At 49.2% G+C, this 70,889-nt stretch overlaps 4 protein-coding genes and 1 long non-coding RNA gene across 5 annotated transcripts; 1 reads left to right on the forward strand and 4 right to left on the reverse strand.

Annotated features, from left to right (window-relative positions):
* Positions 1–25,077: 25,077 nt before the first annotated feature.
* Positions 25,078–26,092, forward strand: LOC100285647 (uncharacterized). Its single transcript, NM_001158538.2, has one exon. The coding sequence runs from the start codon at positions 25,212–25,214 to the stop codon at positions 25,734–25,736; it is 525 nt and encodes a 174-aa protein (NP_001152010.2). The 5' UTR covers positions 25,078–25,211; the 3' UTR covers positions 25,737–26,092.
* LOC109940778 (zinc finger MYM-type protein 1-like) lies at positions 26,022–28,784 on the reverse strand. Its single transcript, XM_020541011.2, has 3 exons — positions 28,745–28,784; positions 27,954–28,660; positions 26,022–27,863 (listed from the first exon to the last, which is right to left on the reverse strand). Exons 1-3 carry the CDS (start codon positions 28,782–28,784, stop codon positions 26,295–26,297), a joined length of 2,316 nt encoding a protein of 771 aa, XP_020396600.1. The 3' UTR covers positions 26,022–26,294.
* Positions 28,785–32,151: 3,367 nt separating this feature from the next.
* On the reverse strand, positions 32,152–32,939 carry LOC109940819 (mavicyanin). Its single transcript, XM_020541126.2, has one exon. It carries the CDS (start codon positions 32,783–32,785, stop codon positions 32,261–32,263), a length of 525 nt encoding a protein of 174 aa, XP_020396715.1. The 5' UTR covers positions 32,786–32,939; the 3' UTR covers positions 32,152–32,260.
* Positions 32,940–50,168: 17,229 nt separating this feature from the next.
* On the reverse strand, positions 50,169–51,951 carry LOC109941258 (uncharacterized). Its single transcript, XR_002263897.3, has 3 exons — positions 51,725–51,951; positions 51,459–51,524; positions 50,169–50,355 (listed from the first exon to the last, which is right to left on the reverse strand). It is a non-coding gene; the product is annotated as an uncharacterized lncRNA (long non-coding RNA).
* An 11,486-nt stretch (positions 51,952–63,437) lies between these two features.
* Positions 63,438–65,862, reverse strand: LOC100276165 (uncharacterized). The gene is made up of 4 exons (NM_001374097.1): positions 65,416–65,862; positions 65,179–65,316; positions 63,755–63,942; positions 63,438–63,683 (listed from the first exon to the last, which is right to left on the reverse strand). Exons 1-4 carry the CDS (start codon positions 65,511–65,513, stop codon positions 63,523–63,525), a joined length of 585 nt encoding a protein of 194 aa, NP_001361026.1. The 5' UTR covers positions 65,514–65,862; the 3' UTR covers positions 63,438–63,522.
* Between the last annotated feature and the right edge of the window lie 5,027 nt (positions 65,863–70,889).

Here is a 70,889-nt window from a genome sequence, read left to right on the forward strand (position 1 = left end):
CCGACCTTGAAGCGACATTCCGGTGTCTCAAGGCAAAAGGCGTAAAACTCAATCCTGAGAAGTGCGTCTTCGGAGTCCCCCGAGGCATGCTCTTGGGGTTCATCGTCTCCGGGCTGGGCCGAGGGTGAGGCACTGCGCGTCGAGGAGGAACGGAGCGGGGTCACGCCTAATTGAAACTGGCAGACCCCGTACCTGCAATATCTCCACCGAGGAGAGCTACCCCTCGACCGAGCCGAAGCTCGGCGGTTGGCGCGGCGCGCCAAGTCGTTTGTCTTGCTGGGGGACGGGAAGGAGCTCTACCACCGCAACCCCTCAGGCATCCTCCAACGATGCATATCCATCGCCGAAGGCCAGGAGCTCTTACAAGAAATACACTCGGGGGCTTGCGGTCATCACGCGGCGCCCCGAGCCCTTGTTGGAAACGCCTTCCGACAAGGTTTCTACTGGCCGACCGCGGTGGCCAACACCACTAGAATTGTCCGCACCTGCCAGGGGTGTCAATTCTACGCAAGGCAGACCCACCTGCCCGCTCAGGCTCTGCAGACCATACACATCACTTGGCCGTTTGCTGTGTGGGGTCTGGACCTCGTCGGCCCCTTGCAGAAGGCACCCGGGGGCTACACGCACCTGATGGTCGCCATCGACAAATTCTCCAAGTGGATCGAGGTCCGACCCCTAAACAGCATCAGATCCGAGCAGGCGGTGGCGTTCTTCACCAACATCATCCATCGCTTTGGGGTCCCGAACTCCATCATCACCGACAACGGCACCCAGTTCACCGGTAGAAAGTTCCTGGACTTCTGCGAGGATCACCACATCCGGGTGGACTGGGCCGCCGTGGCTCACCCCATGACGAATGGGCAAGTAGAGCATGCCAACGGCATGATCCTGCAAGGACTCAAGCCGCGGATCTACAACGACCTCAACAAGTTCGGCAAGCGATGGATGAAGGAGCTCCCCTCGGTGGTCTGGAGCCTGAGGACAACGCCGAGCTGAGCCACGGGCTTCACACCGTTCTTTCTAGTCTATGGGGCCGAGGCCATCTTGCCCACAGACTTGGAATACGGTTCCCCGAGGACGAGGGCCTACGACGACCAAAGCAGTCGAGCTAACCGAGAAGACTCACTGGACCAGCTGGAAGAAGCTCGGGACATGGCCCTACTACACTCGGCGCGGTATCAGCAGTCCCTGCGACGCTACCACGCCCGAGGGGTTCGGTCCCGAACCTCCAAGTGGCGACTTGGTGCTTCGGCTACGACAAGACGCCCGAGGGCGGCACAAGCTCACGCCTCCCTGGGAAGGGTCGTTCGTCATCGCCAAAGTTCTGAAGCCCGGGACGTACAAGCTGGCCAACAGTCAAGGCGAGGTCTACAGCAACGCTTGGAACATCTGACAGCTATGTCGCTTCTACCCTTAAGATGTTTTCAAGTCGTTCATACACCTCGTTCACATACAAAGTCTAACCATCAAGGAAGGGTCAGCCTTGCCTCGGCAAAGCCCGACCCTCCCTCGGGGGCTAGAAGGGGGGAACCCCCTCCGCGTCAAAATTTTCCTCGAAAGAAGTCTTCCATCAAAAAGGCTTCCGTGTCTCCCGGCTATATCAGTAACAGGACCCCAAGAAACGAATAAGGGCGCATGTAAGTGGCAAGGCCGACCGAGCCGAGGGACTCCTACGCCTCTGGGATACGGATACCTCACTTGTCACCTACCACGAAAAATGACTATTACTTGGGCAAGCTACCCTGCTACTGACGAACGGGCCCGGATACGCAAAACGGAAGGAAAAGGAGCACAACCTTATACTATGATAATAAAGTGTTCGGGCCTCGGCGGGTGCAAAAGACACATATGCATTCAAAGAAAACTGCTTCGGCAGAGTCAGGCGTCGCCCAGAGAAGGAGCCGCGCCCTCGGCTTCGTCCCCACCTTCGGCAAAGTCCGCCCCGGTCTCGAACGACGGTGCAAGCGGGAGGATCTCTGACTCAAAGGTGGTTGCCAGCACCGCGCTTGGGCCCACGGCGGCCGCGTCAAGCCTCTGGACTTCCGCTAGGGCGGCTTCATCTTCGTCAGGGAGGCAATACCCCTCGCTGACCCGCTCCAGATCCATGACATAGTGGGAAGCAAGCACGGCGAAGGCCCGCCTGACGTCGTGATGCAGCGCCTCGCGGAGTCTGCCATGCGCATGGTCGCCCAAGGCCTGCAGGCGACTTTGAGGGGAGCTTCCCGAGGGGACGTCGTCGAAGCCAAAGACCCGGCAGAAGGCCGAGATGGCCTCGGACATGGCCGCGTGGTCGGCCTCCCTCTGCTCGGCCGCCTGAGCAAGCGCCTTGGTGGACTTATCAAGGGCAGACTCGAGCTCTGCGAACAGCCAAAGCGGAAGACCTCAAACACAAGTTGAGAAACCAAGCTGAAACAAAAACTTAAAACAGCCAAGACATACCTCCGGCTCGGGCACGCTGCTCCGAGGATGCGGCTTGGGCCACGGCTAGGTCTGCTGCAAGGGCTCTGGCCCGAGCAGACGCCTCGGCTAGCTGGACTCCAAGAGCCTCAGCCCGGCTTTCGGCCTCGGCAGCCCGGCCCCGAGATTGGTCCCGCTCGCCGGTGACCTGGTCAAGCTCCGACTGCCGCCGCTGCGCCTCCGCGCGTGCCGCTGCTGCCTCTGCTCCCAGATCGACACAAAGCAACCGAAGGTCCGCCACCTCGGCGCTCTGTTGGGAGAGGCGCGCGGTAGCCTTGGCAAGCGTGGTCCTCAGGGACCGCAGCGAACCCCAGACATCGACCTCGCGGCGGATGCACGATGACTTGGCAGCGCTCAGATCCGTCAGATCCTGAGGGAAGGAAGTGGGCGTCACAAAGAACGCCTTGATCACGAGAAAGGTATGCCTGAAATCATTACCTGGACAATCTTGGGAACGTCCCTGCAAAGGACCTCCAAGGTCGACCGGAAAGACCCCACCATTGCCTCGGCACACTCACGAAGCCCGTCCCAATACTGCTCCTCCCGCTCATCGTCAAGAACGAAGAGGGGATCCGAGGCCCCACGGATCCGGAACCGAAGCGACTGGCGCCGCTCCTCGGAGCTGCGCCGCGCGGGGACAAGGCTGCCGCTCAACAGGACGGGTCGCGGTCCCGCGCCCCCTCCTCCGAGGCACCGCGTAGCGACGCCTCGGCCATCTCAGCGTCGGCGACGACGGGTGGCTCCACGGCCAGAACGGCAACGGCCTCGGCAGCAGCCGGCGCCAGTGCCGGCAACATGTCTGGTGGGCCCAAGGCCACGGCCACGCCAGCAGCCTCCCCCAGCGCGACGGCCACCTCGACAGAAGAGCCAGCCTCGGGAGCTCGCTCCACGGCAACTGGTGCCGCCTGAGCCCGCCGCTGTGGGGCGTCTTGCGAGGAGGTCAGCTGGCCGGCAAGGCCCGGTGCGGCACTAGCTGCGGAAGCCGACGCCGTCTTGAGGACCTTCCGGGGAGCCAGATCGGTCAAACCGTGACTCCGCTTGCTAAGGAGAAAAGGAAAATCAGGGTCGGGACATATGAAGGAGGAGCCAGGACGAAGATATCCTAAGATACTCACCCACTCCAGGCCATGATCAATCGTGCCTGTGGGGAGGTCTCTCGAACCTCGACCCCCGAAGGTGCCATCGAGGTCTGCCTCACTGCCAGCTTCGGTACCATCCTCGCCTTGAGCGCCCTAGGCGCCCGAGAGACGGACTGCCCAGGCGCAGCCACGACAACCTGAGGATCGCCCTCCCGCGCAGTCGGCACGAGCGACGGTTCTCGGGGAACAGGCAGCTCGGCCTGACTCCCCGGGGTCACCTCAACTTCCCGGGTCAAGGGGTCAAGTACCCCCTCGGTCTGCCCCCGCTCTTCGGACCGGGACCCCGACGTCCCGGCCCCAGATACCGACGGCACCAGCCCGCTCGGGGGCTGGCTTGATGACCCCTGGCCTAGCCTCAGATCCGGACTGAGGCCAAGGCGGGCAGCCATATCGTCGTCTTCATCATCGTCTTCATCGTCGTCGTCGTCAGGCGTCTCCGGCGACGGCTCCCTCTGGAGCCCATCCCTCTCCTGCCGACGATGGAGCCTTTCCAAGGCGTCCCGAGCCCGCGTCCGCTCGCGGGCCCGAGCCTTCTTCGCGTCCTTTTTCTCCTTCCTCTTCTCCACGGCAACCCTCCACGCAGCTCGGTCCACCGCGTCCTCCGGGACCGGTGGCAGGGAAGGCTTGTGATGCCCTACCTCCTAGAGACAGACGAAAAGTTTCGGCTGTGAGAACCAAGGGCAATCCAACGCAAGGAGAAAGAAGGAGCGGACACTCACCAGGGACACACACCTGCAATCAGGACGCATCAAGGGCTGGGAAAGGGCGCCGGCGTCCGATTTCCCCAACGTGACGGCTACCCGCCTGTGGAGGTCGTCGACGGGAAGGGGATCCGAGGACATCCGCAAACCCTCCAAGTCGGCCCCCGGCGTCATCTCCCAAAGCGGCAGCCGCCGCTCCGTCAAGGGAAGCACCCTCCGGCGATGAATGGCGGCGACCACTCCCGCAGCGGTGAGCCCTCCGTTCCGCAACTCCTCCAGGGCCTTCAGAAGGGGCTGGAGATTCTTCTATCTATCGTGCGGGGTCCCGTAGCGCCAGATATCGGCGGCGGCGGTCACCACCCGCTGAGAAAACGACGGGAGCCTCCCGTCGTCATTTCAGAGATAGAACCACTGGCGCTGCCACCCTTTGTTCGAGGACGCAAGGATGGCGGGGATATACTGTGGCGCCCGCGCCTGCCTCAGCTGGAGGATGCAGCCACTAGCCCGCATTGCCGTGCGGACCCTTCTCTCCCCCGTCGGCGAGGCAAAAAGCTCCGCGGAGAAGAAATGAGTCCACAGGTCCCAGTGAGGGTCAATCCCCAAGTATCCTTCATAAACCGCCGCGAAGATGGCGGCTTGAGAAATGGAGTTAGGACTGAGGTTGTGCAGCTCCACCCCATAGACATGCAGAATCGCCCGCATAAAACGGCTTGCCGGCACTCCGAACCCCCGCTCGTGAAAGGAGACGAAGCTCACGACATACCCCGGCGGCGGGGATGGGGCGGCTCCGCTTGGAGGGGCCATCCACTCTGGCTGCGGGTCACTAGAGAGAGGGTGAAGCAAACCCTCAGCAACAAGGGCCTCCAGGTCATCCACCATGACGGTGGAGAAAGGCCACGGGTCGCGCAGCGGAACAATGGTCACCCGGTCGGCCATCACCAAGCAGAAGAGGTGGCGGCGGGAACAGCAGGGTGAGCGGTTTCCTTTCTCTGGCTATTTCCTTGGGTTGCGAAAACCTAAGAAGGAGGCAAGTAGCAGAGTAAAAAATCGTCACCGGTCCCTCTCCCGAATATATAAAGGCCCAGGCGAGACCCATTCAACACTTCGCCCGAACCCGCCGCGGGATTCAAAACTCAAAGCAAAACGCCTGTTCCTCGAATGGCTCGCGCACGTGCAACGGTCGCCCCGTGAACCACTCGTCCCGTCGCATTAACTCTGCAGCAGGACGGGCGGCACCTTTGGCGGGCGAAGCAGGCGACGCTTCACCTCTGCCATAATGACCGCGTCAAAAAAGGTGCGCCACGTCATTCGATTTCGTATCCTTTTCCTCTTCCTCTTTCTCTCTCTTACAACAGGGACCGGGAAAGGGGATACCCCAAAAGGGATCCTTCTGCGTGAAGGAAACGGGCCCCGAGCCCCCCTACTGATCAGAGGTTCGAAGGCTGGCCCCTCGGAGGGTTCAACAGCCACCTCAGAGCGCTCGGGCTCCGCGCCCACTACTGGTCAGAGGTTCGAAGGCCGGCCCCTCAGAAGGGTTCAACGGCCGCCTCAGGCCACTCAGGCTCCGCGCCCACTACTGATCAGGGGTTCGTAGGCTGGCCCTCGAAGGGTTCACAGCCGCCTCAGACACAGAGCGAGGGATGACCCTGGGTACGTTCGATACATAACCAAGGCTCGGGCTACGCTCCCGAGGTACCCTAGGACATTTCCAAGACCGACGGGAACGATTTTGTAACGGAATCCCATCAGAGGGAGGCATCGAGCCCTCGGACCCCGTCAAAAGGGGACCGGGTCCGGCAAATCACCTGCAGGTACTTTTGGAGCGCGCCTCCGGGCCACTAGCCGACCCCTAACAAATGGGGCACGGGCGTCCACTCGGATTACCTGTTAGCAGCTCACTGGAGACACCATGTTCGGCGCCCTCCAAGGGCAACATGGCGCTTCCCCCCCTCCTCCTTGCGGAAAGGTGACGCAGGGGCGTATGTAAAAAAGTCGAGTCTGTCCTTGACCGTCCTCTCGCTCTGTGCGGAGGCTCGAGGGCTGCTCTCGCAAACCCGGCTCCGGCCAAACCGTTGACAACGTCAACATACCAGCCCGAGAACTTGAAACTCGACTGAGCACCCGGGCTACGGCCAGCTCACATGAGGGAACAACCAGACCGGCCGAAGCATCGCGAAATGCATTAAGACCTCCAAGGAGTCAAACCACTCCTCCAAGGCCTCGGGGGCTACACCCGGCGGGTGCGCTCGCGCGCACCCACCGGAACAAAACGCAACCGAGAAAGGCCGGTCCCCTTGCAAAAAAAGTGCGACAAAAGCCTCCAAGCGAGTATTAACACTCCCTTCGAGGCTCGGGGGCTACTGTCGGGGACCATAATTAGGGGTACCCCCCAAGACTCCTAATCTCAGCTGGTAACCCCCATCAGCACAAAGCTGCAAAAGCCTGATGGGTGCGATTAAGTCAAGGCTCGGTCCACTCAAGGGACACGATCTCGCCTCGCCCGTGCCCAGCCTCGGGCAAGGGCAGCCGACCCCGGAGGATTTACGTCTCGCCCGAGGGCCCCCTCAAGCAACGGACACACCTTCGGCTCGCCCAAGGCCCAGCCTTCGCCAAGAAGCAACCTTGGCCAAATCGCCACACCAACCGACCGTATCGCAGGAGCATTTAATGCAAGGATGGCCTGACACCTTATCCTGACGCGCGCTTGTCAGTCGACAGAGCCGAAGTGACCACAGTCACTTCGCCGCTCCACTGACCGACCTGACAAGAAGACAGCGCCTCCTGCGCCACTCCGACTGTTGTGCCACTCGATAGAGTGAGGCTGACAGCAGCCAAGTCTATCCTTGGGCGCCATAGGAAGCTCCACCTCGCCCGACCCCAGGGCTCGGACTCAGCCTCGGCCCCGGAAGACGACGAACTCCGCCTCGCCCGACCCGAGGGCTCGGACTCGGCCTCGGCCCCGGAAGACGACGAACTCCGCCTCGCCCGACCCAGGGCTTGGACTCGGCCTCGGCCCCGGAAGACGACGAACTTCGCCTCGCCCGACCCAAGGCTCGGACTCGGCCTCGGCCCCGGAAGACGACGAACTCCGCCTCGCCCGACCCTAGGGCTCGGCCCTGGCCTCAGCCGACGGTCTCCGCCTCGTCCGACCCAGGGGCTCAGACTCGACCTCGACCTCGGAGGAGCCTCCGCCTCGCCCGACCCAGGGCTCGGACACACCACGTCGCAGGAGGGGCCATCATTACCCTACCCCTAGCTAGCTCTAGCTACGGGGAACAAGACTGGCGTCCCATCTGGCTCGCCCCGGCAAAGCAAATAATGATGGCGCCGCACGTGCTCCATGATGACGGCGGCTCTCAGCCCCCTTACGGAAGCAAGGAGACGTCAGCAAGGACTTGACAGCCCCGACAGCTGTCCTTCCGCCAGGCTCCAGCGCTCCTCCGACGGCCACGACATCTCATGAACAGGGTGCCAAAACCTCTCCGGCTGCCACGACGGCATGTACTTAGGGCACTAGCTCCTCTCTGCTAGACACGTTAGCACACTGCTACATCTCCCATTGTACCCCTGGACCCTCTCCTTACGCCTATAAAAGGATGGTCTAGGGCCCTCTTATAGAGGGTTGGCCGCGCGCGGAAGGACGGGACGGCGCGCGCACAGGTCTCTCGCTCCCTCTCGCGCGGACGCTTGTAACCCCCTACTGCAAGCGCACCCGACCTGGGCGAGGGACAAACACGAAGGCCGCGGGTTTCCCCTTTTACTCTTGTCTCCCTCCGGTGTTTTCCCCCCTTCGCGCTCCGTCTCGTGCCGACCCATCTGGGCTGGGGCACGCGGCGACAATTTACTCGTCGGTCCAGGGACCCCCTGGGGTTGAAACGCCGACAACATCACTTGTACGATCATCATCTCTTGGTCCTAAATGAGATGCAGGATGCTTATGTATGAATATGATGAAATAGCACAAGATACTCCAAATACATGATAGCGAACTAACATTAAGTTGTAAGACACCGTAAACGACCATACGCTAGCATTCATTTTCTACACGTCATCAGGCATACATAAACAATACCATTAGAAAGACGACAAATATTTTCAAGAATTAACCAGCGCAACACGGTATCACATGTGCAAACATTTATCACATTCGCTCTAATTTTTCATTAGTTCCTTTATTATTATACTAGTTAAGTACACATCAATTTGCCATGGCTTCTATATAGACAAACTTAGTCAAAAGGGAATAATCACTTAATCGGGTTTTACAATTATTCACAACATTCTACTGCAAGCATACAACCCAGAGAACACACAGAAAATGATGGCCTAATCACACTGCTTCTTATACTAGTCTAATGAGGTTGGTTATTCAGCAATATTAGATTTTCCACGCAAGTATTAAAAATGGTAACATCTCGTTTATTGTGTTTCTTATCCATTAACGACACTTGAAGCTGATTACTTCCTAGACTTCAACAATTTAATTTACTAATTAGAGAGACGGGGACTAGTTACTTACACATAACCCAATTATATTAGTTACTATCATTGTTACTCATATACACTTAGAACCCAAACAAGCAAGCAGTCACTCAAGACAAACACAAAAGAGTAGAGTAATCAATCACAATCAACATAACTAAGACAACAACATAGCAGTTACTTGTTTCAGTCATAACTCACAAAATATTTATCCAAAAATAGTGATCAAATACCTTTTGGAAAGCATAAGAAACACTCTACAACTTTGGTATTGTCATCTCAAGGTGATTAGACACTTAACAAGGTTAAATAGTGACAAACGACAACTCTGTTCAGATTTAGACAGATTCAGGGTTGCGACTACAAAAATTCATAACTAGACACTCAGACATCCAATTCATTTGATCTTAGACATTCTGGAAATATAATGAAATTGTCTACAATTCATTTATGAACATCTTAGGTTGATTTAACATGTATTAAGAGTAAAAGACACTAGAAACGCTTTGCTGTCCAGATTTGGACAGATTCAGACTTCACACTTCAAACGCCTATAACTTAATCTTCAGACCAACAAAAAGGGTGACCCAAGACTTTTTGGAAAGCTTAGAAAACTTACTACATAACTTTTATAATCACCAAGAAGTGCTTATATGTTTAACTAAATCAAACAATACAGTTTTCGAAATCTGTTCTGACAGTGGACAGAATACAACAATCCTCTTATAAAATTCATAACTCTCAAACTATCAGGTTTATTGTCATGAAAATTTAACAAAAGTAATATAAGGAAATTATCTATAACTTTCTTATAATTGACAAGGACTGATTCTAAACTAAACTTAAGCAAACAATGTGATCTCTGAAATCTGTACAGGAATTGGACAGATTCAGTTACTGAATTTATGAAAAGCATAACTTCTAAACGATCAGGTTTATGGCTGTAATATTTTAGAAACAGTAAGGTAATAAAGTTATCTAAAACTTTCTTGTGACCACCAATAACTGATTTCAAAATTAACTTAAGCAACCATTGCAGACAGATTCAGTTACTGAACTTGTGAAAAGCATAGCTTCTAAACGATTAGACTTATGACTGTCAAATTTTAACACGAGTAAGATAATCAAGTTATGTACAACATTTATATATGACGTTTCTACAGAAAACATATTTTACTTGACTAGATTACACGCACAACCAAAACTGTACACGTAGGAGTTTCAGTTTGCTAGCACAAGAACACTTAACTAAATCACTAAGCAAACTCATAGAGAGATACTACTGCCAATTTCTCAAGTTCAAATCATTATGAATTAGTTATCAAGTTTCAATTTATATCAGAACATTTAATCATTTCAAGAAACATGCACACTTTTGTTTACATCTAATTTGTCTCTAATTCTTATAATTATAAAACGTGTGTCATTTTAGCACCATATAGAACTATCTAATTTGGGGTTGGAATTTTTATGAGGCATAGGTAATAACAAATCTTGACCAATGTATAAATTTCACATGCCCAGGTTTTATATTTTATTTAATACAGAAATAACAAATTGTTAATGCAATAAAGCTTGTGAGAGTAAGTTAATTCTAAAATTAATTATTTTCTGTGGATGCATGACCATATTAAGATTTCTTGGGCTACTATAGTATCATGCAAGGACAGTGGAAGACCATTTTCCATTTTTACATCTATATATTATTTATAAACCATTTAAAACTACTTAATATGCCTCAAACAAGTTAAATCCCTAGCTCAGCGACACATGCACTACTATTCATGAACTTTTTACCAGTCACCAAGCATCACACAGAGGGTCTACTGTAAAAATTTCAATTCATTTGGAGCATTAGAGCTAAAGATACAAAAATAACAAGCAAATCAATCTTGTTTTCTCTATTTAACTTGTTTTAATTAACACACCAAGAAAACAGTGAATAACATACAAGTTTTATATTTTCTTCAATGGAGTATGACAACATCTAAGTAACAAAACAAGTTTCATCATTTTTGGATTTTTATAAATAAAACTATGGAGAGAAGCAAGTTCATTTATTTTCTAAACCAGTTTCTAAATACGAATTTTTACAGAAAAACTTTTCCACTAAAACATACCAACTTATAGATCCAATAGTTAGATAATTTCATAAGAAAGCCAACAAAATAAATTTCAGGATTTTAGGAGCTATAAAACTTGAGATATGAATATTTGAAGGAAGAGCAAAAATCTGCAACTTTGTGCACCTTTAGACTTGGCCTTGGGCCCACTCGTCATAGACACAGGGAGGTCTTCTTCTTCCTCTAGAACGTGCACGCACAGGGCAGATTTGCCGCTGCTGCATGTGGCTGCGGCTGCTGCTCATTCGGGCCTCGACGGGAGGTGCAGGGGGCAAGGAGAAGTGAATCCCGGGCTGCCGGAGTTGAGGAAGGCGAGCTCAAGGGGCTAAGTGCCATGGAGGCTAGTGGCCATGGGGGCTTTGCGTCTAAGCGTCCATGGAGGGAGAAGCAGAGAGGATTGGAGCAGGGGGGCGCCGAATGAAGGAGCTGTCCCGGGGCTAGGGGAGCGCCCTGCACTAGAAGGAGAAGGGGGCAGAGCTCTGAGTGCCGGACTGGAGATGGGGAGCTGTATAAATGGAGAGAGAGCTTTGGACATATCGGGTGGCAGTGAGCAGTGGCAGGTGGAAAAATGTCGACATTGGGCGGCCATTTTTGGGGTTTTCTGGTTTTTTCGGATCTTGGTTGCTGCACAAAATATCTTCCTTGATCTACACTCTACAATTGTTGTACAAAACTTGAAGTGATTCAGGCACTGGTTAGAGAGTTATAGACCCAAGAAAATTAGTTTGTCAGTGGGTTAGAAATCAGTGGAAACTGGTGAAAACTGAGTGTCAAAGTATGTCAAACGGAATCGGATGAATGCCATCTTTTAATATGTTGTGCCTCTCTTAGTTATTAACAACTTTTATATTTGGAGAAACTTGAGTTGTTCAACAAAAATTTGGGAACGCGAGACGTCAACCCGAACGACGCTGATTCCAGACTTAGAAGAATTCGAATCCTGAAATCAGATTTTTATTCTGTCTTGATGGCACTGTTTGAGATATTTAGAGATTGAATCAAGGCTTGGTTTAAATATAAAATTTGTTGTATTACACAGGTTCTACCACTTTTATTGAAGGTCAAACCTCATATCTTGAATATAAATTAAAGTTTCACTTTGGTCAAGGTAGCATCATTATATAGCTTCAAATTATATTTTTAAGGCAATCGGGGTATTTTCTCGACATTTCTTGGCATTTTATCTACATGAACCCTTAATAACTTTTGTTGTAGAGTTGATATAGAGTGTTTTGGGAAAGCTGGCATAACTTGTTTGAATTTCTAAATTTGCTTTTACTCATTCGAGCAGTTTCAAGCAAGCGTATGATTTATAATTTCATACGAATATTTGGTTCAAACTTTGAGAAATCTGTAGAATACACTTGATAGATAGAGATGAATTATTATATAGAGAAAACAAGTTGATTTGTATAAGAATTAATTAGAGGTTCGCACAACAGAGATTCCACTGGAGAATGCGGATTCGGACTACATATTTGGACATAGACCGAATATCAAGAAAGCGGATTCAGACATAGATCGGATAACATCATGACTGTCGAGAGTCCGAATAAATGAGTCTAGACGGGAGTCGCGAGACGAGATTGACTTTCGAATTGCATTTGCTCCGAGAAATAAAAGTTTTAACAGGCTCCAAATTTGTCTATTCTTGAGATCGAATAATTCTAAAATTTGGTGAAACATTCATGAGTAACTTGATAAATGGAGATAAATGTGATAAAGAGATAGAAATTTTCACTGAGCATCCGAGATTAGGATAAATCTCCCGACATAGCATGAAATAGACACCTGGCGTGTCACACTTCACTACCGAGGTTAATGGCTAGGGATTCACTACGTAGCCTTACAAAAATTCTCCTGGTGTGTAGCCACTCGTTAGGTTTTGCCAGTCGTACAAACACAGTACTCCTCCCTAAGGGGGTGACTAACAAAACTAAATCGAATGAACCTCGGCACCCACCCTTAGCAGAGCAAGCACTATGCCCTAGCCCCCATTGACGGCACAACGACGAAGCAAACTACACCACCAGGTTCCTCCAATTAATCAGCTAAGGGCGTCCCATACCACCCTCATGGTTGTACTGTGTAACACCCCAAAATCATGTTTGTGAACCGAGAAGCTCTTCAAAATATTTGGATTGAAATGTCTTTTAAATAAGAATTGTATTATCTTTGGAATCATTTTCTTAAAAGAAATATATGATAATATTATATTATTCAAAGCTAGATTAGATCTAGAATACTAGAATTTGACTTCAAAATTCATAAAATAAACAAACATGAAGATTTTCATTTATTTATATGAGTGAATTGTTTTTGAATTATGTATTCGCATCTATTCAAAAAAATGGATAAAATAATTACTATGATTTTTTTATTACATCCCATGCTAAGATTTTTGTTTGAAGCATCTAAATTGTATTTGAAATTTAAAACCAAATCTGAAATTGAATATAAAATTGAAAAAATAAAACATAAATAAGTAGAAAAAAAGAAACGGACAACACCTGTGTTGTTTTCCCAGCCGGCCCACACCCGCTATGGTCATGCACGACATGTGCATTGTATGTTTTCGTTTTTCTTTCTTTTATTTATCTTATTCTCCTTTCTCTATTCTTTATCCCTCCCATCACGCACAACGTCATATCGCTGCTCGCGATGGCCGCGCGGGAGATCCCGAAATCGCTTGCGTCAATCTCGCTCGCCCAACCGAATCCTCACCAGCCGCCTGGAACCGCGGACTTGACCCCGTGCATGCTCGGACTTCCCCATCCTTATATAATTCAGCTGCTCTCGATTAACCGTGTCGTGCGCCATTGACGAGGGGAGAGAGAGAGCAGGAGGATAGCGTAACCCGCCTGCCGCTGTGGTCGTTCATGCGACCTGGTCGATTGTGCCTTGGCATGCTGATTGGGAGCTTCGGGTGGACGAGCCGAAGGATCTTGAAGCCACGCGACACTGGTTGGAAGTCTGAACCAGGGCCGGCTACTCACCATTGGCATAGCGCCGCCGCAGGCCACCCTGTGTCGGGGTTGAAGCTTCCTGCGCACGACGTCCACGGTGAGCTCCTTCCCAGTGCTTCGCCTGGTGGTCTGCATTGTTATGCACTCCGCCGCTGGGTTGATCGGTCCCTAGATTGCTGGATCAGGGTGTTCCGATTAGCTTGCCGGCATGAGCTTCGGCACCCCGTGCTCGGCCGAGGACATGAGGTGGGTGGTAGGCTCCTAACCGTGCGATCTGATATGGGCGGCTGTGAATAGAAGTGTTATACCCATTCATCCAGATCGTCCGCGGACCGTTTATCTCCGATCCCGCGGTTGATATTACATACCCGTTCGGATTACTGCAGATCTAATCGTAGCCACTGATTGACGATCGGACGGTTCAGGATGCTTGGTACCCCTTCGCCGTGCACTTCTTTCGAAAGAACCCCTCGGTTTTCTTCAAAATAACCCGCCATCCACTGCGGGATTAGCTTGAGTCTAGAGAAGTTTATACGCTAGCCCCTGTAAAACTACAGAATATGGTGCGCGGTCCAGAGAGTGATAAAAATAGATAATTAATATCAAAAATTGATTTTTATTACAAAAATAATTCCAGAAACTTGTATAAATCATATTTAATTCATTTTAGCTCCAAATTGATCCATTCCAGTTGCAATAATTTTGTTTTAATATTGTTCATTACCTAGTACCTTTGTTTAGCCATGAATTTTGAATTAAAATTATTCACTTGAATTACTCTATTCTAGGTACTAAATAATTTCAGAAATTCATAACTCAATAACCGTAACTCCGTTTTGATCCATTGTAGTTGCATTAGTCTCACAATAATATTTGTTATCATTTGGTAACTTTGTTTTGTCATGAGATATAGGTTAAAATGTTGCACTTAGTCTATTATATACATAACCACGTGGATTTTCAGAAAACCATAACTTCTTAATCGTAGCCTCGAATTTAGTGGTTCACGATTCTACGTTCTCGTAACAACGCGTAGAATATTATTATGCAGTTTTTCTTATGTTTCATGTAATGTTAATTTTGTGTATACCATGTTTGTTGTATCGCTACAATTAGCAGTGAGGTCATGAGAATCTGAAGATCATCCTGGTACCTGGAATCTCGAGTCTCAGGCAAGTTGTGCCCTTGATCACTTCTTTTACCCACTCATGTTCTAATTAATCATAATGATCAGCATAGGTTAATTTTGATGGGACCCAATAGGTTACCCTAGTTTGTCTATCTTTATGCCTTGTTTACCACTGAACTTTTTGGGTAGTACTTGCTAGTGCTATATGTGGTTTTGGGCATTGAGATACACATTATTCATGATTCTACTTTTGTTATCAGTTGTTATTTACTGTTCATGATAAGATCATTATGTTAATTGGAACATGGAGCGACCACCCGGGAAAACAGTGCTACCACAAGGGTTTATGGACGCCCTTGGCTGATTAATTAGGAAAGCTAGTGGAGGACTACCTTACCCAAAAGGGGCAAGGGCAGTAGGGGAGTGGTCAGTGTAGGGAGGTCCTTGGTTGATTTTGCTGCGATGGCGGTCAGGCAAGGGATCCCTGCATTGGAGCTTCCTATAAACTATAGCGGGTTTTCTGAAGCTAGTGGAACTTTGTAAAGGCCTCGTAGTGTTACCCTGCCTCGCCTCCTCGGTAGAGGTGTATGGGAAGTCGCGATCCCTTGGCAGATGGGTAACATGACTTGTGGGTAAAGATGTGCAACCTCTGCAGAGTGTTAAACTAGTATACTAGCCGTGCTCACGGTCATGAGCAGCTCGGACCCTCACATGATTAATTTATGGAACTAAATTCAATTTGTCATATGCATTGCATCGCAGGTGATGTTGTTACTTTTGTTCTACTATTTAATTGGGTTGGTATTTACTTATACTTAGTAACTGCTAATAAAATTTTTACCAACTTTAAAAGCAATGCTCAGCTCTAACCATCCTCTTTGGTAAGCCTTACACTTCACGTGAGCTCCCACCTTTGGCGAGTTCATGCACATTATTCCCCACAACTTGTTGAGCGATGAACGTATGTGAGCTCACTCTTGCTGTCTCACACCCCCCCACAGGTCAAGAACAGGTACCATAGAATGAGGCGCTTGGAGGATGCTGTGATGAGTTCATGAGTGGTCTAGGTCGTCGTCTCCCAGTCAACTTTGGGTTGTTGGACCGTTGTCTCCTTATAATGTAATTATTTATTTATTTTGTATAGAACTCTGATTATATAGTAAAGATGTGACATTCGATCCTGTGCCATGATTCATCATATGTGTGAGACTTGGTCCCAGCACACCTGGTGATTATGTTCGCGCCCGGGTCTTGGTGCCCCGAAACCCGGGTGTGACAGAAGTGGTATCAGAGGAATGTTGACTGTAGGACAAAACCTAGATAGAACTGGAAAACCATTACCTACTTACCTTACTCTGATTCTTGCTATACTTTTCTTGATCTTGTCTCACCTTCTACAGTTCTACTCTGATTAACCTTACCTATGCTACTCTGATATTTTTCTAAACTTATCTTAATCTTTTCTTATTTATTTCCGCTATACTCTGATTATTCTTACCTTTTCTTTCTAAAGACAAATGTGGATTTCACACTTTGAAATCCCGTGCCTAAAGTGACCCTTAGGAATAGGAGACCTAATATTAGGAACAAAAACAAAACTATTTTTTTGGTATCTATATGCTTGAATGCTTGTTCTTATGATACTTGTTTGATTTGGATCTTGGATTGAGTATGATGAGTTGTGGAGTAATGTCCATAATTACATCTGCATATACATATAAACATAAATAGAATTCATAAGATAAATAAACAACTTAGATTATCTATTTCATATAGATCCCTCTTGTCTTAAAAGATTCTCTCTTATTTTAATAGATCCATCTTATCTTACAATATTCTTTCTTATCTTAATAGATCCATCTTATTCCGAAAAGATTCTATCATATCCTAATAGATCTTACTAACCTCAAAAGATTCCATCTTATCTTTATGGATCCATCTTATCCTAATAAGCATACTTATCCACCCTAGTTTAACAGCCATGATCTAATGCAAATTAATTAGATCTTAACTAGTCTAATCTAGTCATATCCAACCTAATCTAGATTTTATCTAATCTATTATGATCTAATCTAGAGTAAGTTACTTAATGCTGGTATAAAAGATAAGGCCATACCCCTCGTGCACTTAAAACTAAACTAGTGCCTTAAACCAACTCAGCCACATGCATGAGATCTGATCCAACCAATAGAGTCATGATGGATTGCATAATCTGTCTATTCTCACCTAACATTAAACAAACTTTTGACCTACATCATGTAGTCTATCTCATTCATATCTATCATAACCATACTCCCCAACCCCGACGAGATACACATTAACCTCGAATTAATGAGACCAAGATTGGAAAAAGGAAAAGATCAACCCCGTCAAGGAAGGAGAGAAGTCAAATTCAATTTTCAAATGCATTACCACTCAACACGGAATTCTTCCCCATCATAAACTTGCTTACCCTAGGCTATTTTTGCCCTAACCTATCTTTTATCCTACACAATAAGGTGACTATACACACCCATGCATTCATAACCACTTTCTAAATAACATGAAACTTCTTGTTCATAAACTAATTAGAAGTTAAAGGCCAAACTATAAATAAACCTTTTTACATCCATGTTCTTACAAATCTCGAGGACGAGATTTCTGTTAAGGGGGGTAGAATTTGTAACACCCCAAAATCATGTTTGTGAACCGAGAAGCTCTTCAAAATATTTGGATTGAAATGTCTTTTAAATAAGAATTGTATTATCTTTGGAATCATTTTCTTAAAAGAAATAAATGATAATATTATATTATTCAAAGCTAGATTAGATCTAGAATACTAGAATTTGACTTCAAAATTCATAAAATAAACAAACATGAAGATTTTCATTTATTTATATGAGTGAATTGTTTTTAGATTATGTATTCGCATCTATTCAAAAAAATGGATAAAATAATTACTATAATTTTTTTATTACATCCCATGCTAAGATTTTTGTTTGAAGCATCTAAATTGTATTTGAAATTTAAAACCAAATCTGAAATTGAATATAAAATTGAAAAAAATAAAACATAAATAAGTAGAAAAAGAAACGGACAACACCTGTGTTGTTTTCCCAGCCGGCCCACACCCGCTATGGTCATGCACGACATGTGCATTGTATGTTTTCGTTTTTATTTTTTTTATTTATCTTATTCTCCTTTCTCTATTCTTCATCCCTCCCATCACGCACAACGTCATATCGCTGCTCGCGATGGCCGCGCGGGAGATCCCGAAATCGCTTGCGTCGATCTCGCTCGCCCATCCGAATCCTCACCAGCCGCCTGGAACCGTGGACTTGACCCCGTGCATGCTCGGACTTCCCCAGCCTTATATAATTCGGCTGCTCTCGATTAACCGTGTCGTGCGCCATTGACGAGGGGAGAGAGAGCAGGAGGATAGCGTAACCCGCCTGCCGCTGTGGCCGTTCATGCGACCTGGTCGATTGTGCCTTGGCATGCTGATTGGGAGCTTCGGGTGGACGAGCCGAAGGATCTTGAAGCCACACGACGCTGGTTGGAAGTCTGAACCAGGGCCGGCTACTCACCATTGGCATAGCGCCGCACGCAGGCCACCCTGTGTCGGGGTTGAAGCTTCCTGCGCACGACGTCCACGGTGAGCTCCTTCCTAGTGCTTCGCCTGGTGGTCCGCATTGTTATGCACTCCGCCACTGGGTTGATCGGTCCCGAGATTGTTGGATCAGGGTGCTCCAATTAGCTTGCCGGCATGAGCTTCGGCACCTCGTGCTCGGCCGTGGACATGAGGTGGGTGGTAGGCTCCTAACCGTGCGATCTGATATGGGCGGTTGTGAATAGAAGCGTTATACCCTTTCATCCAAATTGTCCGCGGACCGTTTATCTCTGATCCCGCGATTGATATTACATACCCGTTCGGATTACTGCATATCTAATCGTAGCCACTGATTGACGATCGGACGGTTCAGGATGCTTGGTACCCCTTCGCCGTGCACTTCTTTCGAAAGAACCCCTCGGTTTTCTTCAAAATAACACGCCGTCCGCTGCGGGATTAGCTTGAGTCTAGAGAAGTTTATACGCTAGCCCCTGTAAAACTACAGAATATGGTGCGCAGTCCAGAGAGTGATAAAAATAGATAATTAATATCAAAAAATGATTTTTATTACAAAAATAATTCCAGAAACTTGTATAAATCATATTTAATTCATTTTAGCTCCAAATTGATCCATTCCGGTTGCAATAATTTTGTTTTAATATTGTTCATTACCTAGTACCTTTGTTTAGCCATGAATTTTGAATTAAAATTATTCACTTGAATTACTCTATTCTAGGTACTAAATAATTTCAGAAATTCATAACTCAATAACCGTAACTCCGTTTTGATCCATTGTAGTTGCATTAGTCTCACAATAATATTTGTTTTCATCTGGTAACTTTGTTTTGTCATGAGATATAGTTTAAAATGTTGCACTTAGTCTATTATATACATAACCACGTGGATTTTCGGAAAACCATAACTTCTTAACCGTAGCCTCGAATTTAGTGGTTCTCGATTCTACGTTCTCGTAACAACGCGTAGAATATTATTATGCAGTTTTTTCTTATGTTTGGTGTAATGTTAATTTTGCGTATACCATGTTTGTTGTATCGCTACGATTAGCAGTGAGGTCACGAGAATCTGAAGATCATCCTGGTACCTAGAATCTCGAGTCTCAGGCAAGTTGTGCCCTTGATCACTTCTTTTACCCACTCATGTTCTAATTAATCATAATGATCTGCATAGGTTAATTTTGATGGGACCCAATAGGTTACCCTAGTTTGTCTATATTTATGTCTTGTTTACCACTGAACTTTTTGGGTAGTACTTGCTAGTGCTATATGTGGTTTTGGGCATTGAGATACACATTATTCATGATTCTACTTTTGTTATCAGTTGTTATTTACTGTTCATGATAAGATCATTATGTTAATTGGAACATGGAGCGACCACCCGGGAAAACAGTGCTACCACAAGGGTTTATGGACGCCCTTGGCTGATTAATTAGGAAAGCTAGTGGAGGACTACCTTACCCAAAAGGGGCAAGGGCAGTAGGGGAGTGGTCAGTGTAGGGAGGTCCTTGGTTGATTTTGCTGCGATGGCGGTCAGGCAAGGGATCCCTGCATTGGAGCTTCCTATAAACTGTAGCGGGTTTTCTGAAGCTAGTGAAACTTTGTAAAGGCCTCGTAGTGTTACCCTGCCTCGCCTCCTCGGTAGAGGTGTATGGGAAGTCGCGATCCCTTGGCAGATGGGTAACATGACTTGTGGGTAAAGATGTGCAACCTCTGCAGAGTGTAAAACTGGTATACTAGCCGTGCTCACGGTCATGAGCAGCTCGGACCCTCACATGATTCATTTATGGAACTAAATTCAATTTGTCATATGCATTGCATCGCAGGTGATGTTGTTACTTTTGTTCTACTATTTAATTGGGTTGGTATTTACTTATACTTAGTAACTGCTAATAAAATTTTGACTAACTTTAAAAGCAATGCTCAGCTCTAACCATCCTCTTTGGTAAGCCTTACACTTCACGTGAGCTCCCACCTTTGGCGAGTTCATGCACATTATTCCCCACAACTTGTTGAGCGATGAACGTATGTGAGCTCACTCTTGCTGTCTCACACCCCCCCCCACAGGTCTAGAACAGGTACCACAGGATGAGGCGCTTGGAGGATGCTATGATGAGTTCGTGTGTGGTCTAGGCCGTCGTCTCCCAGTCAACTTTGGGTTGCTGGACCGTTGTCTCCTTATAATGTAATTATTTATTTATTTTGTATAGAACTCCGATTATATAGTAAAGATGTGACATTCGATCTTGTGCCATGATTCATCATATGTGTGAGACTTGGTCCCAGCACACCTGGTGATTATGTTCGCGCCCGGGTCTTGGTGCCCCGAAACCCGGGAGTGACATACTGTTGTCCCGGTGGTCTCTCAACGAACAATTCCTTATAGAGAGGTACTCGGGAAATAGTCCGAGCCCCCTAAAATGCCACAAGCTCATAATCATAATGAATAATTGTATCATAGAGTAATTCTTGCCATGTTTGTTGATTAGGATTAAGCACTAGCATGTAGCTAATCATAATAGCCCAACCCAAAAGGTAATCAAGGATAGGATATATAGAAAGCTAGTCAATCCTTAGGTTAATCATAGTATGCGAGAGAATGAATTATAAAGTAAATATGACATAATAGGTCAGAGAACACTTGCCTTCACTAAACTGTTGCTGCTCAGGGGCTTCTACAACTTCCTCGGACTTCGCGGGCGGAACGTTATCTAGGCGAGTACGAACATACATTCAACATTCTTGAAACGGAAAGGAACATTACACTATACAAGGGAAAACATTATAAAACGTGCAACACAAAATAGAGCCCGCTTCTATGGTCACACGAGTAAAAGAAACGCCGAGATCGAAGCTACGATTGAGAAGTTATCGCGTTTACGTTATACAAATATGAACTAGAACATTTAATTTGACATTATCAAATGTAAACTAGAGCTATTACCTAGTTTTGATTAATCTGCTACACTGACAACTCTTAGTTAAATAATAATTTAAATAATATTAGTGACTCTAAGCGAGGGGAAATAACGACACAAGACGAAGTGCGAGACATGCGAAATATCACCACAACACGCGAACAGCACACGCACAGCACGCGGACCAATGCAACACGTGAGGACTATTAAATAGATAACATGTTTATACTAAACAATTATTAATAAAGAATATTTCGGCTACTATTAACCATGTTGATGTATATTTATAAACACGCAAGTTGAAAACCCTAAATTAGATTTAATTGGAACGCTACTTTAATAATCATTGGTCAAACAAACATTTAATAAATTATTTAAAATATGTAACAACAGAGAATAGTACTTCTAACATGTAGAATCTAACGCGACTTGAACGGAGCGAATCGGTTTTAAAATACAAAAGATATCGCATTTTTAAATTAGACTACTTCTCTGCGCACAGTTTTCAAATATTCTAGAGGATATTTCACAAAATCACCATCTCCTACCTCCAACCACCTTCAACCTTGAGGAGAGAGAGAAGAAAGCATGGGGGAGAGAGAGGAGGGGCCGACCATGGGGAGGGGGGTCGTCGGCCGTGGGGAGGGGGCGGGGGGCAGGGCACACCAGGGGAAGGGGAGGGAAAGAGGATGAGAAAGAGGGGGGCTGCGCACATGTGACGAGAAACGAATAAAGAACTTGGAGGACAATGGAGATAACTCATAGGAGAAGACGAAGTTCACCAGAACCGAGAAGAAATCGGTCGATTGACGGCGAACCGGAGGTCGGGTCGACGAATCGAAAGCATCACGATGAAGCTCTTGACGAGACGAATGCAGCGATACTTTCGGATTTCGCCAACGAGATACGAATTGAAAGTAATTGCTCGCCATAGTTGTCACTGGAGTTGGAACCACCCCAAACTTCAGCGAGCAATTCCGGGAATTGTGGATCGAATATGGGGAAACAGTTTTGAGATTTAGAAAGGGCTCGACGAGAGGGTTTCAACCATATATATATATATATATAAATTGCTAGGGTTTGAAGATATTTTATTTTTTGTAATAATCCCATTTTTAAAATTAAAATAATTCCACAAAAGCTGAAATCGTTTTTAATGTATGAAAAATATCTAGAAGGCTTAAAATTTTCTAGGAAAATTCCTAGACATGATTTGGCACCCAATGAAGTCAAAAAACATATTTGGAACTTTTGAAATTGTTTTTAAGTTCCTCAAATAAATAGATTTTGGTTCTTAGAAAATAGAAAAATATTGAGAAAAAGTATAAAAATTTATCGGAGACTTCTACAAGATATATTAACATGTTTCAAACACTTCTTGCACTTAGAAACACTATACAATAGGATGAATGCAACAACCAAAGCACCACTAGGGCTCACTTCACTATATAACAAAATAACTCTCCATTATTTTAGTAAAGGGAAAACAAAAGCGAAGAAAGGAAAGAGTAACACCTGAATTTTGAGTATAAAGCAAAAAAAATTATACCACAAAATTTAGGGTGTTACAACTTGTGACGTGGGCGGAGTCCTCGGCGTGCGCACGGGGCACATGAGCGGACAGTTGGAGGGGACATGGATGACGGGTGGGGTTGGGGTGTCAGTGGTTGTGCGTAGGCGAGCGAGCAACAGGCGCCGATAGGGCGGGGCCCACAGTGTAGAGAGAGACGGGAGAGCGGGCGCGCGGGTGAGCGAGGCGGGTCTTGGGCTTCTTTCCCTTTTCTTTTTGTTCTGAATTTTGATTTCTCTTTTCTTTTAATTCTCTTTTGGGGTTCAGATCCAAACATGCCACAAAATCAAAATAAACATCCCAAGCATATGCATCAAACAAAAGTAAAGTTTGGGGTTCAGCATGATGCAACATTTCATACTCATTTAGGGTTCGAATATAATTACACCTTTAAAGAAAATAATAACTCTCCTTCTAAAGAGAAAAGGAAATGGGGATTAAGAGAGAAGAGAAAAAATGAGTAACACCTAAATTTGTGGATATAATTAAAGAAATTTTATAACCCCAAATTCAGGGTGTCGCAATCACGCCCGATTGACTGACCTATGGGCTTGCTCGCCATGCGCGCTGTGTCTTTCGGATGGCTCACGAACCATAACCAAGTCGTGATGACCAGGGGTATATCTATCCCCCACACCGCGGGTATAGCCTGGATGGTCCGTGATCAGATTAATTCGGGCAAGTGTCCTTATTTCGTGCATATTTATCTATCTAACCACACGGGAATCTTTTGGGATACGCATAGAAATGGGTACTCTCCCCCTATATATGCGAAGGGGTACGACCAATTGGAACACAACAAAGTCGATCCAAATCAATACAATCTACTTTATTTGCTTCGTTTTTCATCGTTCTAGGAGGAGTAATTTAGACCTAGTTTAGCCTTTCCCCAACCCCAAATCTTCATCTCTTTTCTACTCTACATCGTCTAGTGATATCACGGGTGGCCTATCGATCCTACGGCATCCACGGGAACTCTCCTCCCTGACGGGGTCCCTACCGGGGCGAATTCTAGGGTTTTCTGAGGATGAAGACGACCCTACGCTGTCACGAACCGTTCGAGCCTGCAACGCATGCCGTCCATTGCGGCGCAGGGAGGAGCCGCTTCTGAAGCGAGGTCGTGGACCGTCCGTGCTCCCAGTGAGAGCACCGTCAGGCAGGTCACCGTCAGATGTTTGGCTTAAATCGGAGCAAACACTATGTTTATGTTGTGGCCACCACGTATATTAGAAAGAGCGTGACCAGACGTGGAGATGGAAAGTATGCCGTAGAGGTTGAAGCCAGAGCACCACTTCATGACCAACAACATGTCGGACATAAAATATTATTATCAATATTACTTTGAATTTCCATAAAGTTTATAATTGAGTTTGAGAGAATTAATCTGCGAAAAAAGGTTACTATAACCGAAATTATGAAGTCTTTATAATTTGACATACTTTGTTTGGTATTTGTTTCCCCAGATTAACCGGAGAACTGGGTCGATTTTTCCATCCTCGTTTTATGTGTTATACCGTAGGCTGCTTTATACTCAAATGTAAAAAGGGAACTGCAAAATTATACATGACATAGTCCACACGGGACCGGAGTAGCTAGCGTGTTTGGAATACCACCTGTAGCAACAGAAACTGACCCGATCTGACTGGAGGCACTACGCGGATGAAAAGGTCAGCTCGCCAACCGCCCCGCCTCGCTGCCATTGAAAGAGCATCGCGGTCGGTCCATCTACCCTTCGGAGTTCGGACCATGTGTACACACTAAATTTTGGATTGACTCTGACCAAGTATACTAGTCACAGCTTTTATACTAGCACAATGCTAGTCAAGTCTACAACGGAAAGCAAGCTCTGACGTCTGACGTTACGTATACCTTGTCACAGCGGCATTTCCTTGCCACCTACCGCGCTCCCGTCCCGTACGTGGATTACACATACTCATATCATCCTATGCTAATGCTATATATATGCGCCCAAATCCAACCCGAAGAATCAAACCATCACAAGCTCTAGTTTTCCAGCTCTGCAGCACACAAGCTAGTTAAGCTCCTGCAACCTCCAAGAAACTAGGCAATCGTTTCCTCCTCTGCTTCAGTATCTCCCCTTCCAGCAGTAGCTAAGCTGCCATATGGCGACAAGCAGGCTTGCGCTCGTGTCCGTGTTTGCCGCAGCCGTCCTGCTGGGCATGGCGTCGGCGGCGACCTACAACGTCGGCGAGCCGGCCGGGTCCTGGGACCTGCGTACCAACTACGGCACCTGGGTCTCCTCCAAGAGGTTCCACCCGGGTGACCAGACCGTGTTCAAGTACTCGCCCCAGGCGCACGACGTGGTGGAGGTGAACAAGGCGGACTACGACTCCTGCTCAATCGCCAGCCCCGTCGCCACCCACAACTCCGGCAACGACGCCATCGCCCTGGCCTCCCCCGGCACCCGCTACTTCATCTGCGGCTTCCCTGGCCACTGCGACGCGGGCATGAAGATCCAGATCAACGTCGTGCCCAGCGCCAACTCCCTCGGCCCCGCCAGCGCTCCTGCCGCCAACTCTCCCGTCTCTCCCCCGCCCATGTCCGCGCCCTCTTCCGCCGCTACCAAGGCCACCGGTTTCGGCGCCCTTGCCGCCGTCATGATCGCCGCAGGCCTCATGGCTTACTAGATACTCTGTCGCTTGCTGCGTACATTTAGTTTTCCTTAGATATTATATATACGTTGTATTGTATTCTTTTGAGAGATCAGAGTTCAGACGAATGACATGGCATACATGTATCTACGTAAAGACAGATGACTAGTTTATACATTATTCATATTGTATATCATTCAGGTTTCGCTCTTCGGTGTATGTATCGATATTCATTCAGATAGATAGAGATAGAGATGACCACGGGCGGATCCAGGATTTTTGGTCGATGGTGTCACCGAGAAACTAGAGTATATAAGGTTCTTGTTTCTAGCTAGTGTAACGACATATATTTTAATGGTACATTAAAATAAAAGGTTATAAGATACAAACCATTTAAATGCTCCATAGTAGTCCAAAACAGCCAATAGTCAATAGCTAAATAGCGTTGACATCAATATAAGCTGGTGTAAAAGACAAAGATGAAGTAACCTGAAAATAGAAATTTAATGTGTCATATATTGAAGTACTGATATGAAATAATTTGATAATTAACAATACTACTATTCTTTCAAATAAATCATAGATATTTACCTCTCATAAAAGCATTTTGCGGTTACGATTCTCCATCTTTTGGAATCGGTCTATTACAACATTGTCTGATATTGTGGCTAGATAGGCTGGCTCGACAAAGCAAACGATACAATCATTCATAAATGTATTTCCAATGCGATTTCGCAATATTGTCTTCACAATTTTCATTGCTGAGAAGCACCTCTCAACAGATGCAGTGGCAACAGGCAAAACAAGCACTAACTTTAATAGTCGATAGACCAAAGGAAAAGCAAGATGCTTATTTTTGTCCACCATCTCTTTAGCAAGCTCAGTAATAGTGTTTAGATTAGAAAATCTTTCATCTGCTTGTATATTATCAATGTAAATAGGAAGATCATGAGCAAGATCCTTCAACTCATCTGAACTAAAATCATCTGGATAGAGCTTAGCTAATTCCATTAAGCTCTCTACCTTAAAGTCACCAAAACAATTCTTGGGGCTAAGAGCAGCCATGTAAGTAAGCAAATTAGAATTTGTTTCACCAAAGCGATCATTGAACTCTATAAGTAGCAAGTCAAGAACCGAGTTTAAACAATCCCATCTATAGTGCTGATAATTAGTTCTGTTTGTCTTTGATCTTGGTTTATGGCGATCAATATATTGTTCCTCCATTTCAAGCTTAGGAATTCCATGCTCTTCACAGAAGGAATATATTCTCTCCAATAAACATTCCCAACCATCATCTCTGATTTGCTGAATTTTTTGCTTGGTTAATTTTACCTCAGACATGGCCTCCAATATATCCTGATCTTTCCTTTGCAAACAAAGTGACAAAGAATTTGCATGTCCCAAGATCATCAACATCAAGTGCAAATGAAACACAAAATCAAAGTCCTTCAGATAATCTAGTAGCCCACGAGCTTGCCGTTTCTTCTTATCATTTGGGCCATCTTTTTCCACATATTCAAGAACTTCAACAACAGAAGGGAACAAGCTGTTAAGACTTTTAAGGGTCTTATAGTGAGAGCACCATCGTGTGTCTCCAGGTCTTTGAAGAGATTGTTCTTGGTTCAATCCTGTTCCAGTACTGATCTGTCCACTACCTATGGCTTTTTCTACTCTTTCTTGTTGACTTTGTCGTATCATGTCTTTTCTCTTGCAAGAAGCTCCAGCCACATTCAGTAGAAGAGATATCATGTCAAAAAAATCACTAATATCATCATTCTTTTTAGCTACTGCCACTATGACTAACTGAAGTTGATGGGCAAAGCAGTGAACATAATATGATGAACCATTCTCTCTCATAATCAAAGCTCTCAATCCATTGAACTCACCTCTCATATTGCTTGCTCCATCATAACCTTGGCCTCTGACTTGTTTCCAACTCAATTTATACTTGGAAAATAATGCATCAATATTAGACTTGAGACAAGAAGCTGTTGTCTCAGTAACATGAACAACACCAATAAGTCTTTCTTTGAGTACTCCATGTTTGTCAACATACCGCAAAACCACAGCCATTTGTTCCTTATCAGAAACATCAGCCGATTCATCAACCAACAAACAAAATACATCACCACCAATTTCTTCAATAATAGAACTCACTATGATCTGCAAATAACACATTATGGATTATTCTAAAATTCAAAAACTGCATAGAGAGTTGAAAGTTCACATGTAAAAAAGGAAAACCAATCTTACCTCTGAAAAGCAATTAGTGATATCCTTTTGAATACATGGAGCCACCATCTGATGATTGTCAGGAGCATTTTTTAGAACAACCCTCTTTATCTTTTCATTTTGCTCTGCCAAAAGCTTCACTAACTCAAGAAAATTCCCCTTATTATCAGACTCTTCAGACTCATCATGGCCACGAAAAGCTAATCCTTGATGCAACAAGTACCTAACAGCATTAATTGAAGTACTTAATCGAATAAAGTACTCCTCTTTTGCAATATCTTGTTGCTTCTTCAGTGCAAATTCGATGGATTGGTTTGGATTCAGCAAATTGTTACATCTTTTCACAGCTTCGTTATGATAGCTACCTATCCCACCCACATGAGTGTCAAGTCTTTTTTTATTGTTCCATCCAAAAAACCCTTTTGTCACAAATGCATCATTTCCAGCCTGACCTTCAATGCAATCTCTAAATAAGTAGCAATATAGGCAAAAGGCTTTATCCACTTTTTCACTATATTCTAGCCAATCATATTGTTCAAACCATTCTGGGTTAAAGCGTCGTGGCTTTTTTGCTATGATTGTTTGAGGATACTTGAAACCAGGTTGTGGTCTATGAGGACCTCTAACCAAATACCTTCTTCTTATCTCTTCTTGTAGCTTTAGGCCAGGATATTCTGTTATTCTCTTTCTATCAGCCGGATCATAAGCAAGTTCATCTAAATTGACATCTCTTGGTGACAGTATCAAAGAAGGACGAGTTTGAGCATTGATGGTTGATGCACCTTGATCTCTATGTGAAGTCCCTTCATCGCTCGCTGGCTGTGGTAATTTTCTCTTCAAGAACCGCTCCATCATATGGATTAATGGATACTACCTGTATATTATACGATACACAAGTTAAATTGTAAATAAATTAGAACGTACTTATATAATTGGTATAAACTGGGCAAGGAACCCTACCAATAAAACTACTAGAAACTGGGCAAGGACGCAAGGTGCCAGCGCCATCACCCATCACCATCAATCCATCATACTAATACTTTAATAAATTAATAGAAAAACAAAGAACACTCTTGCGGTCTTGCCTGCACGTCTTGGGTCTCTTGGGACTCCGGACTTGGGCGATTGGGCAAAGCTCGTAACCTGCTCTCGGCTAATCGACTTGGCAATGGCAGCTCCGCCCGACCGTCCCTGTTGAATGATGAATGCTGACTCTTTCTGCTTTCCGCCCGACCGTAGGCCGCTTGCGATGGAAGTTGGAAGACAAGAGGACGCAGCGGCGACCCTTCATCGAGAAGGAATATGAAAGCGCATGAGTGCAGGAGTAGGCTGCGGCGTCGAGTGTGCTGGGCCGTAATCTGTGTGGGTCCGCCAGCTGTTTGTTAGCTATTGGGCTTTTGGGATGATGTCCTTGTTTACAATGGGTTGTTGTCATCTACTATAAATTTTAGATATATATATATGCCCAGCCAAACGTTATTGTTGTCCAGGGACAACACGCCTTCTACATGGATCCGCCCCTATGTCCAGAACATACTAATCAATGAATAAATCTCTGAAGGACTCTTCCAGGATTTTAGCTTCTATTGTGTGCTGCATTCTTGCATCTGCTGCCTCCCGGTCCTTTAGCAAGGAAAGCATCTCCACCATTCCTGAGCCAAGTCGACGACACCGCTCCTCAATGACCCTACCTGCAAGACTAAATGCTGATTCTGAACCCACAGTAGAGACATGAACTGAAATGATATCTTTAGCTAGGATTGAAAGTACTGGATAAGTTAGTTTATGATCATGCCACCAATCTAGGAGATTGAATTCATCATTAAACTTCTGAACAGTGTCACTATCTAGATAAGCAACTAGTTCAGAACCAGAAATACCAGGAGTGCTTGCTGCATGAAGCAAAGCACTAGCAGATGTTCTTCTTAAGAGTTTAGGAACCATGGAAGAACTGCTACTGGCACCAAAGGCACCCAGACCAGCACCCAGTGCCATTGAAGAACTGCTACCAATGCCATCTGCACCAAACACCAAATCCCAAGCATAGTTGCTCTTACCTTCACCAGGGGTAGCATTTGAAGTCCTCTGCAACCTAACAGAACCAAATTTGTCATCATGTTTATTAAATAAATCAGATAAATCAGCCCTCACAGAAGTTAGATATCCAGAGTAATCAGAATGAGTCAGCTGAGACATCAGTGCAAGCACATTGTTGAAACCTCTCATTTTAGCTCTAGGGTCAAGTATAAATGCAAATGCATATATCAAAGGAATTGTACCCCAATATTTTAAGAATTTGTCTTTCATTGGGACAACTATATGTCTAAGCAAGTTATCATTCTCATACATGTTCATGTGCTTATTAATATGAAGAATGTGGTGCAACATTAAAGGTGATGTAGGATAGTACACACCAGACATCACAACAGTAGAATCATAGAACCTTTCAAGGAACTCCAATATTTTTTCAGCAACATACCAATGTGCTTCACTTAAAAGTGTAGTACCCTCTTCTTTAGGGTGATAGTGGGTCTGAATAAAACAGAGAATGTGCTCTTGTAAGGTATAAGATGTTTGAGCATAAGATAGGTAGAGTTCCATCTCACTTCCATATCTAAACCAAACTTACGAGGTCTTACTCTCATAGCAACACAAAAGCTTTTGTATGCAGCAATTCTTTGGTTTGATGAGTTCAAAAAAGAGATGGCAGTTCTAAAATCTTCAAGATAAGGTTTCAGTTCCACAAATGTGGCATGCACAGCAAGGTTAATGATATGGCATGCACATCGTTGATGCAATAACAAAAGACCAACATAAGCAGATAGCAAAGGTGTAAGATGGTCCATTGCCCTAGTGTTAGCAGATGCATTATCCAAGGTAATGGAAAAAAACTTTTCAGTCAATTCATATTCATTAACAATAGCATGAATCCTCTCTGCAATGTTGTTGCCAGAGTGGGAACAATCAATGAGACGCATAGCAAGAATCCTTTTTCTAACTGCCAATGTAACAATAGACAAATAATCTTCTTCAGCATTGCCACTCCAAATATCAGAAGTTAAAGCAACAGAAGTAACATATTTCAATTTTTCAGCAACTATAGCATGTCGTTCTTTAAAGTCGTGGCCAAGGTTTATTGTAGGGTTAGGGTAGGGGCAGTGGAACCAAAGAGATCCACCAGACCATCGTGCACGTCGCCCACATCGTCTGGGATTTGACCCATCAACACCAGTTCATGATTAATGGAGGTCAGATCATACCGATGCTCCATCACCGGCACCTGGTCCCTCACGGCCACGACCTGCAAAGAAGCAAAGACATAGGGGATTAGGGGGGTGAGGGTTAAAGAAGCAAAGACAGAGGGTATTAGGGTTTAGGGTTTAGGGTTTAGCGAGTTCATAACTTAGCCGAAGGCCAGAGCACCAGTTCCGTCGGCGATTACCAAGAACAACGTAGATTAGGAAAGAGAAGATCCAGCGACGGCAGATCTAGGGACATAGAGGCAGAGCCGGATAGAAGAACAGATTGACTATGAGCACAAGCGCACGGTATAGATGGCCAAACACGGAGAGGAGGTGTAAATCTTTACCTTACCAGATCAGATCTAGAGACGGAGGCAGATCCGCAGACCATCGGTGATGGAGAGGGTAGAGGAGAGGCAGATCCACAGATCCAGTACACTGGAGTCCATAGAAGAGGAGGGGGAAGCGCTAGGGAATGGGGATACAGGATACTGTTACCGACGACGTGCCGAGGACGGAGCATCCAGGAAGCACGACGGCCGACGGCCGACGCCTCGACGTCGACGGAACTAGGTGCGAGGCGGCGGTTGACGGGGACGGGGCGAGGCCGCGAGGGATCCGAGGGGAGAACCGAAGGGCGACCGGGCGAGGGCGGAGCGGAGAGGACGAGATGAGTGGGCGACTCGGGCGGTCGGGTCGGGTGACAGGGTGAGTGAGTGTGCGGTTAGGTTAGAGAAGTAGAAAACAGGCCAATCGGGCATCCCGTTTTAATCGGGTTGTGCCGTGCCGACACGACGTGCCTGGATCGCAGCCCAAACCTGGCACGGCATAGTGTCGGGCCAGCACTAGCCCCCGTTTGTCGTCGTGCCGTGTCGGGTTCAGGCATGACGAAACGTTCCGGGCCTCGGGCCTCGGGCCGACTAACCCGGCCCATCTGGCCATCTCTATCTGAATTATGGACACATACACCGAAGAACTAAAACTGAAGTGAATAATGTATATATATTCTGATCTCTCAAAAGAATACAATACAACGTGTATAATAATCCAATGGAAACTAAATATATGCAGCAAGCGACAGAGTATCTAGTAAGCCACGAGGCCTGCGGCGATCATGACAGCGGCCAGCGCGGCGAAACCTGTGGCCTTGGTAGCGGCGGAAGAGGGCGCAGACATGGGCGGGGGAGAGACGGGAGAGTTGGCGGCGGGAGCGCTGGCGGGGCCGAGGGAGTTGGCGCTGGGCACGACGTCGATCTGGATCTTCATGCCCGCGGCGCAGTGGCCAGGGAAGCCGCAGATGAAGTAGCGGGTGCCGGGGGAGGCGAGGGCGATGGCATCGTTGCCGGAGCTGTGGGTGGCGACGGGGCTGGCGTTTGAGCAGGAGTCGTAGTCCGCCTTGTTCAGTTCCACCACGTCGTGCGCCTGGGGCGAGTACTTGAACACGATCTGGTCACCCGGGTGGAACCTCTTGGAGGAGACCCAGGTGCCGTAGTTGGTACGCAGGTCCCAGGACCCGCCCGGCTCGCCGACGTTGTAGGTCGCCGCCGACGCCATGCCCAGCAGGACGGCTGCGGCAAACACGGACACGAGCGCAAGCCTGCTTGTCGCCATATGGCAGCTTAGCTACTGCTGGAAGGGGAGATACTGAAGCAGAGGAGGAAACGATTGCCTAGTTTCTTGGAGGTTGCAGGAGCTTAACTAGCTTGTGTGCTGCAGAGCTGGAAAACTAGAGCTTGTGATGGTTTGATCCTTCGGGTTGGATTTGGGCGCATATATATAGCATAGGAGTATATGTAATCCACGGGAGCGCGGTAGGTGACAAGGTATACGTAACGTACGTACCCTCAGACGTCAGGGCTTGCTTTGCGTTGTGGACTAGTAATGTGCTAGTATATTAAGCTGTGACCATACTTGGTCCGATAGAGTCGATCGAAAATTAGTGTGTACACTTGGTCCGAGTCAAACATAGACGTATGTTGTTTCAACGGCGGCGAATCGGCAGCGATCGAGGCGGATTGGTTGGCGTGCTGACCTTTTCATCCGCGCCATGTATGTATTTGGCCTGTCGTGCCTCCACTCAAGATATGGTCAGTTTCAGGTGCCACAGGTATTCTAAATTCGCTGCTCTTCAACTTCAGTGCTAACTACTTCGATCCCGTGTTGACCCTGTCACACACAAAACTTTGCAGTTTCTTATATTTGAGTATATATACAATAGCTATAACCCATAAAATGTGGATGCATTACCGGAATTAGGCTCTTTTTGTCGAGAGCAATTTATCGGGCACTTGACGAAACAAGTTTTGCCGAGTGCCACTCTCGGTGAATAATGACACTCGGCTTAGACCTCCTTTGCCGAGCACAAAACTCTCGGCACACGCTGGCACTCAGCAAAAGAGTCTTTGTCCAGTGTCTCTCGGCGAAACGAGACGCACGGTAAAGGACCGTCAGCAGCTATCTATAGTTGGTGACCTTAACCTATGCCGCATGTTCGGAGTTGACACTGGGCAAATTAACTTCTTTGTCGAGTGTTCCTTGGTGGGCACTCGGCAAAGAGAGTGTTTGTCGAATGTCTTTTCCTTAACACTTGGTAAAATATTTTTTTCTTTTTTTCACCGAACTTTTTGTGGTGCGTTCCTATAGTATATAGACCTACATATTTAATTTTGACATAATTAAACTTTTTGTGGTGTGTTCCTATAGTATATAGACCTACATATTTAATTTTGGCACAATTATCAAAGTGTTAGCTATAACTATTAGATTTAGTTCGTTTAATTGAATTCCTTCAGATAGTTCTGATTTGAACTGCAAGCCACTCGAAAAATGTAAAACAGTGAATGCAAAAATAATGTTCATGTTATTTAGCACAAGTTACAGCCTATTTCAAGAATAAACCAGAATTTTCAAACACCATGCTCACGAAACATGACCACGAACCTGTGATCCAGTTGTTTTAAAATTGTATAAAAGACAAACAAAGTCATAAAATCATGAAACCTATCGACATGTCATGATACCATATGTAGAGACTCTAATAAAAATTTGACACTGTTTCGTAAAAGTTGTCACGCACTATATGTAGAAACCTAGTCAGCCTTCACATGAAATCTTAAAACTTCTATGGAGTTTCAAACTTGAGATACTTATGTTTCTGTGGGTCCGGTAATACTTATGTTTGTGAAACTTGGTCTGAACTTGTGAGAGTTGTGTCGGTGTTTCGACCCCGGTGGGTCCCTGGACCGACGAGTAAATTGTCGCCGCGTGTCCCAGCCCAGATGGGTCGGCGCGAGACAGAGCACGAAGGGGGGAAGAAACAGGCAAAGGGGAAACTTGCGGCCTTCGTGTTGCCCTGCGCCCAGGTCGGGTGCGCTTGCAGTAGGGGGTTACAAGCGTTCGCGTGGGGGGGAGAGAGAGAGCGAGAGCCTTATGCGTCGGCCCGTTCTCCCGCGCGGCCAACCTCCTCGTATGAGAGCCCTGGACCTTCCTTTTATAGGCGTAAGGAGAGGGTCCAGGTGTAAAATGGAGGGTGTAGCAGTGTGCTAACGTGTCTAGCAGAGCGGAGCTAGAGCCCTAAGTACATATCGTCGTGGCAGTCAGAGAGGTTTTGGCACCCTGTTTATGTGATGTCGTGGCCGTCGGAGGAGAGCTGGAGCCCTGCGGAAGGACAGCTGTCGGGGCTGTCGAATCCTTGCTGACGTCTCCTTGCTTCTGTAAGGGGCTGAGAGCCGCCGTCGTCATGGAGCACGCGGGGCGCCATCATTATTTGTTTACCGGGGCGAGCCGGATGGGACGCTGGTCTTGTTCCCCGTAGCCTGAGCTAGCTAGGGGTAGGGTAATGATGGCCCCCCTGTGACGTGGTCGGTCCGAGCCCTAGGTCGGGCGAGGCGGAGGCTCCTCCGAGGTCGAGGTCGAGTCCGTCTTCCGAGGTCGAGGCTAAGTCCGACCCCTGGGGTCGGGCGAGGCGGAGCCCGTCTTCCGAGGTCGAGGTCGAGTCCGAGCCCTGGGTCGGGCGAGACGGAGACCGTCTTCCGAGGTCGACGTCGAGTCCGAGCCCTGGGTCGGGCGAGGCGGAGACCGTCTTCCGAGGCCGAGGCTGTGTCCGAGCCCTGGGGTCTGGAGAGGCAGAATTCGTCGTCCGAGGTCAAGATCGAGTCCGAGCCCTGGGTCGGGCGAGGCGGAGACCATCTTTCGAGGCAGAGGCTGTGTCCGAGCCCTAGGGTCGGGCGAGGCGGAGTCCGTCGTCCAGCGTCGAGGTTGAGCCCGAGCCCTGGGGTCGGGCGAGGCGGAGCTTCCTATGGCGCCCGAGGCTGGACTTAGCTGCTGTCAGCCTCACTCTGTCGAGTGGCGCAGTAGTCGGAGCGACGCAGGCGACGCTGTTTTCTTGTCAGGTCGGTCAGTGGAGCGGCGAAGTGATTGCGGTCACTTCGGCTCTGTCGACTGAAGAGCGCGCGTCAGGATAAGGTGTCAGGCAATCCTTGCATTAAATGCTCCTGCGATACGGTCGGTTGGCGTGGCGATCTGGCCAAGGTTGCTTCTCTGCGAAGACTGGGCCTCGGGCGAGCCGAAGGTGTGTCCGTTGCTTGAGGGGGCCCTCGGGCGAGACGTGAATCCTCCGGGGTCGGCTGCCTTTGCCCGAGGCTGGGCTCGGGCGAGGCGAGATCGTGTCCCTTGAGTGGACTGAGCCTTGACCTTAATCGCGCCCATCAGGCCTTTGCAGCTTTGTGCTGATGGGGGTTACCAGCTGAGATTAGGAGTCTTGGGGGTACCCCTAATTATGGTCCCCAACAGTAGCCCCCGAGCCTCGAAGGGAGTGTTGATACTCGCTTGGAGGCTTTTGTCGCACTTTTTGCAAGGGGACCGGCCTTTCTCGGTTGCGTTTCGTTCCGGTGGGTGCGCGCGAGCGCACTCGCCGGGTGTAGCCCCCGAGGCCTCGGAGGAGTGGTTTGACTCCTTCGAGGTCTTAGCGCGTTTCGTGATGCTTCGGCCAGTCTGGTTGTTCCCTCATGCGAACTGGCCATAGCCCGGGTGCATAGTCGAGTCCCAAGTTCTCGGGCTGGTATGTTGACGCTGTCAATGGTTTGGCCAGAGCCGGGTTTGCGAGAGCAGCCCCCGAGCCTCCGCACAGAGCGAGAGGACGGTCAAGGACAGACTCGGATTTTATACGCCCCAGCGTCGCCTTTTCGCAAGGAGGAGGGAGGGCAAGCGCCATGTTGCCCTCGGAGGGCGACGAACATGGTGTCTACAGTGAGTTGCTAACAGGTAATCCGAGTGGACGCCCGTGCCCCATTCGTTAGGGGTCGGCTAGTGGCCTGGAGGCACGCTCCAAAAGTACCTGCGGGTGATTCGCCGGACCCGGTCCCCTTTTGACGGGGTCCGAGGGCTCGATGCCTCCCTCTGGTGGGATTCCGTTACAAAATCGTTCCCATCGGTCTCGGAAATGTCCTAGGGTACCTCTGGAGCGTAGCCCGAGCCTTGGTTATGTATCGAACGTACCCAGGGTCATCCCTCGCTCTGCGTGCTCTAAGGCGGCTGTCGAACCCTTCGGGGGCCAGCCTACGAACCCCTGATCAGTAGTGGGCGCGGAGCCCGAGTGGCCTGAGGCGGCCATTGAACCCTTCTGAGGGGCCAGCCTTCGAACCTCTGACCAGTAGTGGGCGCGGAGCCCGAGTGCTCTGAGGCGGCTGTTGAACCCTTCCGAGGGGCCAGCCTTCGAACCTCTGATCAGTAGGGGGCTCAGGGCCCGCTTCCTTCGCGGAGAAGGATCCCTTTCGGAGTATCCCCTTTCCCGGTCCCTGTGGCAAGAGAGAGAAAGAGGAAGCGGAAAAGGATACGAAATCGAATGACGTGGCGCACCTTTTTTGACGCGATCATCATGGCGGAGGTGAAGCGTCGCCTGCTTCGCCTGCCAAAGGTGCCGCCTGTCCTGCCGCAGAGTTAATGCGACGAGACGAGTGGTTCGCGGGGCAGCCGTTGTGCGTGCGCGAGCCGTTCGAGGAACGGAACACGGGCGCGTTGTCTTCACGCCGTGGGAGAGGGTTCTCTCGCTGTCCTAGGAGGGGGCGTGAGCTTGCTGACTACTTGACTGCTGCTTTCGCCCGCCTGCCACCGCCATTACTGTCGGCCCATTTCTGGCCGTATCGACTGTCGCGCCTTCTCCCGCGGCTGACTGACCCATGACTGATGTGCTCGGTTGGCACTGTCGGGTCATGCGCAGGGTCGCCTTGAGTCGCGGCACCGGTTCTGCAGTCGAGTAGGCGCGGTACTGGCGCGAGTGGCGGTGCAGTTTCTTGCACGTAGTAACCGGCGCGCCGGTTACATGACGTGTGGCCTGGGCCTCCATACTGGACGCGTCAAAGTCGAAAGGGTGCGCCCCCTTGGTGCGGTTGCATGCCGCCTGCATGGCGGTCCGCCCTTTCACCCGCTGGTCCGGGCGGAAGTAGAGAAGTGCTTGTAACCGCTGGGCAGTTACGCGCACCGCGCGCGGCGGTTTTGGCTCCTTCTGTCCTGGGCTAGCTTGCATGACGCGTGGGACCCAGCCCCCGTGTCGTAGGGGGAGGACCTTGGAGCGTGTTGGAGAAGACTTAGTCCGCGACGGCTGAGGACACAGGTGGGGAGAGTCGCCTTTAAAAGGAGGGTGACCCCCTTGGATGGCAACCATGTCTTCGCACTCCCTTCATGCATCGCATCCTTCCACCTTCCGAGCCCCCGGATGGGGAGCACTCGCGTCGCTTTCGTCTTGTTGTCGTTGGAGGAACGCAACTTCGCAGAAGTTGGTACCTTTCAGCCATCGCTCGGCTTCGAGGATTTTCATCAGGCAGCCCGGCCGCATCCCCTCGCCGGTGGTCACCCAAGACGGTGACCACCAGTTCGAGGTTGGGGAGAAGCAAACCGGGCTGTGGCCTCTGCCCCTCCCTCAGCTTCAAGGATGTTCATCATCAGTGCTGGGGATAAAGTGCGCCGAGTTGGGGTCTGTCTCCGCGCGGGCGGCGACCCGCTCCTTCCCTTAGTGATCGGGGGGAAGGGCGTTCGCCGTTCATGGCGCTGGCAGCTTCCGCGTGTCTGGCCCTCCAGCCTGAGCGGCTTCGGCGCTGCTTCCGGTGCCACCTCCCACCGAGGCAGCCGGAAGAGGTTTCTCCGCCGACGAGATAGTCGGCGCCACCCGCGGACTGACCTCCAACTCTACGGCCTTCTGCATGTCCTCGCCCCTCGAGCGGGGACGTGGGCGAGGGCCTTATCGCAGCAGCGTCTGCCCTGAGGTCATCGCTGCTGCTATTTGGCCGCCCGGAGCGGAGGTCGTTGTCGCTGCTGCCGGAGTGGGCGGCGGTGAGCCACCTGGGTTTTGTCGTCCCGCAGGCCCTCCAATGTGGGGGGTTGTTTGTACCTGCGGGGGGCGAAACCGGAGTTCCGTTTGTAATGGCACCTTGAGTGCCGGTGTCTGTTCATTGTGGCTGTCGGGGCCTGAACATGTAGGTATTTTTGGGTGTAATACCATATTTTTTCCTCATTTCGAGCACTAGGACTCGCCTGTCGGCTAACTGAACCGCTTAACCAAGTGTGAGTTGCCTCGTGCGAAGGTGACGAGTGAGGTATCCGTATCCCGGAGGCGTAGGAGTCCCTCGGCTCGGTCGGCCTTGCCGCCCGAGGCTTCTCTTGCTTAGTTAAAGGAACCCTCGGCCACTCTGCGGTGAGCCGGGGCCGAGGGCAGCGGTGTCAGCGCGGACAGAGGCGGAGTTGGCTCGAAAAGAAGACTTCATCGGCTGGAGCCTGGCCGGGCCGTCCACTGGCGGGACCAGCGCCGGAGTCAGGTTGCCGAGGCCATGAGCCGGGCGGGTGTCCTCGGGGGACAGCTGGCTGAGGCTTCGGGGCGGCCGACCGAGCCGTCTGCTCGGGCCGGGTTCCTGGAGGAGACCCTGGCGGCGATGGCCCGGGCGTGGTGCTGATGTTGTCCTTCGGAGCGGAGATCCTTCGCCCGTGTTGCCGTCCGAGGCTCGGTCGGACTTCGCCGAAGGTGGAGTTGACGCCGAGGGTGCTGCTGCTCCCCCTACATCGACGTCTGAGCCTGCAGGATTGGTTTGCCTGTAGTATGCATATGTTTTTTGCGGCCGCCGAGGCCCAAACATACTGACGTTGCGTTGTAAAGCTGCGTTTCTTTTCCTCTTGTTTTGAGTATCAGGGCTTGCTCGTCGGTAGCAGAATCGTTTATCCGAGCTAGAGTTACTTCTCACGGAAGGTGATGAGTGAGGTATCCGTATCCCGGAGGCGTGGGAATCCCTCGGCTCGGTCGGCCTTGCCGCTTACGTGTACTCTTGCTCGTCCGCGGGATTCTGTTATCGACGTAGCCGAGAAAACCCGAAAAACCGTTTTGGCAGAAAGTCTTTTGAGCGTTAAGGCTTGTTCGGTCAGCAGGATCGCTCATCCGAACGCGAGCTACTTCTCGCAGAAGGCGATGAGTGAGGTATCCGTATCCCGGAGGCATAGGAGTCCCTCGGCTCGGTCGGCCTTGCCTGCTTACGTGTACTCCATCGTTTTCATGATCCCACTACCGAAGTAGTCGAAAAGCACGAAAGATATTCTGGCAGAAAGACTTTTTCCGAGGAAAATTTTGACGCGGAGGGGGTTCCCCCCTTCTAGCCCCAGAGGGAGGGTCGGGCTTTGCCGAGGCAAGGCTGACCCTTCCTTGATGGTTAGACTTTATATGTAAACGAGGTATATGAACGGCTTGAAAACATCTTAAAGGTAGAAGCGACGTAGCTGTCGGATGTTCCAAGCGTTGCTGTAGACCTCGCCTTGACTGTTGGCCAGCTTGTACGTCCCGGGCTTCAAAACCTTGGCGATGACGAACGGCCCTTCCCAGGGAGGCGTGAGCTTGTGCCGCCCTCGGGCGTCTTGTCGTAGTCGAAGCACCAAGTCACCCACCTGGAGGTCTCGGGACCGAACCCCTCGGGCGTGGTAGCGTCGCAGGGACTGCTGATACCGCGCCGAGTGTAGTAAGGCCATGCCCCGAGCCTCTTCCAACTGGTCCAGTGAGTCTTCTCGGTTGGTTCGATTGCTTTGGTCGTCGTACGCCCTCGTCCTCGGGGAACCGTATTCTAAGTCTGTGGGCAAGATGGCCTCGGCCCCATAGACTAGAAAGAACGGTGTGAAGACCGTGGCTCGGCTCGGCGTTGTCCTCAGACTCCAGACCAATAAGGGGAGTTCCTTCATCCATCGCCTGCCGAACTTGTGGAGGTCGTTGTAGATCCTCGGCTTGAGTCCTTGCAGAATCATGCCGTTGGCACGTTCTACCTGCCCATTCGTCATGGGGTGTGCCACGACGGCCCAGTCCACCTGGATGTGGTGATCCTCACAGAAGTCCAGGAACTTTCTGCCGGTGAACTGGGTGCCGTTGTCGGTGATGATGGAGTTCGGACCCCAAAGCGATGGATGATGTTGGTGAAGAACGCCACCGCCTGTTCGGGCCTGATGCTGTTTAGGGGTCGGACCTCGATCCACTTGGAGAATTTGTCGATGGCGACCAACAGGTGCGTGTAGCCCCCGGGTGCCTTCTACAAGGGACCGATGAGGTCCAGACCCCACACAGCAAATGGCCAGGTGATGGGTATTGTTTGCAGAGCCTGAGCGGGTAGGTGTGTCTGCCTTGCGTAGAATTGACACCCTTGGCAGGTGCGGACAATTCTAGTGGCGTCCGCCACCGCGGTTGGCCAGTAGAAACCTTGTCGGAAAGCGTTTCCAACAAGGGCTCGAGGCGCTGCGTGATGACCGCAAGCCCCCGAGTGTATTTCTTGTAAGAGCTCCTGGCCTTCGGCGATGGATATGCATCGCTGGAGGATGCCGGAGGGGCTGCGGTGGTAGAGCTCCTTCCCGTCACCCAGCAAGACGAATGACTTGGCGCGTCGCGCCAGTTGCCGAGCCTCGGCTCTGTCGAGGGGTAGCTCTCCTCGGTGGAGATATTGCAGGTACTGGGTCTGCCAGTCTCGATTAGGCGGGACCCCACTCCGCTCTTCCTCGACGCGCAGTGCCTCACCCTCGGGGGCCGAGGGTGCCTCGGGCTGGGCCGAGGGCGCCTCGGGCTGGGCCGAGGGCGCCTCGGGCAGGGCCGAGACCTTCTCGGGCTCGGGCGTGTCGTTTGTCTTGACTGAGGGTCGATGTAGGTGTCGGGAGAAGACGTCCGGGGGGACCGTTGTTCGCGCCGAAGCTATCTTCGCTAGCTCGTCCGCAGTCTCGTTGTACCGTTGGGCGACGTGGTTGACCTCGAGCCCGTAGAACTTGTCTTCCAGGCGCCGAACCTTGCCGCAGTAGGCTTCCATCTTCGGGTCGCGGCAGTGGGAGTTCTTCATGACTTGGTCGATGACAAGCTGCGAGTCACCACGAGCATCGAGGCATCGGACCCCTAGCTCGATGGCGATGCGCAACCCGTGACCAGAGCCTCGTACTCAGCCACGTTGTTGGACGCCGGGAAATGGAGGCGCAGCACGTAGCGGAGGTGCTCCCCGAGGGGCGAGATGAAGAGCAGGCCCGCGCCTGCCCCTGTTTTCATCAGCGACCCGTCGAAAAACATGGTCCAGAGTTCCGGTTGGATCGGAGCTGCCGGGAGCTGGGTGTCGACCCATTCGGCCACAAAGTCCGCCAAGACTTGGGACTTGATGGCCTTCCGAGGGGCGAACGAGATTGTCTCGCCCATGATTTCCACCGCCCACTTTGCAATTCTACCCGAGGCCTCTCGGCACTGGATGATCTCCCCCAGGGGGAAGGATGACACCGCAGTCACCGGATGAGACTCGAAGTAGTGTCGCAACTTCCATCGCGTCAGAATCACCGCGTACAGCAGCTTCTGAATTTGTGGGTAGCGGATCTTGGTCTCAGACAGTACCTCACTAATGAAGTAGACTGGCCTCTGGACGGGCAATGCATGCCCATCTTCTCGTCTCTCAACCACAATCGCGGCGCTGACCACCTGAGTGGTAGCGGCGACGTAGATCAAGAGGGCTTCTCCGGCAACGGGAGGCACCAGGATGGGTGCGTTCGTAAGGAGCGCCTTTAGGTTCCCGAGGGCTTCCTCGGCCTCGGGGGTCCAAGTGAAGCACTCGGTCTTCCTCAAGAGGCGGTATAGAGGTAGGCCTCTTTCGCCGAGGCGCGAGATGAAGCGGCTCAGAGCCGCAAGGCATCCCATGACCCTCTACACGCCTTTCAAGTCCCTGATGGGCCCCATGTTGGTGATGGCCGTGATTTTCTCCGGGTTGGCCTCGATGCCCCGCTCGGAGACAATGAACCCCAAGAGCATGCCTCGGGGGACTCCGAAGACGCACTTCTCGGGATTGAGTTTTACGCCTTTCGCCTTGAGACACCGGAATGTCGTTTCAAGGTCGGAGAGGTGGTCGGAGGCTTCCCTCGTCTTGACTACGATGTCATCAACGTAAGCCTTGACCGTTCGACCAATGTGCTCTCCGAACACGTGGTTCATGCACCTTTGGTACGTCGCACCCGCATTCCACAAACCAAATGGCATAGTAACGTAGCAGTACATGCCAAAGGGCGTGATGAAAGAAGTCGCGAGCTGGTCGGACTCTTTCATCCTGATTTGGTGATACCCTGAGTAGGCATCGAGGAAAGACAGGGTTTCGCACCCAGCAGTGGAATCCACGATTTGATCGATGCGAGGCAGAGGGTAGAAAACCTTCGGACATGCTTTGTTTAGACCAGTATAGTCTACACACATCCGCCATTTCCCTCCTTTCTTTCTCACAAGCACAGGGTTGGCATGCCATTCAAGATGGAATACCTCTTTGATGAACCCTGCGGCCATTAGCTTGTGGATCTCCTCGCCTATGGCTCTGCGCTTTTCTTCGTCGAATCGGCGCAGAGGCTGCTTCACGGGTCGGGCTCCAGCTCGGATATCCAGAGAGTGCTCGGCGACATCCCTCGGTATGCCAGGCATATCCAAGGGACTCCACGCAAAGACTTTGGCGTTCGCGTGGAGAAAGTCGACGAGCACTGCTTCCTATTTGGGGTCGAGCTCGGAGCCGATCCGTATCTGCTTGGAGGCGTCGTTGCTGGGGTCGAGAGGGACGGATTTGACCGTCTCTGCTGGCTCGAAGTTGCCGGTGTGGCGCTTCACGTCTGGCGCCTCCTTGGAGAGGCTCTCCAGGTCGGCGATGAGGGCCTCGGATTCAGCGAGGGCCTTGGCATACTCCACGCACTCCACGTCGCATTCGTACGCGTGTCGGTATGTGGGGCCGACGGTGATGACCCCGTTGGGGCCCGACATTTTGAGCTTGAGGTAGGTGTAGTTGGGGACGGCCATGAACTTGGCGTAGCATGGCCTTCCCAGTACTGCATGGTAGGTTCCTCGGAACCCGACCACCTCGAACGTGAGGGTTTTCCTTCGGAAGTTGGAGGGAGTCCCAAAGCAGACGGGCAGATCGAGTTGTCCGAGGGGTTGGACGCGTTTCCCGGGGATGATCCCGTGAAAAGGCGCCGCGCCTGTCCGGATCGAGGACAGATCGATCTGCAGGAGCCCGAGGGTCTCGACGTAGATGATGTTGAGGCTGCTGCCTCCGTCCATGAGGACCTTGGTGAGCCTGACGTTGCCGATGACGGGGTCGACAACGAGCGGATATTTCCCCAGGCTCAGCACGCGGTCGGGGTGGTCGCCCTGGTCGAAGGTGATGGGATTGTTGGACCAGTCTAGGTAGACTGGCGCCGCCACCTTTACCGAGCAGACCTCCCGACGCTCTTGCTTGCGGTGCCGAGCCGAGGCGTTCGCCACTGGCCCATCGTAGATCATGAAGCAGTTGTGGACCTCGGGGAACTCCTCTGCCTTGTGATCCTCCTTCTTGTCGTTGTTGTGGGCCCTGCCACCTTCCGCCGGTAGCCCGGCCTTGTGAAAGTGGCGCCGAAGCATGACGCACTCCTCAAGGGTGTGCTTGACGGGCCCCTGATGATAGGGGCACGGTTCCTTGAGCATCTTGTCGAAGAGATTGGCACCCCCAGGAGGTTTCCGAGGGTTCTTGTACTCAGCAGCGGCGACAAGGTCCGTGACGGTGGCGTCGCGTTTCGCTTGCGACTTCTTCTTGTTCTTCTTCTTGGTGCCGCGCTGAGTGGATGCCTCGGGGACGTCTTTCGGCTGGCGGCCCTGGGGCTGCTTGTCCTTCCGGAAGATGGCCTCAACCGCCTCCTGGCCAGAGGAGAACTTGGTGGCGATGTCCATCAGCTCGCTCGCCCTGGTGGGGGTCTTGCGACCCAGCTTGCTCACCAGGTCGCGGCAGGTGGTGCCGGCGAGGAACGCGCCGATGACGTCCGAGTCGGTGACGTTGGGCAGCTCGGTGCGCTGCTTCGAGAATCGCCGGATGTAGTCCCAAAGAGACTCTCCCGGCTGCTGGCGGCAGCTTCGGAGATCCCAAGAGTTCCCAGGGCGCACGTACGTGCCCTGGAAGTTGTCGGCGAAGGCTTGGACCAGGTCGTCCCAGTTGGAGATCTGCCCCGGAGGCAGATGCTCCAGCCAAGCTCGAGCGGTGTCGGAGAGGAACAGGGGGAGGTTGCGGATGATGAGGTTGTCATCGTCCGTTCCACCCAGCTGGTAGTCCAGTCGGTAGTCCGCGAGCCACAGTTCCGGCCTCGTCTCCCCCGAGTACTTTGTGATGGTAGTCGGGGTTCGGAACCGGGTCGGTAACGGCGCCCGTCGTATGGCCCGGCTGAAAGCCTGCGGACCGGGTGGTTTGGGCGAGGGGCTCTGATCCTCCCCGCTGTCGTAGCGTCCCCCACGCCTGGGGTGGTAGCCTCGGTGCACCCTCTCGTCGAGGTGGGCTCGACGGTTGCGGTGGTGGTGTCGTTGCCGAGGCGACCCGGGGCCGCAGGTGCCGTGTTGCGCGTGCCCCCGGTGTGGACCGAGGCTTCCCGCATAAATCGGGAAGTCACGGCGCGATGCTCCGAGGGGTACCCCTGCCTTCGGGAGGCAGAGCTTTCGGCTCGTCGGACCGCGGCATCCTCCAGCAGATTCTTGAGCTCTCCCTGGATACGCCGCCCTTCGGTGGTCGATGGTTCCGGCATCGTGCGGAGTAGTATTGCTGCTGCAGCTAGGTTCTGGCCGACCCCACTGGAAGCCAGTGGCGGCCTTGCCCTGACATTGTCGGCAATGCAGTGCTGGATGCCCTGGGGTAGATGACGCGCTTCTCCGGCCGGAGCTTGGTCTGCCCATTCCTGCCCGATGTTCCGCCGGAACTGCTCAAGTGTTCCTGCTCCCTCGTCGAGCCTGGCCTGCATCTCGCGGATTTGCTCGAGCTGTGCGTCCTGACCCCCTGCAGGGACTGGGACCACAGCTAGCTCCCGAAGGATGTCAACGCGAGGCAAAGGCCTAGGGGGATCGCCGTTCTCCGGCATACCAAGATGGTTGCCTTCGCCGGGACCCCCTAAATCGATGTGGAAACATTCACGACTCGGGCCGCAGTCCTCGTCGCCGAAGCTGCGGCTACCATCGGAACAATCGGAGAGGCAGTAGTCGCATGCGGTCATGAAGTCCCGCATGGCACTAGGGTTACCGAGCCCGGAGAAATCCCAACAAAAGTCGGGCTCGTCATCTTCCTCGGAACCCGAGGGTCTGTAGGTCGAGGCGTCCGTCAGTCTGTCCCAGGGCGACCGCATATGGTACCCCAGAGGGTTGGTACATGCCTCTATGAAGGTTTCCACCGAAGCAAGGTCGCTTGGTGGGTCGAAGCTGAATTCAAAAGGCACGAGATGGGAATCGGTCGGTACCTCTTGGTCGGCGGGCGGTGACGAAGTCGTGTCAGGGGCGGACTGCACCGTTGTCTCAGGTACGAGGGCGACGCCCAGCAAGTCCTTCGCGAGCGTGCTGGCGTCGTTCGTCTGCTTGGGGTTGGCGTGTTGCGGGGAAACGACGCTCGTCTTCGTCTCAGACGCAAGGTCGAAGCCCGACGTGTCCCCCGCTGGGGCGCCGGCGTCATCGACTTGCTCGACAGCCGACGGGGTGCCGCCTCCTGCTTGGCCATTGTTGCCCCGCCTCCTCCTCCGTCGGCGGGGGAGGTGACGGGACAAACTCGGATGTCGTTCTTCCGCCATGTGGGGAAGACGTCGTTGATTCCGCCGCCGGCTGGCGGGCTGACGGCCGCCATTGTCGCTGTCGTGCGGCGGAGGAAGGAGTATCATGTCGTAGCTGCCGTCGAGGGACATGAACTCAAGACTCCCGAAACAGAGTGTCGTCCCGGGTTGGAAAGGTTGCTGGAGACTACCCATCTGGAGCTTGACAGGAAGCTGTTCGTCAACACGCAGCATGCCCCTACCTGGCGTGCCAACTGTCGACGTTTCGACCCCGGGGGGTCCCTGGACCGACGAGTAAATTGTCGCCGCGTGTCCCAGCCCAGATGGGTCGGCGCGAGACAGAGCACGAAGGGGGGAAGAAACAGGCAAAGGGGAAACCCGCGGCCTTCGTGTTGCCCTGCGCCCAGATCGGGTGCGCTTGCAGTAGGGGGTTACAAGCGTTCGCGTGGGAGAGAGATAGAGAGAGCGAGAGCCTTATGCGTCGGCTCGTTCTCCCGCGCGGCCAACCTCCTCGTACGAGAGCCCTGGACCTTCCTTTTATAGGCGTAAGGAGAGGGTCCAGGTGTACAATGGGGGGTGTAGCAGTGTGCTAACGTGTCTAGCATAGAGGAGCTAGAGCCCTAAGTACATGCCATCGTGGCAGTCGGAGAGGTTTTGGCACCCTGTTTATGTGATGTCATGGCCGTCGGAGGAGAGCTGGAGCCCTGCAGAAGGACATCTGTCGGGGCTGTCGAATCCTTGTTGACGTCTCCTTGCTTCCGTAAGGGGCTGAGAGCCGCCGTCGTCATGGAGCACGCGGGGCGCCATCATTATTTGTTTACCGGGGCGAGCCAGATGGGACGCCGGTCTTGTTCCCCATAGTCTGAGCTAGCTAGGGGTAGGGTAATGATGGCCCCCCTGTGACGTGGTCGGTTCAAGCCCTAGGTCGGGCGAGGCGGAGGCTCCTCCGAGGTCAAGGTCGAGTCCGTCTTCCGAGGTCGAGGCTGAGTCCGACCCCTGGGGTCGGGCGAGGCGGAGCCCGTCTTCCGAGGTCGAGGTCGAGTCCGAGCCCTGGGTCGGGCGAGGCGAAGACCGTCTTCCGAGGTCGAGTCCGAGCCCTGGGTCGGGCGAGGCGGAGACCGTCTTCCGAGGCTGAGGCTGTGTCCGAGCCCTGGGGTCGGGCGAGGCGGAATTCGTCGTCCGAGGTCGAGGTCGAGTCCGAGCCCTGGGTCGGGCGAGGCGGAGACCGTCTTCCGAGGCCGAGGCTGTGTCCGAGCCCTGGGGTCGAGCGAGGCGGAGTCCGTCGTCCAGCGTCGAGGTTGAGCCCGAGCCCTGGGGTCGGGCGAGGCAGAGCTTCATATGGCGCACGAGGCTGGACTTAGTTGCTGTCAGCCTCACTCTGTCGAGTGGCGCAGTAGTCGGAGCGGTGCAGGCGGCGCTGTTTTCTTGTCAGGTCGGTCAGTGGAGCGGCGAAGTGACTGCGGTCACTTCGGCTCTGTCGACTGAAGAGCGCGCGTCAGGATAAGGTGTCAGGCAATCCTTGCATTAAATGCTCCTGCGATACGGTCGGTTGGCGTGGCGATCTGACCAAGGTTGCTTCTCTGCAAAGACTGGGCCTCGGGCGAGCCGAAGGTGTGTCCGTTGCTTGAGGGGGCCCTCGGGCGAGACGTGAATCCTCCGGGGTCAGCTGCCTTTGCCCGAGGCTGGGCTCGGGCGAGGCGAGATCGTGTCCCTTGAGTGGACTGAGCCTTGACCTTAATCGCGCCCATCAGGCCTTTGCAGCTTTGTGCTGATGGGGGTTACCAGCTGAGATTAGGAGTCTTGGGGGTACCCCTAATTATGGTCCCCGACAAGTTGTGTCGGTGTTTAGAGTCCGACCGCACACCCAGGGTTACCCTTGCGGTGCTTTTGGGTAGGACGGTGCTGTTGATTGTAACTCAATGGTTCGTGCTGGACGCACGAGAGAGAGAGAGACGATTTTCTGTAGGTTCAGGCCGCTTGAAGAGGCGTAATACCCTACTTCCTGGGGTGGATCTATATGTGGTGTGTTACAAGTGGTGTCTCCTAAATAGAGAAAAGCTAATGAGATAAGTAGATGGGAATGAAAATGATGGGGTTCCCCTGGGCCTCATATACACGACCGTGGGGCACTCCATACGTACATGATGATCACATGTCTCCTAAATAATAGTGAACCGACTGAACTGATCTCCTGAAAATCCCGCCGACTCATCCCTAATCCGCCTCGACATTTGAGGGCGCCATGCGTGGGAAAGTCGGACGGTTTCTTTGGATAGCGCACGATTTGACCGACTGCTTGGGCTCGAGTCTGTCGCCTTCTCAGGTCGGCCCATTCCGCCAGTAGGTTTTGCCTGGCCCACGAAGGGATGGCCTTGCGGGGTAACTGGCCTGAGGCCCCGCGCGAGGACCTTTCGCCTTCTAGTGGACCCGGGGGATATTTGTCCCCCACAAGTTGTGGTCTTTGTGATACTTATTTTTGTGAAAAACATGTGAGATTTGTGGTTTTTCTAAGATATGTGGTCTCTATTATGTATGTGATGATTCTATGAACTTTGTGATGTATATGTGATGATTATGTGATATATATTTTGTTTGTTTGGATGGAATAATAAAAACAAATAAAAGGGGGTTTCTGGTCACTTTGCAGAGTGAAGTGGCTAAAGCACTCAGCAAATAAGGCACACCTGGGAAACGGTAAAGCATCTTAGCTGAGTGTTGTGGTCTCGGCACTCGGCAAAGTAGCTCCCTTTGCCAAGTGTCAATCGACGCACTCGGCACAGAGACTGGCAAAGGGTTCCAATGGTGCTCCCTTTGCGGAGTGCTAGATAAGCAGGCTCTCGGCAAAGAAGCCTACTTTGTCGAGTGCCAGCTTGTAGCTCTCGGCACAGAAGCTACCATGGAGGCCACTAGATCTTTCTTTGTCAAGTGCTAGTCCAGTAGTCACTCGAAAAAGGCTCCTTCTTTACCAAGTGTCACTAAAAACACTCGATAAAGTCTTCGTCTCCATCACTTGTCGTTGTCACGGCTACTTCGATCCCGTGTTTACCATGTCATACAGAACTTTGCAATTTCTCTTTTATATTTGAGTATATAGTAGCCTAAAGTATAACCCATAAAATGTGGATGCACTATCGGAATCAAGCTCTTTGCCGAGTGCTCAACACTTTATCGAGGGCAATTTATAGGGTACTCGACAAAATAAGCTTTGTTGAATGTCACTCTCAGCGAATAATGACACTTGGCATGTACCTCCTTTGTCAAGCACAAAACACTCTACACACATTGACGCTCGGCAAGGAGTCTTTACCGAGTGTCAAGCTCTCAGGGAATGAGACGCACGACAAAGGGTTGTCAGCAGTCATCTATAGTTGACAGCTATTACCTATGTCGAGTGTCCGAAATTGACACTCGGCAAAGAGAGTTTTTACGGAGTGTCTTTCCTTGACACTCGACAAAGTATATTGGTTTTCTTTTTTCACCAAACTTTTTATGGTGTGTTCCTACAGTATATATACATACATATTCATTTTTGGCACAATTATCAAAGTGTTAGCTATAACCATTAGATTTAGTTTGTTTAATTGAATTTCTTCGGATAATTTAGATTTGACCTACAAGTCACTCAAAAATGTAAAGCAGCGAATACAAAAATGATATTATGTTATTTAGCACAAGTTACACTCTATTTTAGGAATAGACCAGAATTTCCGAACACCATGCTCACGAAACATCGATCCATGTTGTACATCCATTAACGGTCCATCTGTATTATTTTGTATAAATGTTGATGTGATCTTTTATAAACATAATTTTTAAAAACTTAATTTTGTAATATTTTTTCACTATTATGATTTTTCCTAAATTATATTACTGTCATACATATTATAACACATATGAGAGGATGAACTCAATAGTTTTCCCTAAATTATACAATCAACCATACAATTTAAGAAACAAAGCAAGTAACTATTTCAACCTTACTATATGCGAGCATGAATTTCCAAACCTTTTCTGACACATAAATGAGTGAAATCTTCAACAAAATTTAGAAAAAAACTGGACATCCCATCACATCCTTGAACCTTATGATGCCTTTAATTGAGTTCCTCTGTAGTCTTGGCGCCAGCCTAAGGAGGCATGTGGTTTATAAAGTAGGAATATTAGTATCCATTGGTGTCTCTAACAAGTACTAATGTTGAGTAATCAATACTAATTAAAGACACAAACAAATACTAATTTCTTTAACTAGTACTGTTTACTTGATATTAGTATCAGTTGGAGATACAAACTGGTACTGGTGTATTCTACGAGGACATAACAGTTAATATCGGTACTGATGCTTAATTCAATACCATTTCTAAAGTAACTGGTATTGATCTTCTCAGGCAGAAGCCCCATTCTCCACTAGTAGATGACTCCAACTCTAGCAAGAAAATGAAGATGGGAAAGAGAAGGCAAGGGGGAAGGGATGACATGAGGAAAGCATCTAGAGGAGACACACCTACAACCTTTATAAGAGTAGGCCACGATGATGGTGGCGGAACAGTGGCAGCGATGGTGACACCTTTAGGGAGCACGGGGGGGGGGGGGGTGAGAGGTCGTGACTCGCGCGCGCTTAGGTTTGTTCCTAGCTTTAGGAGACGTGGCTCGAGACCCACGTGGTTAAGCGTTGTTTTGGATCGAACCATTATGTGCTCATCCTTGCCAAATGTGATTTTAGCATCCACACGAATATTTCCCCAATGTAGGACGAGCACCTAACCTTAGGAGACATGCCAAGAGACCCACATGGTTAAACATGGTTTTCGATGGGAGAACATATCAGGTGCACATGGCACTTTGGTGCACCTGGTGCATAAATTAAATAATATCTATCAATCTCAGATCTAACGTCCTTTATTGTTATGTATATTTTGCAAAGAAAGTAGGGTAAAAGTGGTGGAGGATAGTAGTAGAGAATGTTCTTTGCAAAAATATACAAAACATAAAGGAACATTAGATTTGATATGGATGACATGATTTAATATGTACACTATGTGTATCAAAGCGCCATATGAATCTGATATCTTTAATACTATAAAGCACTAGTTTCTACCGTCGTCGTGCATCATGCGCGAAGCTCATAGGTTTGTTCCTCTCCCCCGCATCTCGCGTAACAAGTAGTAACATAGATAATCTTCCATGCATGTGATCAAATAAGAATGAAAAATAATAAGGCACCAGTTAGCACCGTTTCCACCGTAGTCATGTGTCACGCGTGAAGTGAGTAGGTCAGTTCCTCTCCCTCACGTCTCTCCTAACAAACAGTGTTACAGATAAGCTTCCATGCATGTGATCAGATAAGAACAACAAAAATAAGATAGATTTGCATGCATGTGATCGGATAAGGACAACAAAAATAGGATATGGAAGCTAACTAAATAAGCACAAGAGTACACCCCAATAAATTATTAATAATCCACTCATCTATCATCAAGATCCCTTTTTGCTACTCACCCGATGTCGCCATGCGTGATGCCTGCATTGTGTGTTGGACCTGGACATGGTTAGCCGCATGGTGCGGCGTGTAGGATGAGCTGGAGCACGGTCATGACGTGGCGTGCATCGTAGTGCAGAGCCGAGGCGAGCACCCGCTGCTGCAGGAGGTGGTGAGGGAGGAGGCATGACCGCGACATGGTGTGCATCGCGGTGTAGAGTTGTAACGAGAGCCCATTGCTACAGGAGGTGACGAGGGAGGAGGCGGAGTATGAGGAGGACCTCATGATAGTGGCGGACGAGATGACAAGAGGCTCGTCGTCGTCGCCACCACAAAATTAGCTTTGTGTAGATTGATTGTAGGTGAGAAAGACAAGGAGACTATTTAGTTTCTCATCATTCATCAATCTCTTAGCTAGCTACTTCATCATTGTCCATATGACCGATTCTACGATTGAAATGAGAGGAATAGGATAGATTGTCAAAGTCACTCATCAAATATAGTGCAAAACAACAACGATATCCTGTCGTGGACCCAAACAAGTAGGAGTAAGCCCCGCTCGAATAATTACATCACAATGCATGTGCATTGTACTAGTGTTCCCTTTATTTGAAACCATTCTCCTCTCATCCTTAACAAATGTGATTTTAGGGAATATACAACCCAATTAAATGAGGGGTCTTTTGAGGGGTCTATGGGGGCTAAGTGAAAAAAATATACATGACTCTCTATATACATTGTGCCTTGATTGCATTTATGATCTACATACTTAGGGTTATATGTTTTATCATGTAGTCTTTTAGTTGTCTTTTGTACTAAACTAATTTATATCCTGCATTATATGAATATTACAAACCTTTCTTGGAGACTGTGTCAATTCATTTGTCGATAAAAATAATACTCTCTTTGACCCAAAATAAAAACTCGTTTTGATTTCTTATTGGGTTCATACAATACTTCGTGTATGTATTCTATATATGTGTCTACATTTATTATCATCTAGTTAAATATAGACATATAAAAGAAGAGCTAAAACGAATACTCTTTTAGTATGAAGTGAGTATATATCAACTATCACTACAGGAAACGCCTAAATTTTCGTAGGCCGATATATTTTCGTCGGCCGGCCCACGAAAATATAAGGTTATTGTCGTCGGCCTTTGGGACCGACGAAAATAAGGTCTATTTTCGTGGGTCAGGCTGTATTTTCGTCAGCTTGCCGACGAAAATACGAAAGTTATTTTCGTCGGCCTCTAAACCGACGAAAATAATCTGTATTTTCGTCGGTCTCCGCTCGGCCGACGAATATACGATGTTTATTTTCGTCGGGCTCCATTCGGCCGACGAAAATAAACTTTGAACGGACCACTATTTTCGTCGGCCCCAATGAGGCCGACGAAAATAAAGGCCGTTATCTTCCATCCCGGCCTTGTCTCTCGTCTCTCACGCGACCTCACTCTCTCACGAAGCCGCCGCCGCCGCCGCCGCCGCAACCGCGCCACGCGCCCGCCCGCCCGCCCGCAGCCGCGCCGCCGCGCGCCCGCAGCCGCGCCGTCGCGCGCCCGCCCGCCCGCGCGCACGCACGCACGCAGCAGCGCCGCCGCGCGCCCGCAGCGCAGTCGCGCCGTCGCGCGCCCGCCCGCCCGGCCGCCCGCCGCCGCGCCGTCGCGCAACCGCCGCCGCGCGCCCGCCCGCCCGCCGCCGCCTGCCCGCCGTGCAACCGCCGCCGCGCGCCCGTCCGGCCGCCCGCTGCGCCGCGCGCCCGCCGCCGCGCCGCGTGCCGCACCCTCGCCGCGCCGAGCCGCCTACCCACGCCGAGCAACCGCACCATCGCCGCGCCGAGCAGCCGCACCCTCGCCACGCCGCCTACCCACGCCGAGCAGCCGCACCCTCGCCGCGCCGCGCGCCCTCGACGATTGCCCTCGCCGCGTTGCGTGCTCTCGCTGCGCGCCCTCGCCGCGCCGCGCCACGCCAAGCCGCCTCCCCACGCCGCGCCCACTCCGAACAGCCGTCCCACGCCGCGGCCCCCTCCACCTTGCCACGGTAATGGTTTTACTTAATTTATAGTAATTAGTTAGCTAATTTACTGTATATAATGTATAGATTGATATCTATTTACTTGTTAGTATAAATAGTTAGCTAGGTATTGATAGCTGTTCATTATGTAGCTATCGTGCAGTATTCTGTGTTGGCAACCATCGTGTTGTTGTTTTTTGCAGGTTTTAGAAACATCACTTTATAGTGGAGGTGCTGCCGATTTTTTTATTGACAATTACATTGTTTTCGTAATTTCGGTTAATGTGTCATTTATTATTTACTATATAGTTATTAGTCACCCGTTCGTAGGGTGATCGAAGGGTGATGTCTTTTGTTTAATCTCCGAGATATTTTTTAATGTTTAGAGTTCAGTTTTAATCGTTAACCGTAGCGAACCTTATGCGTCACCCGTTCGGGAACGGCGAACGTCACATTGGCTTGTGAGGTTCGCCGTTCCGGAATTGTCCACGTATTTTGGACAGCCTGAGAATGTAAGCCGATGCTTGTGATTTGTGACATGTGCCTTACGATTGACGCGGAATTTCGGTTGTGTAACCCAGTTGTTCTCCAACACACCATGTTCAGGCGTGTGCTTGGAGAGCAGCGGGGTTATGCTGCCGAAATTTCGCGGCAATCGTAGGCTACACGTCATAAATCACAAGCATCGGCCTACACTCTTGGGTGGGTTTAGGGCCTTTACCTAATAGGGAGTTCACCTAATTAAGCCACGGACGATCGTTGATGTTTTTTACTTTTGTTTAGCCTTTGAAATGGACGGTGATCGGAGGGTGATGTATGACGGGTGGAGAAAGGATGGGGCACATTCGAATGCATGGATGGGTGTAACAAAGGCTTTTCTTGAGCACGCTTTCAAAGATGCAACTGGTCGTCTAGCGAAGTGTCCTTGCAATCGCTGCGAGAACAAGTGGCCTCAGAAGAAGGAAGAAATGGAGAAACACCTTTGCAAAAGTGGGTTTATGCCGAACTACCTTGTATGGTACCAGCATGGAGAGTCTATTAGACACGTTGACGCGGAGGTGGAGCTTGATGACGATCATGATAGGATGGACGATATGTTGCATGATCTTGGTAGGGAGGTTGAAATGAACGCTGAGGAGGCGGGGCAGCTTCCACGCGATGCTCAAGAATTCTTCCGGCTACTCGCCGCGGGAGAAGAGAGACTGCACGAGCACACTCCGATGTCAGTTCTTGGGACTCTCACAAGACTAATGGCGATAAAGTCGAAGCACAACATTTCAAACAGTGCTTACAACGACATCGTCCAACTTATGGGCGAGGTTCTCCCGGAGAATCATAAGTTGCCAAAGAATATGTACTTCGCAAAGAAGATGTTGGCTGGTCTTGGGATGACATATGAGAAGATCGACGTGTGTCCCAACAGTTGCATGCTATTCTTTGAGGAGGATGACAAGCTGGACCGTTGTAAGCATTGTGAAGCTTCTAGATATGTCGAGGTGACAAATGATGAGGGTGAATTGGTAGTTACGAAGGTCGCAGCTAAGCAACTTCGTCGGTTGCCCATCATTCCTCGGCTTTCAAGGCTTTTCCTCAACAAGGAAATAGCTCTGCATATGACGTGGCCAAAGAATGGTGTACGTCTCGTCACTGATCCAGACATAATGGTCCATCCGTCGGACGGTGATGCGTGGAAGGCATTTGACGAGTTTGATCCCGAATTTGCAAACGACCCTAGGAGTGTACGGCTTGGTCTATCGACGGACGGATTCACACCTTTCAATACCAGTGCAAGCCCTTACTCGTGTTGGCCTGTCTTCATTGTGCCATATAATCTTCCTCCTGAGTTGGTCAATAAAGAAGAGTTCATGTTCCTTGCACTAGTCATCCCAGGCCCCGAGCATCCAGGGCCAAAGCTGAATATGTTTGTTCGCCCTTTAATCGAAGAGCTGAAACAATTGTGGAGAGGTGTGAAGGCTTATGACAGCCATACTGAAAAGGAGTTTACCATGCGCGCTGCTTATTTGTGGTCAGTGCATGATCTGCTGGCGTATGGAGATTGGTCTGGATGGTGTGTCCATGGTCGGTTGTGCTGTCCCATATGTATGAATGATACGGATGCATTCAGATTGAAGCATGGTGGGAAAGTGTCATTCTTTGATGCTCATCGACGTTGGACTCCATTCAAGCATGATTTTAGGAATTCGCTTACTGCATTCAGAGGTGGAGCCAAAATCAGAAATGGGCCACCAAAGAGGCAAACTGCACCGCAGATAATGGCATGGCATGCTTGTCTGAAGCAAGGAGAAAATGATAGGTTCCAAGGCTACGGGGAGGACCATAATTGGACCCATATTTCATCAATATGGGAGCTTCCATATGCAAAAGCCTTGATCATGCCGCACAACATAGACTTGATGCACCAAGAGCGTAACGTTGCTGAAAGCATCATAAGCACATGTTTCGATGTGACTGATAAAACGAAAGATAATATGAAGGCAAGAAAAGACATGGCTGAAATTTGTAAGAGGCCGATGCTCGAGTTGAAAGTAAGCGATAAAGGGCATGAAAGTAGGCCGCGAGCTGATTACTGCCTCAAGCCGGATGAAAGGAAAGAAATATTTAAGTGGTTGAAGAATCTGAAATTTCCAGATCGGTATGCGGCAAATCTGAAACGGGCAGTCAATCTGAAGACCGGTAAATTGATCGGTTTGAAAAGCCATGACTACCATATTATTATGGAGAGGCTGATGCCCGTGATGTTTCGAGGCTATTTTAAGGATGAGCTTTGGAGCATATTTGCAGAGTTGAGTTACTTCTATAGGGAAGTATGCGCAAAGACGGTATCGAAGAGGTTGATGCAGAAATTTGAGAAAGAAATTCCAATTCTTATTTGTAAATTTGAAAAGGTTTTCCCGCCAGGATTCTTCAATGTGATGCAACATCTAATTGTGCATTTGCCTTGGGAAGCTTTGGTAGGCGGACCAGTGCAATTCAGGTGGATGTATCCTATAGAAAGGGCGTTGAAAAAGCTCAGGGCGTCTGTTCGGAACAAGGCTAGAGTCGAAGGGTGTATTGCGGAGGCTTTTGCCCTTAAGGAGATATCTCAATTCTCAACCAGGTATTTCGCTCGAGCCAACAATGTGTTTGCGCCTTCAGTGCGACTTCATGTCGATAATGAATCACCCCAAAGCACCCTTCAAATTTTTGCGAATCCGGGTAAAGCAGTTGGAAAAGGGAGTGTACGTCACATTGAAGCATCAGATTTGAACACGCTAATGCTATATATGTATAGCAATATTGACAGCACACAGGAGGCGTTCGAGTAAGTTTTCCTCATAGTTACGTCCATTTTCTCATCTCATAATTTCTATAGTGTGTAATCTCCATGTTTGTAATATGACCAGCATGTTTGATGAAGAATGTTGGAAATCTACTAGTAAACCTACGGCCATCCAATTAGAAAATCTTCGACGTGATGGGTTGAAAGGTGGACCAAACTTCGTGCAGTGGTTTCGTAATTATGTTAGTAATTGTCGTTCTCTCATTGTCCATACTTAATCTTTGAATTTTGGACTTGGAAGATATAATGCATATACTAATTACTTGTATAGGTTTCCAAAAACTCTGTGCACCCGGACTTGCAGCAAATGGCACATACCTCTGTGTCCGTCCGAAACTATACTCGCTATGATGTAAATGGATATCGCTTCCGAACCGCGAAATTGGAGAAGAGTCGACCATTGGCAGCCACCACCAATAGTGGTGTGTTGGCAAGTTCATATGTTGACGATGACAAAGTAGTGGACTATTACGGTGTTCTTCAAAACATTGTAGAGTTGATTTTCGATGGCCCCAAAGAACTTAAAGTCGTGTTTTTCGAGTGCGACTGGTTTGATGCTCATAGTGGGACTCGTGTCGACAAGTATGGTAATGTCGAGGTGAAGCATAGCTCTAGGATTCCGAGCAGTATGAGCGATGTTGTCCTTGCAAATCAGGCAAAACAGGTGTACTACCTGCCATATCCTCACCCAAGCCTTAAGGCTTGGTGGGTTGCAATCAAAGTCAACCCACAAGTCGTCGCTCCAGAGAGTGCTGACTACGTGAGTACAAGCAGGGACAACGATGATGCTGTTTTTCAACCAGAAGCGGCGTCGAATCAAGACATAGCTCACCGATTCCATGTGACCAATGGAGAAGGACTTGAAAATCTCTGTTGCAATTCAAGCGACTTAATTGAAGAACCTAGGTCAAAGCGCAAACGACCTGTCGTCGTTAGAAGATCAGTAAGGATCCAACGAAATCAAGAGCGTATGAATAAACAACGAGCCGAAGAAGCATCATCGGATGCGGATGACTTTTGATTAGTATGTTTCTTTTAGTTAATCAATTAAGCTATGTATTCCAATTTCCACATTATTAATTTTCATATTATTTGTTTCATATACTGTGGTTTGACATTAATTTATCTACAGTTGAACATGTTCAAGCATAGGAGATCGAGGAGGAGTGGGGGCAGCGCGGCCAGCGAGGACAGCTCGGGCAGTGGGCTTTTTCAGGGCACCTCACAGAGCCGACAGAGGCAGCAGCAACTTCTCGACTGTCTAGACGAAGTGCAGGGTGAGGAGGGTGAGCAGGAGACTCCTCAGCAGGATGCTCATGTGCAGGGTGAGGAGGGTGAGCAGGATGACGAGGGTGAGCAGGATGAGGAGGTTGACCCAATGGGGGCAGGCAGCGCGGGCGACGCGTCAGATGGTTCTACGTCCTTCAGGTATTATTATGCATATTAGTTTAATTGATATTAGTTTCTAATCATTCCATCATATTGAATTTACTTGTATACTTAGGTATAAGAAGAGCAATGCGCTTGGTCCGAGACCTGCCGAGAGGAGGCTCATCCGGCCGCATGGAGAATGGTGGGGCTTATTGCTGTTGTGTTAATTTTTTAATGTGAACGTGATTGCACTAGTTTACTTGTTTTATTAATTTTTGTAGGTCATGGGAAGACTTGACTTGGGACGGTACAGGCAGACGTCCCAAGGTGAACGCGGTGTTGGGTAGCCTCTGTCGCTTCTACTACCCTGGCATGGTGGAGCTCAATGGCGAGAGGTTCGCGGCTATGCAGTGGGCTGACTGGGGTCTAAAGGACTATGTCGAGCCAGGGGAGTCAGGGGAAAGCAGTAGCGGAGGGGGAAGTTCGGAAAAAAAACGAAGGACTTGTCAGGTGGCTGTGTGGGACGAGTTCTGGGTGAGTTTACTTTCGTATATAAGCAATTCATTGAATTATTGCTTCTCCTAATCTTACTTTAACTTAACTTCTCCATTGATATGTAGGGGAGGTTCCAATTGCCGGATGACATCGAGGAGGATCAGGCTCAGTGGACACGTGTGAAGAGGCACTTTCGGAAGTGCGCTGATAAGATAATCAAGGATGCCATGTACAATGCTCGCATCGCGGCCGTCAACTACTACTACAAGAAGATAAAGGGTCAGAAAATGAGCAAAGCATTAGGGGCCAATGAGATCTACCTCACAGAGGAGCAGTACCTGGAGAGCATTGTGGATTGGCTGTCGAAGGACATGGAAGCCTGGAGATGGTTGGCTAAGAGATGGGCGTCGCCTGAGTGGATTGCAGAGTCCAACAAGCACCGTGCCAACCGTGGCACTGAAGGACCGGGGCACAGGTACGGCGCCGATGGACACCTTGGTACCGCACGCCGCATGGTAAGTATATAAATCAAACTTGTATGTTACATCTATGAAAATTATATGGTTTAACTCTTGTTTTTCATGCAGGAAGCTGAAAGTGGCGTTTCTCCAAGTTTTATGGAGGTTTACGTCCGTGGTCACCGTGGCCCTGATCCGGCGAACCCTGATGTGCTATGCAGTGAGGCGGCAAGGGAGAAAATGGTAAACAAGTTTGTATTTACGAATTAAATTGCATGTTTTGTGTTTAACTCCAACTCTAACTTTCTTTGCAGAATGCATATGGGGAGGAAATGACTCAACGCCATGGGCCTGACTTCGACTGGATGCATTCAGACTTAGATGCCTCGGCGTTGTACCACAGTGGTGGGGGTAGAAAGCATGGCAGGTGAGGTGTTTGTGTTTGATTCGACGATTTCATTAACAAGAATGTGTCCACTTAATGGCTCAACTATGTGCATCATGCAGGTTTGCCTTTGGCACCGGCGTTGTGGAGTACAACAGGACATTAGGTCAAGGGAAGGCATCGTCTTCGGGAGGGAGTTCTCGCTCCTCCAGGTCTGCTCGAGAGGCTCAGCTGGAGGAGGAGACTCGGGCAGCACAGGAGCAGGCTCGAGCAGCACAGGAGCAGGCTCGAGCAGCGCAGGAGCAGGTTGGGCAGCTGACGCAATATATGGCTTCTTATTTTCAGGTAATTCGTCTATCTCATCACGTGTCGTCATTGAATTCAAAGTATAATGTTGCGATTCTAACGTTGCATCCATTTGCAGGAAATGACTACTAGACTCGGCCCTGATATGAACTTGCCCGCTTTTCGCCCTCCCCAGGTAACACTATCTGAACACTTCAATTCCATAGCAACTCTTTCTTTATTATCAAAAATGGCTCGCAGGCACAAGGATGGGGACAGTGGCCAGGACAAGCTCCAGCGTCGCAGCCACAGTGGACTGGTGTTGGGTGGACGCAGGCACCTCTAGGCACTTGGACGCCTCCACCCCAAGGATCGCAGCCAGTCCCGGGATGGGTGCCACCGGTCTCCCAGCCACCGGCGGGCTCTCAGCCATTTCAAGCGTGGCCACCGACGGGGTGGGTGCCACCACCTCTGGGGTGGCCACCACAACAGTACCCGTGGATGCATGCACAGCCTCCTCCTCACCATGGATCACAGGTGACGTTCCATGTTTACTTTTATGCAAATATTGACCAAACACAGCAATGTATATGTATACAGCCTTATTTGAATGATTGATGAATTGCAGGGTTCAGCGTCACATGCTCATGGATCGGAGGGTGGTGTCAACGTCCAAGACTTCCTCGTCCATGGTGCTGGAGGGAGTGGCCACCTTCCTGGTGGCGGAGGAGGGAGTGGCCAAAACTCCCACAGCCCGCCGGAGTGATCAGTGAGGAGTGAGTAGTGAGTAGTTAGTAGCTTATGGACTTATGGACTCTAGACTTATGGACTAGAGTTTTGTGAATTGTGTATTTGAATGGACAATGGACTTTTGGACTTATGGATACTCTAAACTTATGTGAATGGATTATTTATGTATATGTGAATGTGTTTTGTGAATTATGTAATTGTGAATCTGTATATGTGATATTGTGTATATTGCTGTGAATTATTAATAGGTGCAGAAAAATCTGTTTTGGGGGGGGAACCATCAATTTTCGTCGGCCTCAGTGGTGGCCGACGAAAATATGTTCCCAGGCTATTTTCGTCGGCCACCACCTAGGCCGACGAAAATATGTTCCCAGGATATTTTCGTCGGCCACTACCAAGGCTGACGAAACTATCCTGGCGTATTTTCGTCGGCCACTCCCGGCCGACGAAAATAAATGGGCGACTCACTATTTTCGTCGGTTTTGCGAAAGCCGACGAAAATAGGTTATTTTCGTCGGTACCGACGAAAATAGGTTATTTTCGTCGGTACCGACGAAAATAGACACCTATTTTCGTCGAACTTATTTTCGGCGGCTATTTTCGTCGGCAGGCCGACGAAAATACTATATTTTCGTCGGTTTAGGCTTATTTTCGTGGGTTTTTGGCCCACGAAAATTTAGGCGTTTCCTGTAGTGTATGTTTGTAACAATCAATACGCGTTATAGTTTGTTATGACAAGTCCTCCTTTCATCGATCGATGGGAGACGCGCAACATTATCACATTATATGTATGAATGCACGCTGCGCTTAATTAACAATTTTCGATGAGACATGATGTTACGCTTGCTCGCCGGCGTGGCCGATAATGTCTGTTTGTTGCTGCTGCTGGTTGGGATTGGGAGCCGGTGGTTCGTTGGCAGCGGCGCCTCCGCCTGCGACCGTGAGGTAGTCGAGTGCGGTGACGACGTCGCTGATGGCGGGGCGCATGGTGGCATCCTCCTGGAGGCACATGGCTGCGATGGCGAGCGCCTGGTAGAGGCCTTTGGTGGGGTAGGCGCCCTTGAGCAGCGGGTCGGCCATCTCGGCGAACCGTCGCTTGTCCTTGAACCGTGGGGCGGCCCAGAGGACGAGGTTGTGCTTCTCTGGCGGCCTGGTGGTGTCGATGGCGCGGCTTCCGGTGATGATCTCGAGGAAGACGACGCCGAAGCTGTAGACGTCGGACATGGTGGTGAGCTTGCCCGTGAGCGCGTACTCCGGGGCGCAGTAGCCGTAGGTGCCCATGACGCGCGTGGAAACGTGGGACTTGTCGCCGACGGGGCCGACCTTGGCGAGCCCGAAGTCGGAGAGGCGGGCGCGGAAGCCGGTGTCGAGCAGGATGTTGGAGGCCTTGAAGTCGCGGTAGATCACGGGCGGCCGCGCGGTGTCGTGCAGGTACTCAAGGCCGCGCGCGGCGCCCTGCGCGACACGCATGCGCGTCGCCCAGTCGAGCGGCGCGCGACCCGGGGGCAGGTCCAGCAGGTGGTCCTCCAGGGAGCCCAGCGGCATGTACTCGTAGATGAGCATGCGGTGGTCGGCGTCGGTACAGAAGCCCAGCAGCGTCACCAGGTTGGAGTGCTTGAGCAGGCTGAGCATGAGAGCCTCCACCAGGAACTCGCGCGTGCCCTGCATGCCGTTGCGGTCCAGCTGCTTGACGGCCACCTCCGGGCCCGACGACGACCCCAGGCGGCCCCTGTACACGGGGCCGAACCCGCCCTCGCCCAGCAGCGACTCCGGCCGGAAGCCGCCCGTGGCCTCGGACAGCTCGGCGTACGTGAAGGCGCGCGCCGTGACCTTGCCCGCCTTTTCCATCTTGAGGATATCCTCGGCCACACGCCTGTGACGGTAGCTCACTGCATTGCATCGCATATGGCCATCGATCGATCACACCAATGACATGATTGCATTAATAATTTCACATAATCTGAGAGCTGATCGAGATTAATGAGGTGGGTATGGTACCTGACTCGGCGACGATGTCGTTGACGAGGTCGACCAGGTTGCTGTTGTCGACGCTGTCGTTCCTCCTCCTGCTCTTCTCCTCGCCGGGGGCCTGCCGCTCGGGGGGAGCACGGCGATCGTTGTTTCGGCACGACGAGGGGGCAGAGGACGAAGAGGTAGCCGGGGACGAAGCAACAGCGTGATCGCTGGTGTGGGACTGGAAACAACACAAGATGCCCATCGTCGTCGCCGTGCAAATTTGCCCGTGTCGAGTGATTAAGCGATCAGCTAGCTAGCCGCAATCGGAACGAATGCCTGAGCAAATTCTCGAATTTGCCCAAGCATCCCCCCGAATCCAATCAGATTGGTGGATTGTGTACAAGTGACACGATGGCAATGCAGCGGCAAGCCGTGAGCTCCGCCGGCCGGCGAGGGGACGGGACCGCACGAAGCGACTATCCAATTGGATGGAGGCTTGGCAACGGGAGAAGCAGCGGCGGCAACAACAAACACAAATGATCCGGTTGTCATGTTGCGACCATACGCACCCGCCAAAACGCCAAAACTGGGCCAATGTGGCCACAAATAGCATATTGCCCGCGTGCTTGCAGGTTGCTGCCGTCCCTGCTGCTATTTTTGGAGCAAAAAACATCTGCTTCCCTAGATCTACGTGTCATTTAATATTTGGAGTCCATTCAGATGACACGATCTTCCACTCACCATGGAATTCAGTACAAAAGATTAACCACTCTCTGGATCGCCATCTTCCCCACGGCCACTGCTTGCAAGATTCACCTTAACCAGCTTTCTCTGGTCCTCATCATCTGATGGTGCTTCAAGATGAGCCTCCAGCAATAGGATCTTCCAGTCGTGATGCCGCAGAAACGAAAGCAGACCATCCTCTACACAACACCATCGTTTTTGTATAATGTGACTATTCAGGGCACAGCAAAGGAGAAAACTGAAAACAAACCTCCATCTCGGGTTGCCTTAATCTGGAGAAATCCTGACCCATGTGGCCCAGATACAGGGAATGTGCATGACACAGACCGCCGTCGATGGCCCACCTCAAGAGAAGCATCATACCACGGTCCTCTGACTATAGGCACTCCAATTGCTTCCACAACAGCAGGGTTGTCAGCAGCATGCTCAATTGCCTTCCTGAAAGCATTCAAACTTGTAATTTTTTTCCTTTAAAAGAAACAAAGAAAAATGCAATGTTACATGCAACTAAATTTCCACCACTGCATGAGACAACAATAGTATATATGGGAAATGGTGTGCATACGCATCTAGAAGAACATTATTAAGATAGCATAAACTTCATGGCTGAGGACCAAAGAAAAAAGATAAATATAAATCAAGATAAAAAGGAAAGTAAATTAAGATGGCTAGAATTTATTAAAATTTAAATGAGTGCTAGAAATACGTTAATTACTCTGTATGACTAAAGCAATGGAGACCAAACACATGACACTGTGCGGACTTAACCCCACTGTTCTTGCTTTCCTTATAGAAAAATGCACCATTCACTAAACCAATAAATTACCATGCAACCAGATTGCAGAGTGCCATTATGGTTCTCTCAGATGAATTCAAAATTCAAAGCGAGTGCTGTGCGATAAATTGTAATTAAACACATTAGACATTACCATTGATATCCAATGGTGGGCATTTGATTGTTCCCAAAATGGATTCCTAAAGTTCACATGGCACTGATGCATGAACAGAGGCAAAATGTTTGGATATCCCTATGATACTCTAAAAATGGCAATATGTTTGGACCTCCCTTGATACTCCAAGAAAAAAGGCAACAGTTTGGGTTTGGGAACACAGCACAAACTTTGCAATGCCTATTCCAGTTCAGTTCAATCCACGTGGGTTGAACCCCTCCCATGTCCAAACTCCAAAACCACGCGTGGCTTGGAGTGGACTGGAGTGCAGCTAAATAAGATGCGGAAAGAAATCACATCTCTTTGCTCCTGAGTAATCAAACTATCGAGTTCTAGTACTTGCTTACATGCAATTCAATTCTCTCTAGTAACAGGAGATTAAAATACGAGTAAAGGCCTTCTAGCAGTTGTTTGCATGCAAATCAATTCTCTCTAGTAACTGAGGAGCGTAATATATGGCCTGTTTGATACACATGGACATAAATAGTTACTAGCTGGCTAAAAATTAGCTCAAATTTGCTTTGGTTGGCTAACAACTAGTTAAAGACAGCTAAAAAAATAGCCATTCGCCCAATGCATTAGAGCTAATTTGAGCTAAAATTAACTAGCTAGCTAACAGTTGGTTCATGGAATCCAAACATGTTCATGTTAGAAACACAAGTGCAGATATTGCAGGATTGATTTTGAATTGGGGGGAGGAAGCCAAAATAAAGAAGAAGCTGACGTTGTGCATCCATTGAAGATGGCGAGGTCGTTGACGGCGCTGAGCACGAGACCTCCAGCAAGGCTGATGGCCCCGATCGATACGACCCCCCGTGGCAGTGACCTCTTGCGGCTTTCACTGGAGTCGCTTCCGAACGAGCTGAAGCCAAAGTTGGCATGACGCAGACAATAAGACGAGAGATCTCGTGTCAGTTAGGGCATGGAATTTTGAAGGGAAGATTTGAAGATACAATTCTACCGGTAGAGAAGACGGCCGGTAAAGGCTACTGAAACTCGCGACTGAGAGATCCCGGTGAGCTTTCTCGTCGCCGCCGCCGCCGCCCATCTCCACGGCATTTCACTTCTCCCCGCCGACGGAGAAGAGGATGGAAGCACGGAGAAAATAAAGAAGCCCAGCAAATTGCATCATTAATGGGCCTCAGCCTGGTATGGTCCGGTCCAAACCTGAATCACACTACTTATCTCCGCTGCACCTTCCGCGCCTGCCGGTTGCTGCTGCTCCAATCTGTCAGTGGTCGCCCGCGCTACCCCTCAGCCCAACCTGCTTTGCTGCCTCCTCGCGCTGCGTCCACGGCCGCTTCGATCTCTTCTCCTCCCCATCCTCCTCTACACTGATGCGACGCCGCTTCGACGCTAGGTGATGCTGATGACGTCGACGACGTCAAAACTCAGTTATAAGATTGTTGCCAGCAGTTCACCGGTCACCAAAACATTATTTTGCATTCACATAATATAGGGCATGTTTGGTTTCTTTAATCTAGGAACTAAAGTTTAGTCGCTACCATGTTTAGTTTTAGAGGCTAAAAATAGTAAGAATATACTAAATAACTCATAAGAAGATTAAAATGACCTTTAACATTCTCCTGCTATTAGTACAATTGAACTAAATGAGGATTAAATGTGAAATTAATATGGTTTATTCCCTTTTAGCACATATGTAAAGGACTAAAAACTAAATCATTTTAGTCCATATTTTAGTTCTAGTGTTTGGCAAAAAAGGAATAAATGAGACTAAAAACTAGAGACTAATCTTTAGTCCCTCTAACCAAACACCCCCATAGTTTAAATATGAGTATAATAATAGATAAGCTGCAGCATATATGACCTATTTGGCACATCTTATTTTCAGCGTCTTCATATATTTAAACAGAAGGTGTGCTAAATAGAACGCTTTGCAACAACTTATCAGTTCAGGTGCTTTACAGAATGAACTAAAAACAGTCAACAAACAAAACCTTTTCAGATGAGTTGCTTTCCAACAAGCAACAATTGTGCTAAACATAGTCTACGAGAGTGTTCGGTCATCTGATTAAAGTTTAGATCGTATCACGTCAAATATTTAAATATTAATTATGAGTATTAAATATAGACTTAATTAAATTTAATAGATTCGTCTCATCTTTTAATCTCTATATATGTAATTAGTTTTATAATTAGAGTATATTTAATACATTTAATTATCATTTAAAAAATCCGATATGATAGGGACTAAACTTTAGTTGGGTGGGACTGAAAATCTCTCTTAACTAAACTTTTGTCGTTTTCGCTTAATGACCTATTGTCTGTCGCTATGTGACCATATCATCCTTCGCTTTTCCTCGGTCCTTCTCTCCCAACCAAGTGCTCTTCTCAAGATGCTCTCTGTCAAGCGCTCCTCTGTATCTAGATGTGTTGTTCACTCACTTCTTTTGGCCTAGGATGCATCGTGATGTTGAGCGCTACGTCTCTTGTTGTACCACGTGCAACAAAGCTAAATCCTGACTTAACCCACATGGTCTTTATATACCACTTCATGTTCCTAGTGCACCTCCGGAGGATATTTTTATGGATTTTGTTTTGGGCTTGCCTAGAACAAAGAGGGGGAGTGATAATGTTTTTTGTGGTTATCAATCGTTTCTCCTAGATGGTACATTTTATATCTTTAGAAGCCTTCAAGTGTCATGTAGATTTTCAGGAAACTACACGCCACTACCACCCCTTGGCGTAACACGGCACCGAAGAGGAGTAAACCAACCGCTCAGGCGCATTATTACGTCCTGTCGCGTTAAGTTACTATTTTGAGACAATACAATGTATTGTAACACCCTAAATTTGTGGTATAAAATTTCTTCTCTAGTACCTACCAAATTCAGGTCTTACAACTCTCCTCCTCTCTATAGTTTCCTTTTTCTCTTCCTTTTATTAGAGGGTTGGTTAATTTATTTGGATATGTATTAATACTTCGGTAGACTAAACCCTAGGGAGACATGAATTGTTGCATCATGTTGAGTTTAAACTTTGATCTTTGTTTGATGCATATGCTTGAAATGTTTAAATTTGAGTTTGTGGCTTGGTTGGATTTGAATTCCAAGAGAAAATAAAAAGAAAAGATATTAGAAATTCAGAATAAAAAAAAGCAAAAGCAGCCCGCAACCTCCTCTCCCCTCAGCCTTTCGGCCCATTAGGCTCAGCTTGCCCCACGCGCGCCCGCGCCCCTCCTCTCTCTACCAGCTCGATCCCACCTATGGGGGCCAACTCCCACACCCGCGCGCGCTTCCCCGCTTTGTGCTGTGGACCCATCTGAAAGGGAAATGGTCTTAACCATTTTCTATAATTGATTTTGGTGCTTGACAACCAACACAAATCTTATGGACTAACTAGATTGCCTAGTTGATCATTTTTCAGGTGCATAAGTTATCTACATCAATTCTAAGTCGACTGACCGAAATACCATAGATTATTCCCGACAGGAGAAGCTTTTTGGAAATACACCTTTGTGCGGACCGTCCGGGCCCTTCCGACGGACAATCCGTAACACCAGGGTGAGCCTCGGACAGGAACTATGCAAATCACATGTTTACACTGCGGACTGTCCAAAGGAAAAGAGAGCACCGTCCGGGACCAAGCTCGGATCGTCTGGCCTCAGGCGCGGACCGTCCGTCCATTGTAAAACCATAAAAAACCCGAAGGTGACGGGTTCGGTAAAATGCATTTTTAGTGTCCTCGCGGACCGTTCAGGATGCACGGCCAGCCTGTCCACGACTTCTTTATTTGTCATCTGACGACACATTTAATGCACTATAGCCGTTGATATAGCTGTTACTGCTGACCGTTGGGATTTAAGCCATTGATGTGCAGGGGCGGACCGTCTGGACCAGGGGCGCGCACCATCCGCGGTTGGTAGAACAAGGGCAACGACTATTAAGTGGTTGTTGGCTATAAATACAACTCCAACCACCTCCATTTAAGACATCCAAGCATTCTACTCACACACATTCAATACAAGAGCAAGTACTCCATTCCAAGACACATTCAAAGCTTCCAAACCTCCTCAAGTGCCACAATTGAGACAAGTGATCTTTAGTGATTACTGACTTGAGAGAGTGTGATTCATGTTTTATTTGTTGCTCTTGTTGCTTGGCTTTTAATCGTGCTTTCTTCATCTCCTTCTAAACTCTCTAGCGACTTGTAAAGCTAGCAAGACACATGTAATACCCAATTTGTAATTGGTAAGAGATAATATAAAAGGGGACACAATTTTACTTCATCTATATGTGAGTTTGACCTTTATGCATCATCACATGTGAACACCCTAGGTAAAAACAAATAATTAATAACATAAAAGCCACTAAAATATGTATCATGGTGGTTTTCATTTTTGTGTGCATCTTGTGACCACATAATAAATCATATGAAAAGAAAATATTAAAGTCTCAAGTGGAATTTAGAATATACGAGAGATTTTAGAATTTAGAAAAAGAGAGTAAATAATATAAAGAAAATTTAGATATTTCCAAAGTTGGTACTTCTTAATTTCACAGTATAATTAGAGGATAAATTTGGCACAACGGTTGAATTTAAAAAGAAATTGAATTCAAATTGAGTTTGGGAATAGAGAAAATAAAATAGAAAATAAAAAGAAAAGAAGAAAGAAATAGGAAACGCTGTCTGGGCCCAATCCCACTCGGCCCATTTATCCCCTTGCCTCCGCGCGGCCCTACAACGTTGTTGCGCCGACCAGTGGGCCCGACACGTCAGTCTCACCCCACGCGTCCACTTGATTCCGCATCTGGCTGACTGGTGGGGGCCAACGGTCGGACTCTCTCCCTTGCGCTGCTCCGCCGGGCCCACGCGTCAGTCGCTGCTCCCTCTCCTTCGTAACCGAGCCCGCGAGATCCTCGCCGCGCGGACCGCGCTCACCTCGCGCGGGGAGCTCTTCGGGGACCTCGGAGTTGCGTAACGGCCGCGCTCCTACACGTCTTAAAGACCACGTGTGCGCCCTTGCCCTGTTCCACCATCCCCGAGAATCACCTGTTGGAGCGTTGCTGCGGACCGTGAAGGGAGGCGGCCGCTGCTGCACCCGTTCTTCGCCGGTGAAGCAAATTGGGGCGCGTGGTTGGCCAACGACCTTCGTCGCGCCCTAGAGAGTGAGATTGGCGTCGCTACGGAACCAATCGGGTTGCGAATCCAGTGGATTTCCTCACCGGTGTGGGCAGAACGTGGCAAACTCGCCCATCACCGTGGGTGGAGTGCTCTGCTGCCGAATCCCCAACGAGGTACCTCCTGAGCCTTCTGTAATCGCCTTCTCGTTATTTTGGAACCATCGTATGCGTGCTGCTGTGCCTCACTGGTATTCCGGCTGTGGACCGACCATGGCGCCGCCGCTAGGGACCGGTTCGCCGTCGTGGGCGGGGTCGGAGGGGGGAAGATGGACCTCGTCCGTTGGATCCTAGCCAACGGTTGCGATTAGATAGTAGGTATACCGCTTTGGGCGGGGGAAATCATGGTCGTTGATCTCTGCATCAACGAATTAGATTAGATCTTCAAATAACTCTTCGACCCCTTTTAAATCCGCTTCTTAGATCGGTGATCCTGCAGTCCTGGTGCCATACCGGTTCATCACCTGCGAAATTAAATCTGTGCCATCCGTGTGTAATCAAACAGCCAAGATTAGTCAATACCCCTTCGCCGTGTACATTTCTTAAAGAACCCCTGAAGTTTTGGGGTATCAACCCGCAGTCCACCTTGGTGGTCGTCTGTGTCTTAGAAATATTTGCGCAGAGACCCTTGTCTTCTCTGGATATTGAGGCCCAGTCCAGTGCGGTTTTAAATTGAATAATTGAATTGGAAAATAGATTTTTAATACAAAAAAATTTATGCTAGAACTTGATTAAATCATTGAAAATTCATTTTTAGTCCAAATTGACCTATTCCAGTTTCTAAAATTTTGTAATATTATTCTCTATCACTTAGAGTCTCTGTTTTGACATGAAAACAGTAAGAAAAATAATTTCTCACTTAATCTTATTTCAAGCACATAAAACCTTTGGAAATTCATATCTTAAAATCTATAACTCCAAAAATTAAGATTCCTGTTCCTAGGATTTTATTTTAATGTCTAGAATATTATTATGTATTTTGTTTACATGTTTGGTGTGATGTTAATTTGCTCTATATACTGTGCTTGTTTGTATTGTGGCGAGTAGAAGTGCCTGTGACTGAGGATCCTGTTGACCAGCTCATTGAAGGCAAGTTGTGCCCTTGACCACTTTTATACCCAATAATGTTCTTTAATGTCATTTATTCATGCATAGGTTAATTTTGATGGGATCCGATAGGTCATCCTAGTCTGTTTATCCATGTTACCTTGTTTACCCCTAAATCACATGGGTAGTTTTGCTATTGCTTTACATGGTTTTGGGATAACATTTTATTATATCCATGTTCCAGTTA

The sequence above is a fragment of the Zea mays genome, chromosome 7 (assembly GCF_902167145.1).
Source record: "Zea mays cultivar B73 chromosome 7, Zm-B73-REFERENCE-NAM-5.0, whole genome shotgun sequence".
Lineage (NCBI taxonomy): Eukaryota > Viridiplantae > Streptophyta > Magnoliopsida > Poales > Poaceae > Zea > Zea mays.

Bases quoted from the DNA above. Each gene is read 5' to 3' on its own strand.
- LOC109940778 (XM_020541011.2), bottom strand. From the start codon at position 28,784: ATGGAGCGGTTCTTGAAGAGAAAATTACCACAGCCAGCGA. The intron at 28,661-28,744 runs GCGATGAAGGGA...TGTCACCAAGAG, and splicing joins AAAATTACCACAGCCAGCGA to ATGTCAATTTAGATGAACTT. The intron at 27,864-27,953 runs GTAAGATTGGTT...TGTTATTTGCAG, and splicing joins TCACTAATTGCTTTTCAGAG to ATCATAGTGAGTTCTATTAT.
- LOC100285647 (NM_001158538.2), top strand. From the start codon at position 25,212: ATGGCGACAAGCAGGCTTGCGCTCGTGTCCGTGTTTGCCGCAGCCGTC.
- LOC109940819 (XM_020541126.2), bottom strand. From the start codon at position 32,785: ATGGCGACAAGCAGGCTTGCGCTCGTGTCCGTGTTTGCCGCAGCCGTC.
- LOC100276165 (NM_001374097.1), bottom strand. From the start codon at position 65,513: ATGCCGTGGAGATGGGCGGCGGCGGCGGCGACGAGAAAGCTCACCGGG. The intron at 65,317-65,415 runs GTAGAATTGTAT...CTTTGGCTTCAG, and splicing joins ACCGGCCGTCTTCTCTACCG to CTCGTTCGGAAGCGACTCCA. The intron at 63,943-65,178 runs GTCAGCTTCTTC...GAATGCTTTCAG, and splicing joins ATCTTCAATGGATGCACAAC to GAAGGCAATTGAGCATGCTG.